The sequence below is a fragment of the Coregonus clupeaformis genome, chromosome 19 (genome assembly GCF_020615455.1).
Source record: "Coregonus clupeaformis isolate EN_2021a chromosome 19, ASM2061545v1, whole genome shotgun sequence".
Classification (NCBI taxonomy): Eukaryota; Metazoa; Chordata; class Actinopteri; order Salmoniformes; family Salmonidae; genus Coregonus; species Coregonus clupeaformis.
In genome coordinates this window covers 34219588-34290855 of record NC_059210.1, presented here as the reverse complement: position 1 = coordinate 34290855, position 71268 = coordinate 34219588, and the positions used below count along the sequence as shown (strand labels likewise).

General features: G+C 43.4%; 4 protein-coding genes and 2 non-coding genes across 6 annotated transcripts; 1 reads left to right on the top strand and 5 right to left on the bottom strand.

Moving 5' to 3' along the window:
* Positions 1–4824: 4824 nt before the first annotated feature.
* On the bottom strand, positions 4825–21789 carry LOC121532066 (wee1-like protein kinase 1-A). Its single transcript, XM_041837735.2, has 9 exons — positions 20571–21789; positions 17879–18090; positions 17216–17282; positions 16833–17005; positions 16366–16634; positions 15142–15329; positions 14859–15029; positions 6079–6224; positions 4825–5283 (listed from the first exon to the last, which is right to left on the bottom strand). The coding sequence occupies exons 1-9, from the start codon at positions 21057–21059 to the stop codon at positions 5127–5129; spliced, it is 1872 nt and encodes a 623-aa protein (XP_041693669.1). The 5' UTR covers positions 21060–21789; the 3' UTR covers positions 4825–5126.
* Positions 21790–30961: 9172 nt separating this feature from the next.
* On the top strand, positions 30962–36775 carry c19h11orf16 (chromosome 19 C11orf16 homolog). The gene is made up of 8 exons (XM_045205155.1): positions 30962–31012; positions 31181–31400; positions 32080–32454; positions 34167–34288; positions 34676–34835; positions 35087–35345; positions 35549–36145; positions 36271–36775. Exons 2-8 carry the CDS (start codon positions 31188–31190, stop codon positions 36546–36548), a joined length of 2004 nt encoding a protein of 667 aa, XP_045061090.1. The 5' UTR covers positions 30962–31012; positions 31181–31187; the 3' UTR covers positions 36549–36775.
* Positions 36776–37570: 795 nt separating this feature from the next.
* akip1 (A kinase (PRKA) interacting protein 1) lies at positions 37571–39123 on the bottom strand. Its single transcript, XM_041836624.2, has 5 exons — positions 39022–39123; positions 38566–38778; positions 38344–38430; positions 38144–38254; positions 37571–38015 (listed from the first exon to the last, which is right to left on the bottom strand). The coding sequence occupies exons 2-5, from the start codon at positions 38722–38724 to the stop codon at positions 37872–37874; spliced, it is 501 nt and encodes a 166-aa protein (XP_041692558.1). The 5' UTR covers positions 38725–38778; positions 39022–39123; the 3' UTR covers positions 37571–37871.
* Positions 39124–43145: 4022 nt separating this feature from the next.
* On the bottom strand, positions 43146–46150 carry LOC121532067 (60S ribosomal protein L27a). Its single transcript, XM_041837736.2, has 5 exons — positions 46038–46150; positions 45370–45433; positions 45207–45282; positions 44378–44553; positions 43146–43318 (listed from the first exon to the last, which is right to left on the bottom strand). The coding sequence occupies exons 1-5, from the start codon at positions 46133–46135 to the stop codon at positions 43190–43192; spliced, it is 543 nt and encodes a 180-aa protein (XP_041693670.2). The 5' UTR covers positions 46136–46150; the 3' UTR covers positions 43146–43189.
* Positions 43938–44068, bottom strand: LOC121532391. Its single transcript, XR_005994295.1, has one exon. It is a non-coding gene; the product is annotated as a small nucleolar RNA SNORA3/SNORA45 family (small nucleolar RNA).
* LOC121532392 lies at positions 44910–45039 on the bottom strand. Its single transcript, XR_005994296.1, has one exon. It is a non-coding gene; the product is annotated as a small nucleolar RNA SNORA3/SNORA45 family (small nucleolar RNA).
* Positions 46151–71268: the final 25118 nt, after the last annotated feature.

Here is a 71268-nt window from a genome sequence, read left to right as displayed (position 1 = left end):
TTGAGAAGGGGTGCAACTCTGGCTCTCTTGAAGACGGAAGGGACATAGCCAGCGGTCAAGGATGAGTTGATCAGCGAGGTGAGGTAGGGGAGAAGGTCACCGGAGATGGTCTGGAGAAGAGAGGAGGGGATGGGGTCAAGCGGGCAGGTTGTTGGGCGGCCTGCAGTCACTAGTCGCAAGATTTTATCTGGAGAGAGAGGGGAGAAATAAGTCAAAGCATAGGGTAGGGCAGTGTGAGCAGGACCAGCAGTGTTATTAGACTTAACAACCGAGGATCGGATGTCGTCAACCTTCTTTTCAAAGTGGTTGACGAAGTCATCCACAGAGAGGGAGGAGGGGGGTGGGGGGAGGATTCAGCAGTGAGGAGAATGTGGCAAAGAGCTTCCCTAGGGTTAGAGGCAGATGCTTGGAATTTAGAGTGGTAGAAAGTGGCCTTAGCAGCAGAAACAGATGAAGAAAATGTAGAGAGGAGGGAGTGAAAAGATGCCAGGTCGGCAGGGAGTTTAGTTTTCTTCCATTTCCGCTCAGCTGCCCGGAGCTCTGTTCTGTGAGCTCGCAATGAGTCATCAAGCCACGGAGCTGAAGGGGAGGACCGAGCCGGCCGGGAGGATAGGGGACACAGGGAGTCAAAGGATGCAGAAAGGGAGGAGAGGAGGCAGAATCAGGAGATTGGAGGGAGAAGGATTGAGCAGAGGGAAGAGATGATAGGATGGAAGAGGAGAGAGTAGTGGGAGAGAGAGAGCGAAGGTTGCGGCGGCGCGTTACCATCTGTGTAGGGGCAGAGTGAGTAGTGTTGGAGGAGAGCGAGAGAGAAAAGGATACAAAGTAGTGGTCGGAGACATGGAGGGAGTTGCAGTGAGATTAGTAGAAGAGCAACATCTAGTAAAGATGAAGTCAAGCGTATTGCCTGCCTTGTGAGTAGGGGGGACGGTGAGAGGGTGAGGTCAAAAGAGGAGAGGAGTGGAAAGAAGGAGGCAGAGAGAAATGAGTCAAATGTAGACGTAGGGAGGTTGAAATCCCCCAAAACTGTGAAGGGTGAGCCATCCTCAGGAAAGGAACTTATCAAGGCGTCAAGCTCATTGATGAACTCTCCAAGGGAACCTGGAGGGCGATAGATGACAAGGATATTAAGCTTAAATGGGCTAGTGACTGTGACAGCGTGGAATTCAAATGAGGAGATAGACAGATGGGTTAGGGGAAAAATTGAGAATGACCACTTGGGAGAGATGAGGATTCCTGTGCCACCACCCCTCTGACCAGATGCTCTCGGGGTATGCGAGAACACATGGTCAGACGAGGAGAGAGCAGTAGGAGTAGTAGTGTTTTCAGTGGTAATCCATGTTTCCGTCAGCGCCAGGAAGTCGAGGGACTGGAGGGTAGCATAGGCTGGGATGAAGTCAGCCTTGTTGGCAGCAGAACGGCAGTTCCAGAGGCTGCCTGAGACCTGGAACTCCAGGTGTGTGGTGTGTGCAGGGACCACCAGGTTAGAGAGGCAGCAGCCACGCGGTGTGAGGCGTTTGTGTAGCCTGTGCGGAGAGGAGAGAACAGGGATAGGCAGAGGCATAGTTGACAGGCTGTAGCAGATGGCTACAATAATGCAGAGGAGATCGGAATGAAATGAACTAAACATCTGGGAAAGGAGAGAGCAAGGCCTCCCTCACCAAAAAAATATAACTCTCCCAACTTCCACCTCAGAAACTATAATTGTTTCACTGAACCACCTGAATAAAACTCTCCCAACTTCCACTTTAGAAATTAGAATTGTTGTAAACTACAGCGGTACAATGTTTCAAGGACTAGACTCAACTTACTTTATTCAGCTAGCTAACTATGACGCCATAGCTAACTAGCATGCTAGCATCCAATAACACACAGTTTAGCACCAATACTTGGTTACAACAAACTACCAATAGTGTGTTAACACACTAAACAGATAATTCATGTCCGTGTCTAGTTCTTTCATAACGCAGCAATGATTAAACGTTGGCTAGCTAGCACAAAGATATTGTATTTAGCTACCACAGTACAGCTAGCTGGTAGTGTTGGCTAGCTAGCAATGGCTGCTGTGTTGACTTTGTTTGAAAAACGGCGTCGCTGCGAACGAATGTAGCTGGCTAAAAGGATATTGTATTTAGTTGCTACCGTTGCTAATAGCTACTAGCCAGCTAGTCCAGGAGGTGAGTTAGCTAGCTAGCTTCGTGCTACACCCGGCACCGCCGAATACAAAAGTAACCTACAATAACTACATACAACAACAGCCCACGATGCCTACCTATAATACCTAATAATATACAGCCCACGATGCCTACCTATAATACCTAACTACAATCTAAATACATAGTTTAAGCCTTACTCGACAAAGCCCAAGCTATGTATAAAGCCAAACTTACCCAACGCCAGCTATCTGGGTGGCAGACTGCAATCAGTAGCTGTAATTAAGGACAGCAGCTACCAACCACCTAACGTTAATGCCTCGGACAATATACCACACCCCCTCGGGCCTTATTGCTTAATTATAAACCAGGTGGTTCAAGCCCTGAATGCTGATTGGCTAAAAGCCCTTATGGACAAGGGACTGAATATTTTGTATTTTCTATCTATCTTTCTTTTTTTTGAAGTGAATGTATTTGGTTTCAATTGGGGTAGAACCAGGAAATGGAAATGGTTGGAAGTCGAGAATTCAGCATCTACACCAAACGCCCATCTAGAGTGGTTTCTTTTTTTTTATGCAGCTAGCTTGTCCGTTTGTCCCTCTTAATGACAAAGCATTTATTTTTACTGTTCTAATTAAATTGGCCATTATACAAGGGGTGGGTCTAATCCTGGATGCCGATTGGTTAAAACCGCATTCCAGCCGGTGTCTTTTCCCACTGGCTAAATCTATGACTGGACACAGCTAATGGCTGCATCCAGGCAGTCCGCGTTGCGTCGTGCATAAGAACAGCCCTTAGCCGTGGTATATTGGCCATATACCACACCCCCTCTGACCTTATTGCTTAAATATACAATAGGCAAGAACATAGCTTACTATTTTCATGTCTATGGTTGTATAGTACTTAAGGGGCATAAGCAGTTTTATATAATATAAAGTGAGATGAATGAAGACAAGAATGCATTTGATAAGAATTTATTAAAAATAACATACAGGGTATAAGTTAGAAAAGAGAATACCCTGTAGCAATGTTTAACAAGCCCCTTGCAGTGACAGTAAAATAAAAGGCGATTCATCATCACAAAACAGGTGAACCTACTCAACAGAACAATGATTGTTTTAATGCAACACAGGCAGGGTTGGCAGCTGTAAATGAAGCAGTTGTAATATTGTCAATGAAAGTACTTTTTTTTTTAAAAAACAGGTTTGATACACACAATTTTCTTACATGTATTGCATGATCCATTTTGACTCAGAAGAAGAAAAGAAAGGTGAAAATGTCTTCCCAAAAGTTTATAATTATGGTACACAAAATATGATCATGGGTGACCTTAATAGCAATGATTTAAAACTACCACAATTGGAAAACAAAAATCCATCAACCCCCTTGAACATAGACAAACATGAATAGCAGCAGGTTTTATGTGGCAAGTTCCCCCGTTGCCGCCAAAGTGCTCTTAATTAAAAGCGTTGTCAGATCCAGACCCTCGGATGCCTGACATCAGGCAGTAAGGTGCGCACATCTGTGGTCTGGAACATTCACACACTGAGAAGGGCTTCTCTGTGCCCCTCTCCAACAAAGAGCAAGGCTACGCTTTCAAGGAAGTGCAGGGAGTACAGTGGAGAGCCTCACCAATCTACTTAGACTTGGGGCTGACAAAGAATAGGTAAAGTAAGGAATGAGAAGTCCACCACCAGGATTACTGGTAATTTGATTAAGATAACTGACTGTTTGACAGGTCAGTACTGATTGAGTATGGCAAAGTCTCAGTCTTGACTTGAGTTTGACAAGAAAAGCCCACCCACAGCCCAGTGACCAGTGGAAATGGGGCCCAGTTGTCTGTACCCTTAGTACAGTGGTCACCAACCGGGAGATCACGATCTCCAAGGCATTCTTGTCGAGCGCCAAACATTTCTGTAAAAAACAACAACGATAAAGCCTATTTGTCTTTATTAGTTTCGCGCTGTTGGCAGTAGGTGCACCCGATTCAGCAGCCAGAGCCGGGAAGGCGAAGTGTTCCCATTTTGAACCATTTCATGTCTGAAGGTAGCACTCCGCCTACCCGGCAGGCCCAGAGAGCAAATCAACAGCACCTATAGGCCTAAACCATGACTAGAGAAAGTCAACGAATACAGGAAAGAGCTGCTAAGTTATTCAGCACTGTCAACACTTCGTGCATTTTATGGCTTAAACATTTTGAACATTCTCCCTACTTCCATTTATGCTGCAACGAATGAATGAGTATTGCAAATTGTTCAGATAAGCTTGCGTTATTATTAGCGGCTTGTGTCTTTTTTAATAGAGCAATATTTCACTTTCTCTGGTCATAGGAGTAACAACGTGAATTGGTGCATGAGGCAGAAATAATGCAGTGCAACTTGTCGCCATCAGCTGGAAGACTGTGTCCCCTTTTCAGAGGGAGGGAGAGCAGCGGGACGGTGAGTCAGGTTAAGTGCTCCCTCCCCTCAGACTGACCATCAGATGCAGGCCATCAGTCCATAAAAAATAAAAAGCAAATCATTATGCTCACTCAGCTGTGCCTCAAGTAATACAACAAATAGTCTATTACCAGTGTGATCATATATCACATTTTTAAAAAATATAATTTTAAAATGGTCTGAGAACAACATTGGCAGGGTAATTCAAGCATAGCCAATATGCAGTGATAATGTATTGGGCCTATAGCCTACTGCACAAACCTCATTGCTACAGAACTGTTTTCAATTGGTTAATGTTGCATAGGCTTAATACGTTTTTTAAAGTCATGTTAATAAAAAAAAAAATGATATCTGTGCGGTAGATCACAGCTTGCATTTTGACTCAGAAAAGGTTGGTGACCACTGTCTTAAGTAGAATCCACGCCACTTGTATCGCACAGAATATGTAGTTGGATACTCAAGATATTTGTTTTTCAGTCCATGATCCAGCACCATTATTGCTACCCACTCAGGGGGATCTGTGTTTGAGTCAGTCTCAGTAAATGGTCAGGCTCATTGAGCGGTTCATCTTCTTGCCGACGAGTCTGGAGGTTTGGGGGTTGGACTGGACAGTGGAGCGGGTCAGGACTCTGTCCGTGGATAGAACCTTCTCATCAGCTGCAGTTTTGGCAATCTGGGCCTTCTTCAGCTCCCTGGGGAAAGCAATGTAGAACAGTTAGACAAACCCTGAATTAGAGATGCACATTTTTGTAAATTTTGCTGCAGACTAACCGACCCTCATTAACCGGTAAAAACATTTTCCAAACAGTAAAATGACGTGACAAACAGAAAATACTATACATGCATTCAAGGAACTGACATGTTTCATTAAGAATTTAATGGAAACATGAAACAATAGCAAGCCTGGTTAATGGCCCAAGGAAGTCTTCATAAAATAATTGTCTCCACGTTTCTATGGTTGGATTTTGGCTAGCCTACTTTGAAGCAAGGTAAGACATGCCTCATTATTGGAAGTAAAGTAAAACATTCAGGTTTAAACAATTATACTGCCTCAAGCTCATACTGCAGTGGTGGGTGACGCGCTGATAGCCTGCCTACCATTGACTATAGTCTATGCACTTGAATGGAAAGCGCACTTTAATTACGAGTCGTGATTAAGAAATAAAAATAGTAGCTGTTTTTAATATCGTGGCCATCAAAACTGTTTAACACGCCATTGCATTTATAATTGTTGTGCACGGACTGGGCTTACAAAAGCACGTTTCACTCCTGTACCAGCTTTTAGAGGAGCTGTTCTCAAGCCGTCTGACAGGTTATAGGCTATTCCGCTCCTCAAACTAGGTTCTGTATGCCGATGTAAAAGCAAGAGCAAGAACTAGCTAACCACTGCCTTTAGTAGTGTTGACAAAAGCAACAACCTTCCAGGAAAAACATTGTGTTATATCCAATCGTTGTTTCACTTGGTTTCAGTGCCATTCTGTACTTACTTCTGAAGCAGGGCGTTCTTGAACTTCTCTGCATCGAGTTCCACACGGAGCAGGTCAGCACTCATTCTAGCTGCCGTCAACAGCACCGGGTGCTTGATGAGGTCAAAGGTGGACGGCCGCCTGGCGGGGTCAGGGTGGATCATCAGCTGCAGGGGGAGGGAGAAAAAAGGTTAGCACTAGCTAGCAATAATGAATAGCCTAACACAATCCAATGGATGTTTGAGAGCACAGTTCAAATAAAATTGTATTTATCACATGCACTGAATACAAACAGGTGAAGACTTGACCGTGAAATGCTTACTTCAAATAAATTGTATCCCTTTCAATATCACACAGCTTTATCAGTTTGTCCTATACAAGGACAGTGAGCACCACTGAACGGCAGTGGTACAGGAAAGTATAAGCAAAGGTATTAGGTAGAGAACGACCAATTTTGATTTTTTTGGGCTGATGCCAATACAGATTTTCAGGGGTCAAGGAGGCCGATATTTTATGCCGATATTCAATATCATTACATTTGAAGATTTTTATGACAACATTTCCCAGAGACATCCATGTATACAAGAAACGTGGCTTTTCTCTGCGACTTCACTATTACACTTAGTTATCATCAGAAGCATTTCATTATTATTTATTACCTCTAAATATTAGTCTAATATACAAATTAAGAAATGTCAGATTGGAGGGGGAATTTAAAAAAAATCAGATTTTGACGCACTAAACCATTAAAGTCCGATGCTTTTTTCCCTCCACTTCTCCGAACAATTCGCATAACGTCACCAACACTGCTGCGGTCATTCTCTGTGGCAATATGTTGTTCAAAGTGGCTAGAGAGGATGCAGTAATGAGAGAAATCATATATTACTGGAAATATAATATGCTACTGAAAATATTAGGATATAGGCTTTGCATCCTATAGGATGAATCATGAAAGGAGCTTGGCTACGTTTCATTCAGTTGCACCCAAGAGAGGAAACGCAAAACTGACAACTGTCGTCATTTCTCGCACATATGCTGAGCCTGTAACGAGACATATTTTTTTCTATCTGATTAAAGAGATGAAGTCCAGACAGGCAAGGCCTATTTTAGGAAACTTTCTGAATGGACATAGAGAATATGAACCCATACACGCACACCCACCCACCGGAAAGGACCCATCAATCAAAGCTGCTTGCAGCAAATCTCACTCAGACACATAAGCAACTCACATATGTCCTTTCCCAAAAATGCATTAAAAACCTTGCTTTAGCTCCAAATAGGGCTGGGCGGTATACTGTACAGTATTTTACTATATACCAGTATTGATGCATGGACCGGTTTGAGATTTTACTTTACCTTCTATGACAGTATTTCATTAAAAAAAATTATGTGATACGCAACTCTGTATGTATGCATGCATGTATGTATGTACACACACACACACACAACCGGTCAAAAGTTTTAGAACACATTTACATTTTAGTCATTTAGCAGACACTCGACTTACAGTTAGTGAGTGCATACATTTTCATACTGGCCCCCCATGGGAATCGAACCCACAAACCTGGCGTTGCAAACGCCATGCTCTACCAACTGAGCTACACGGGGCCACCTACTCATTCAAGGGTTTTTCTTTATTTTCACTATTTTCTATATTGTAGAATAATAGTGAAGACATCAAAACTATGAAATAACACATATGGAATCATGTAGTGACCAAAAAAGTGTTAAACGAATCAAAATATATTTTATATTTGAGATTCTTCAAATAGCCACCCTTTGCCTTGACAGCTTTGCACACTCTTGTCATTCTCTCAACCAGCTTCATGAGGTAGTCACCTGGAATGCATTTCAATTAACAGGTGTGTCTTAAAAAAAAAAAGTTAATTTGTGGAATTTCTTACCTTCTTAATGCGTTTGAACCAATCAGCTGTGTTGTGACAAGGTAGGGGGGGAGGGGGGTATACAGAAGATAGCCCTATTTGGTAAAAGACCAAGTCCATATTATGGCAAGAACAGCTCAAATAAGCAAAGAGAAATGACAGTCCATCATTGCTTTACGACATGAAGGTCAGTCAATACGGAACATGTGCAGTCACAAAGACCATCAAGCGATATGAAACTGGCTCTCATGAGGACCGCCACAGGAATGGAAGACCCAGAGTTACCTCTGCAGCAGAGGATAAGTTCATTAGAGTTACCAGCCTCAGAAATTGCAGCCCAAATAAAGGCTTCACAGAGTTCAAGTAACAAACACATCTCAACATCAACTGTTCAGAGGGGACTGTGTGAATCAGGCCTTCATGGTTGAATTGCTGCAAAGAAACCACTACTAAAAAGGACACCAATAAGAAGAAGAGACCTGCTTGGGCCAAGAAACACGAGCAATGGACATTAGACCGATGGAAATGTGTCCTTTGGTTTTGGAGTCCAAATTGGAGATGTTTGGTTCCAACCGCCGTCTCTATGTAAGACTCAGTGTGGGTGAACGGGTGATCTCGGCATGTGCTTTGCTGTTGCACTGTCTGTGATTTTATTTAGAATTCAAGGCACATTTAACCAGCATGGTTACCACAGAATTCTGCAGTGTTACGCCATCCCATATATTTTGATTTGTTTAACACTTTTTTGGTTACTACATGAGTCCATGTGTTATTTCATAGTTTTGATGTATTTGGTGGTGGTGTGTGTGTATGTATGTATGTATATACATACAGTTGAAGTCCAAAGTTGACATACACTTTAGCCAAATACATTTAAACTCAGTTTTTCACAAGTCATGACATTTAATCCTAGTAAAAATTCCCTGTTTTAGGTCAGTTAGGATCACCACTTTATTTTAAGAATGTGAAATGTCAGAATAATAGTAGAGAGAATGATTTACTTCAGCTTTTATTTCTTTCATCACATTTCCAGTGGGTCAGAAGTTTACATACACTCAATTAGTATTTGGTAACGTTTCAGGTAGCCTTCCACAAGCTTCCCACAATAAGTTGGGTGAATTTTGGCCCATTCCTCCTGACAGAGCTGGTGTAACTGAGTAAGGTTTGTAGGCCTCCTTGCTCGCACACACTTTTTCAGTTCTGCCCACACATTCTCTATAGGATTGAGGTCAGGGCTTTGTGATGGCCACTCCAATACCTTGACTTTGTTGTCCTTAAGCCATTTTGCCACAACTTTGGAAGTATGCTTGGGGTCATTGTCCATTTGGAAGACCCATTTGTGACCAAGCTTTAACCTCCTGAATGATGTCTTGAGATGTTGCTTCAATATATCCACATAATTTTCCTTCCTCATGATGCCATCTATTTTGTGAAGTGCACCAGTCCCTCCTGCAGCAAAGCACCCCCACAGCATGATGCTGCAACCCTCGTGCTTAACGGTTGGGATGGTGTTCTTCAGCTTGCAAGCCTCCTTTTTCCTCCAAACATAACGATGGTCATTATGGCCAAACAGTTCTATTTTTGTTTCATCAGACCAGAGGACATTTCTCCAAAAAGCATACTGCTAAAGCAACACTCGAGTGGTTTAAGGGGAAACATTTAAATGTCTTGGAATGGCCTAGTCAAAGCCCAGACCTCAATCCAATTGAGAATCTGTGGTATGACTTAAAGATTGCTGTACACCAGCGGAACACATCCAGCTTGAAGGAGCTGGAGCAGTTTTGCCTTGAAGAATGGGCAAAAATCCCAGTGGCTAGATGTGCCAAACTTATAGAGACATACTCCAAGAGACTTGCAGCTGTAATTGCTGCAAAAGGTGGCTCTACAAAGTATTGAGGGGGGGTGGTGAATAGTTATGCGTGCTCAAGTTCTGTTTTATCGTCTTATTTCTTTTTTGTTTCACAAGAAAAAATATTTTGCATCTTTAAAAGTGGTAGGCATGTTGTGTAAATCAAAATGATACAAACCCCCCAAAAATCAATTTTAATTCCAGGTTGTAAGGCAACAAAATAGGAAAAATGCCAAGGGGGTTGAATACTTTTGCAAGGCACTGTATATATATTTTAAAATTTCAACCAATCGATTGAACAGACGACTCTTGGTCGACCAACATTTCTTTTTTTGGTCGGGGACATCGCTAGTGGAAATTATCATAAAAAGTGCAGGAAATGTAGAAATTGATGTAAATGCTGAACATGATTTTTGTTTGGAAATGGATTGAACAGTACAAATCAGGGGTGTCAAACTCATTCCTTGGAGGGCCTAGTGTTTGTGGGTTTTTGTTTTTTCCTTTCAATTAAGACCTAGACAACCAGGTGAGGTGAGTTCTTTACTAATTAGTGACCTTAATTAATCAATCAAGTACAAGTGAGGAGCGAAAACCCTCAGACACTTGGCCCTCCATGGAATGAGTTTGACACGTAGTATAAATGGAGAAAGACCCATTGAAATCACCTATAATTTGACCTCCCGAGTAGCGTTTCAATGTAAGGCACTGCATCGCAGTGTTGCGGCGTCACTACAGCCTGGGGCTGTGTCACAACAAGGAATTCCATAGGGCGGCGCACAATTGGACCAGCGTCGTCCAGGTTAGGGGAGGGTTTGGCCGGGGGGGCTTTACTTGGCTCATCGCGCTTTAGCGGCGGCTCCTTGTGGCGGGCCGGGCGCCTGCAGGCTGAATTTGGTCGTCAGTTGAATAATTTTCTCTGACACATTGTAGTGACACATTCTCTGACACATTAAGCGAACAGGTGTTAAGAAGCGTGGCTTGGCGGGTCATGTTTCAGAGGATGCATGGCTCGACCTTCACCTCTCCCGAGCCCGTTGGGGAGTGATGAGACAAGATCATAAATCACGAAATCGCACTCCACACTGCCCTTTCCAACCTGGACAAAAGGAACACCTATGTGAGAAATCTGTTCATTTAATACAGCTCAGCGTTCAACACCATAGTGCCCACAAAGCTCATCACTAAGCTAAGGACCCTGGGAATTAACACCTCCCTCTGCAACTGGATCCTGGACTTCCTGATGGGCCGCCCCCATGTGGTAAGGGTAGGGAACAACACATCTGCCATGCTGATCCTCAACACTGGGGCCCCTCAGGGGTGCGTGCGTGCTTAGTCCTGTACTCCCTGTTCACCTATGACTGTGTGGCCAAACACAACTCCAACACCATCATTAGTTTGCTGACGACACAACAGTGGTAGGCCTGATCAACGACAAGACAGCCTATAGGGAGGAGGTCAGAGTCCTGGCAATGTGGCAAAGGAGTGGATTGTGGACTACAGGAAAAGGTGGGCCGAACAGGTCCCCATTAACATCGACGGGGTTTTAGTGGAGCGGGTTGAGAATTTCAAGTTCCTTGGTGTCCACATTACCAACAAACTATCATGGTCCAAACACACCAAGACAGTCATGAAGAGGGCACGACAACACCTTTTCCCCCTCAGGAGACTGAAAAGATTTGGCATGGGTCCCCAGATCCTCAAAAAGTTATACAGCTGCACCATCGAGAGTATCCTGACCGGTTGCATCACCACCTGGTATGGCAGCTGCTCGGCATCCGACCGTAAGGTTCTACAGAGGGTAGTGTGCGTACGGCCCAGTACATCACTAGGGCTAAGCTTCCTGCCATCCAGGACCTCTATACCAGGCGGTGTCAGAGGAAAGCCCTAAAAATTGTCTAAGACTCCAGCCACCCATAGACTGTTCGCTCTGCTACCGCACGGCAACTGGTTCTGGAGAGCCAAGTCTAGGTCCAAAAGGCTTCTTAACAGCTTCTACCCTCAAGCCATAAGACTCCTGAACAGCTAATCATGGCTACTACTGTTGTGTCATCTGCAAACTTGATAATTGAGTTGGAGGCGTGCTTGGCCACGCAGTCATGGGTGAACAGGGAGTACAGGAGGGGGCTAGGCACGCACCCTTGTGGGGCCCTAGTGTTGAGGATCAGCGAAGTGAAGGTGTTGTTTCCTACCTTCACCACCTGGTGGCAGCCCATCAGGAAGTCCCAGGATCCAGTTGCACATGGCGGGGTTCAGACCCAGGGCCTCGAGCATAATGATGAGCTTGGAGGGTACTATGGTGTTGAATGCTGAGCTATAGTCAATGAACATCATTCTTACATAGTTATTCCTCTTGTCCAGATGGGATAGGGCAGTGTGCAGTGTGATGGCGATTGCATCGTCTGTGGATCTATTTGGGCGGTAAGCCCAATTGAAGTGGGTCTAGGGTGATAGGTAAGGTAGAGGTGATATGATCCTTGACTAGGCTCTCAAAGCACTTCATGATGACAGAGGTCAGTGTTACGGGGCGATAGTCATTTAGTTCAGATACCTTTGCTTTCTTGGGTACAGGAACAATGCTGGCCATCTTGAAGCATGAGGGGACAGCAGACTGGGATAGGGAGAGATCTAATATGTCCGTAAACACACCAGCCAGCTGGTCTGCGAATGCTTTGAGGACGCGGCTAGGGATGCCGTCCGGGCCGGCAGCCTTGCGGGGGTTAACATGCTTAAATGTCGAACTCACGTCGGCCACAGAGAAGGAGAGCCCACAGTTCTTGGTAGTGGGCCGTGTAGGTGGCACTGTGTTATCCTCAAAGCGGGTAAAGGTGTTTAGCTTGTCCGGAAGGAAGACGGTGACGTGGCTGGTTTTCCTTTTGTAGTCCGTGATTGTCTGTGGACCCTGCCACATACGTCTCGTGTCTGAGCCGTTGAATTCCGACTCCACTTTGTACTTCTATACTGATGTTTTGCCTGTTTAATTGCCTTGCGGCGTGAATAGCTACACTGTATTCTGCCATATTCCCAGTCACCTTGCCATGGTTAAAAGTGGTGGTTCGCACTTTAAGTTTTGCGCGAATGCTGCCATCTATCCACGGTTCCTGGTTAGGGTACATTTTAATAGTCACAGTGGGCACAACATCTCCTATACACTTCCTGATAAACTCAGTCATCGTTTCAGTGTATTCATCAAAATTATTTTTGTGAGCTACTTGGAACATCTCAGTCCACGTGATCAAAACACAATCTTGAAGCGTGGATTCCGATTGGTCAGACCAGCATTGAATAGTCCTTAGCACGGGTACTTCCTGTTTGAGTTTCTGCCCATAGGAAGGGAGGAGCAAATTGGAGTCGTGGTCAGATTTGCCGAAAGGAGGGCGGGGGAGGGCCTTATAACCATCCTGGAAGTTCAAATAGCAATGGTCGAGAATTTTAGCAGCCCGAGTACAACAGTCGATATGTTGATAGAACTTCGGCAGCCTAGACCTCAAATTTGCTTTGTTAAAATCCCCAGCTACAATAAATGCAGCCTCAGGATATGTGGTTTTCAGTTTGCATAAAGTCCAGTGAAGTTCTTTGAGGGCCGTCGTGGTATCGGCGAGAGGGGGGGGGATATACACGGTCGTGACTATAACCGAAGAAAATTATCTTGGGAGATAATACGGTCGGCATTTGATTGTGAGGTATTCTAGGTCGGGTGAACAAAAGGACTTGAGTTCCTGTATGTTACTACAATTACACCATGAGTCATTAATCATGAAACACACACTTCCGCCCTTCTGCTTCCCGGAGAGATATACATTTCTGTCTGCGCGATGAACTGAGGACCCATCTGGCTCAATCCGATTTCGACAGAATATCCAGAGAGAGTCATGTTTCCGTGAAACAAAGTATGTTACAGGCCCTGATGCCTCTCTGGAAATAAATTTTTGCCCTGAGCTCATCGACTTTGTTATCCAAAGACTGAACATTAGCGAGTAATATACTTGGAAGCAGTGGGTGGTGTGCGCGCCTCCTAAGTTGAACCAGCAGGCCACTCCGAGTGCCTCTCCTCTGCCGGCGATATTTTGGGTCAGCCGCTGGAATCAGTTAAATTGCCCTGGGGAGAGCAAACAAAGGATCTGCTTCGGGAAAGTGGTATTCCTGGTCGTAATGCTGGTAGTTCTGGTGAGTTACAGTCGCTCTGATATCCAATAGTTTTCAATTTAGCACTATCCATATAGGCCAATTCCCACAAGTGTAAAGGGTTAATTAATACATTTTAAATTCAAACAATACATTTCACTTTGTATATACCAATCTAACTACATAACATAATGGTAATAATTTGTTTTGAATGGTAAAGCTCTTGATAAACTGGGTAAATCAAGATGGCATAGGCCTACTCACAATACAGGTGAATGCATATTCAATAGGCGTGTGAGCATGCATTGAGTTATTAAGCTTGTTTTGGCTTATTTCAGTGGAGTCTATTGTGCTACAGATGACACGCAATCTGTTGCCCTTCCATTTTGGGACTTGCATTAGCCTACCGATAAACAACATTTGCATAGAAGCAGCCTAATCTTTTCTTTCATAAAAAAAGGTGCACTGTCTCTAAGACTGGAGCAGACCAGTCACTCAAGACACTCCTCTCTTACATGCAACAGTTCCTCAATAAAGAGAAAGTCATTTAACCCAGTGAACAGTTTGAAACAATCAGCTTGCTTTGCATATTAAAACAAAATAAAGTTTTAGGATAGTGAACTGACGTTAGCTTCAGCTGTAAGCTAGCTAGCAAAGTTATGCTAGCTAGCAAGACGTTAAAGTGCTGTAGCCTGTATATGGACATTGTTTTGCCGAACAGTAAATTAATGAACACCTTCAATAGGTCTACATAACATGTGTCATTATTCAAGTGGCTTAAGCCAGGAGTTCGCAAACGTAAGCCAAACTATATGCAGCATGAGTGGGTAGCTAACAAGATGCAGTCCAGCCAGAGGTTCATCGCCGGCTTGCAACAGCGCACTCGCGCTAAATGGACATCGGCTGCGCAGGGCCAATAGACTAGGAAAGGCTAATATCGTTCTTACCTTGAGTAGACTCAGGAATTGCTGAGAGAGAACTTGTGGGATGAGTGGAAGTTTTCCCTGACGAATCTGGTGCCACTTGTCCCCATTGGTGGGCATAGGCTCTGCCCCAGAGGCACTGATCACAGTCAGGGCCAGGGCAAAGATGTCTGCCTTCGTCAAGTTACTGTAGTCCTGGGAGAAAAGATTGACGTGATTAGGAAAGCTGTAGAGAACCATTTAAATTATCAAATACTACACTTTAGCCAGGGAGGATCTGTTAAGTTTCTCCTGGAGAGAACATCACCTCTTGAAGGACTTCATTTGCCAGGAACCTGCTGTCACCTTCCTCAACTTGAGGATTGTTCAACCTCGTCACGTGGCCAAGGTCCCCTATTTTGTACACCACACTGGTGGCCAGTCCATCCTTTTCGTCCTCCTCTTCGTCACACGCGTCTACACTGCCAATCATCTTGCGTGAGATAAAAATATTGCCTGAAAGAGACAATACACAAATTAGTTTTCTAACCAGGTGTCCATCCAACCTTTTTATGCGGGTAAAGTACAAAAAACGTAATGACAGGCCTGATGAAAACAGAACATTTTTCGGTAAACTTCTAAATGTCGACAAAACAAAATACGCTAGACAAGGTGGGATCTTGTCGGTAAAATGAATTAGGCGAAGTAAACTTGGAGTCACACAATGACATGTGTGGTCCTCCTACTACGACTGCAGTTTATTAGGCTACAGATTAAATAAAGGATGATGACCTTCACAGGGTGGTGAAAGTGCACGGTGATGAGCTTGATGCTCCTTTCCAATAAATATCAAGGGTCTTATTCTGGTGACATAATCATCGATGCTTGGCTGCTGTTTGACAAATAATCTCGCTCTTTTGTCCTAATAATAATAATAATATAATGTAATATAATAATCTCATGTAGTAGGCTATACGTGCACTCTAGCCAACAGCACGCAGCTAGCGCTGTTGGCTGGAGCGCACGTGCCAATACCAGAGTGGGCTCACTCGCTATATAACACAAAAAAATGTTGTGACAAAACCATCAGTAGAGTTGAAAATGCCATGAAAACCCATTTAACTTGTCTTTTTTTGTCGGTAAATGGGAATTTAACCCCAAAAGGTATTTTTATGTGCACTACGTCATCATGTATAGCCTTTTATCTGCAACAAGTCAATTTGATGGAAACATCTCTGGTGGGAAAATGCGCATATTGTTTTTATGCAGATTTTTGAATATTTGCATGAAAATCTGTAGCCAATTGGATGGAAACTAGCTAATGACTAAGTAAAGACAAAAACACGTCAAACAAATTGCATTGAAATAGGGATGTTTTTCACAAGAGTTCCTGCTGTAAACATTTTTACTATAAAAATATTTGATATGAGCAAGAGCAAGAGCAGTGTGCTGGTTTCTCTTATTTGCTGTTAAAAAGCTAAACATAATTTGTTTTTAATTCCAAATTATCTCCTGATATAAAGGTTTATGCTTTCCCCTTAGAGGTACTTACTAGGCTTGATGTCCATGTGGACCAGTGAGGACAAGTGGATGTACTTGAGGCCGCGCGTCACCTGCAGCAGAAGGGCCTTCAGCTCCAGCTCTGACAGGAAGCCGAGCCGCCGGTAGTTCTCGGCCGTGACGTCCGAGAGGGTGCCGCCGTTACAGTACTCATTCTGGATGAGCATGTGGTCATCCTCAGCCCAGGCCGAGTAGTAGCGCACCACGTGGGGGTGCTGGCCCAGCACGGCGTGGGCGTACACCTCCCGGAGGGCGTTCTGCCTGTGGGGGGAGGAGGGAAGTACAGATGTGGTAAGATTAGGCATTTCTTCAAGTTTGATGTTCACTGTCTGTTAGAGACTGTGGATATGACAGCTCACTATTCCCAGCATTAAGTCTAGAGACTGGCTTCAGCAAGAGTGTCCATATGCAATAAATGTATAGGGTGCTCCTGCTTCACAGACAGAAACTCCAACTTACTCATCCACAGAGCCTGCCAGGGGCTTCTTCGAGCACTTGATAGCGTAGATGCAGCCATCCAGTCTTTTCACACACTTGAAGACGGCACCATACTCCCCACAGCCAATCTTCTCCAGCTCGTGGAACTCTGAGGCGTATCTGGACTTCATGTTGCTCTCCATCATGGTGATTCTCTGAGTATAGAGATTTAATAGAAAATCATATTAATCCAAATAATATATAGTTACACTATGTTATCATTGCTTCACATTACACTCCATTTAACTGGATACGCACAAATGAACATCAGGTTGAGAGCTTTGCTGATGGGCAAAATAACATGCCCGCAAGTGAACCAAGCCGATCACAATGCTATAAAGAAATCAGGACAAGAAAATAACTACCTTTGGTGGAGGAATGACTTCTTCCTCTGTTTCAGCATCACTCGCCTCCATGTCCTCACCACAGGAGCTGAATAAGATGAGACAGAGTTTGTTAGCATACATTCTACACACCAGAGGGCAGCACGGAGGCCTTCACACACACGGCAGAGTTCATTAGTGACCATGATGGGGTCCTGGTTTCCTGCCAGACTTTTGCCGTACTCATTACATTTACATTTTAGTCATTTAGCAGACGCTCTTATCCAGAGCGACTTACAGGAGCAATTAGGGTTAAGTGCCTTGCTTATGTTTGTCAACGGATTTTATGACCAGGCTAGAAATAACAATGGGCTACAACCTGTGTGTACTGACATATGGACACATTCAGGTATCAAGCGATAAGTCCCCCTGTAGCTCAGCTGGTAGAGCATGGCGCTTGCAACGCCAGGGTTGTGGGTTCGTTTCCCACGGTGGACCAGTATGAAAATGTATGCACTCACTAACTGTAAGTCGCTCTGGATAAGAGCGTCTGCTAAATGACTAAAATGTAATAAGATTAAAACATAAGTGTTCAATTATCCTCTGTTGAAAATTGGACTAAGTTCCATTGTTAGATAGTCCAATACTTGGTTGGCAAAAATAAAGTTAGTCCTATATTTTAACAATGCTTAATGAGTGACAGACTCGTTACAGTGTGCCCTCTTTCTGTTGTTCCTCTGTTGAGTGGCAGACTGGATGAGGAGGGATTCAGGGGTGAAGGGGTTGATGTTGACCAAAGGGGTCTGGCTTCTCCTGCTGTCCGGATCAGATTTTCCTGTGGATTCCACAATCCCGAAGAGGGCCACTCTTCTACTTGAGGACACTGAGATGGCAGTTCTAGCTTTGTTCAGCAAACTCTGTGAATGACATAATTAACATATTCAAGACATGTTGTTATATTATACAACAAACCTTTTGATAAAGCTAAAATACCCTTAATTAATTGGAATAACATTATCACATATATAAATAACTAATTGAGTAAAGTTGAAGTGAAATTGAAGTGAAAATATGCCTTTCAATTATGTCTGATTTGGAATCAATGAGTCATTTGGCCAGCTGACAGACTGTGCGTTATATAACTGTACAGTACAAATAAATATAAATAAATAGGTCACTGGGCCTTTACTATTATTCCACCAACAACTACCTTTACATTTTTGAAAATGTTTAAAGTTTCAATGAGTCATTAGGTCCTGCTGCCAACCTGTTGTGTTATGTAATTGTACAGTATTACAAAAGTGGGACAATGGGTGTGACTATTATTGGGCGTTACTAATGTAAAATGTAACGTTTCAAATAAGTCAAAAGCCATGCTGCTGTCAAAAGTACTGAGGCCTCCAAGATGGCCGACCTTTGTTTTCAAAGTAATCTACTGACATTCGTGTTTCGTGGTTGCTGCCATCTTTCTCGGATTACTCCGCTTTCGCACTAGCACTCAGTGCGCACTGGACAGACAGCGAACAAGCGCCAAGAACTCTGTCAGAGCACCTGGACAGCTTAACCACAGATAGAACAATGAGACATATTTCACTGGATGTATAAATGTGAAGCATCCGCTTGGCGTTTCCACTCACTACCAAATATGGTAGTGAGAGGAAGCCCACTGGAGGGCCATGGGAGAAGATGGAACAAGATGGATTTTGGCAGACGTTCTGCAAATTTTCTCATCTATGAAACTTTTGATCTCAATACAGTTCTGTACCCAAAACTAGAATCTGTTATCAACAGAGTGGACTATGGGTTGTAGACTTTACCCTTGGCAAAAGTGTTTTTATTTTTTTATTAAATCGGGTTGTTTATAAGGAGTGCAAAGGCTAATTAAATTTTTGCACACGCGACTTCAATGAGTAGGCGTTCCCTAACAGAAATATGCAGATGATGCTACAACGCGCCAATAGGATCTCGCTAGCTCGTGCTTGGCTCTGCCCCCCTCCTTGCATGTTCTGCCCACTATGGCTCATTTGTTTCCATTGATGACGACAGGCTGTGGTCTATCTTGGTATAGTTATAAAAATCTTTGGCTTAACTACCCAACCGGGGCCTCCCGAGTGGCGTAGCGGTCTAAGACTGTAACTACCAATTGGGGAGACAAAGGGGTAAAAGTACAACAACAAAAAATCCTAGCTAACCGGCACTTCCCCTGGCTAGCTGGGGTCATGACCTCAGAGCATTAATATAAAATGTTAATATCTTCGGCTGTGAGTAATGGAAAATAAATTAAAATATCGTCCCCGGTGACAATAATTCTTATTAGGAATTTTCAAATTTGACTTCTCTACGGGGCAGTCAAAAACGTGCTTCCAGACTGGAACCCTCTTCCCTTGGTCAAAAGCCATGCTGCTGTTTCAATGACCAAGTTTACATGTGCACAGTATTGCAGATAGTAGCGCATATCGCTCTTAAAAATTCTCTAAGTACCACCACCACATTTCGCACAGGACCAATCTTTCCACTGTTATGGAGTTATTGTGATTTCTCTACAGTCACTAAACAAAACAGACAACTTTACCGGTGTTAACTATATTAGCCTACTAATGCATTCTATCGATGTAAGACATTCTGGTGAGCACTACTTTATTTAGTCTTCTAGGGCAACAAGTTATGACAGAAGAGAAGCTGGATGTATCTAACTATAGTTGACATACAAATGGCCTACCAAATGTCGTAAATTATAAGAAGAAACATGTCTAAATTAGGGGGTGAAAGAAGCCTGCGCACACAGCGAAAAACACCAGTAAATGGGATAAGATGTTTACATGCCACAGTATCCCATTTAAGATCAGCATATCTGAGGCATCTTATTCGGTTCTCATAACCGGGATACAAGCCTTTTCGGGTTATTGTAAACGGGATGACGTTTATTTGCGTAAACTCAAAAACAGAATACTTGAGTATACCGAATAATAACGGGATATTGGTGTGCATGTAAACGTGGTCAATGAGGCCGACTGACTGCTGTGTATGTAATTGTACACCACTACAAAAGTGGGTCCTTTCGACAGCTAGTTTTGTTTTGTTTTCCTTACTTTCTACAAGAGTGGCATTAATATCAGAAAATGCATAAACTGGCAAACATAGCTACTCCATCAATGTTAATGCAATATAAATAGTTAACGTTACATTCTTCCTTACTTTCTACAAGGGTGGCACATGGTGCACAAATCATATCATGAAAAAAATATCTTGATTCTTGAAAATATCAGAAAATGCATAAAATGGCTACTACTCCATAAATGTTAGCTAGCATTAGCTACATTGCACTAAGTTGTCAAAATGATATTGGCGGGTATGTTTAATAAAAATTGCAGGTTTTCTGCATCAAACGTTCTCAAACCTTTGGTGTGTGTGGAGTATCAAAAAGGCGTAGTTTTTTAACGGTTTTATGTGGAGGTGTGTCGGGGCAGTCTGTAATAGGTGAGGTCGAGCAGTCCTCGTCGTCCTGAATGTATGTCCGCTCCGGTGAACTCCCGTACGCCTGAGAGCTTTTCCGTGGAGACGCTGGGGAGCCCTTCGTGAAAATAACGCTACTGAGGGACTGAAGGTGAACCGGATAACTGAATCCTTCGCTCCACCGGCACCGTTCCACATCATCCTCAATCCGATTCAGAGGGCTGTTGTCCTCGAGTCGTTTATCGACACTGTCCCGTCGCTGATGCACTGCAGAGTCCATTTCTGCAAAAGCCGATTCGGCTCCTGTGCTGTTGTTGCCGTCCTCAATCGGTTCGTCTCCTTCATCGCTCGGTGCAAACTGTAACTTTTGACGTATTGGTCGGGCGTTGGGAGATAAACTTCCATGTCGACGACTGCAACTGTAACTCTGCATTTTTCATTTAAACCCTGGCTATCACTTTCTTCTTAAAATGTGGTTGTTTATAGTTAGCCAACTAAAATTGAAACCAACTCAACTGTTAGCTAATCCACGTAAATTACTATACAACTAACGTTAGCTAGCTAAATTAGCTATCCAGCAGTATTTATCACCATACGATAATTAGCTACTAGCTTGTAATATCAAGAGTCACTGTACACCAGAAAAGTCAAGAACGACGTCGGCTAGCAACACAGCAAAGTTGACGTTAGCTAGCAAGCTACTGTAGCAAACGAGAAGTACGGCAAAAAGTAAACCAACTTGCTCAGAGATCTCCTAAACCCTACATTCCGCGAACACGTTAACGTTCTCTTGAGTTGACGGGTGGCAAAATTTAACATAATAAATAGCAAGAGGGCTCAGAAGACGTGTAGCTAGCTACGTTCGTTAATATACGTCTAGCTTGACGCCGTTACCACTCCTAATAGCTAACGTTACAAGTTAACCGGAAAATGGCTGCGCCGCACAGCAACTCCTCGTCCAGAAACCAGTAACCACAAAAAATAACCCCGTAAACTCGCAATAAAATGAATCAGCTATTTTAAAACATTACAAACTATAAAAGTGTATTTTCACTAGCTATGTTTACAAAAATTGTTTTAATGAAGCTCCTGTCACGCGCGTGGTGCAGGGCTTCCCGCGACCTTTGATCAGATTACCTACTCCTCAGCCAATGGGAACGAACCATGAGCTTTTAAAAGATGGGTGTACCCAAAGATTATGTATTATATTGACAAGATGGTAGCGTGACCGCTTTAACAATGGAAATACATGTCCTCAAACATGGAAGGTAGGTGGGAGGATCAGGTAGGACAATCGCAAACCGATGTGGAACCTGGTCTCAGAGCATGTCGTATTATTCTGTACGTAAATTCCAAATCTCCATTTAGTATGATCAAATCAAGTTACATACACATATTTAGCAGATGTTATTGCGGGTGTAGTGAAATGCTTGTGTTCCTAGCTCCAACAGTGCAGTAGTATCTAACAAATTCACAACAATACACACACAAAAAAGTAAAATAATGAAATTAAGAAATATATAAATATTAGGACGAGCAATGTCGGAGTGACAGGTGCATCAAAGCTGGGACCGAGAGAATGAAAAACAGCTTCTATCTCAAGGCCATCAGACTGTTAAATAGCCATCACTAGCACATTAGAGACTGCTGCTGCCTATTGAAATCACTGGCCACTTTAAGAAATGGAACACTAGTCACTTTAATAATGTTTACATATCTTGCACTACTCATCTCATATGTATATACTGTATTCTATTCTATAATATTCTACTGTATTTTAGTCCATGCCGCTCTGTCATTGCCTGTCCATATATGTATATATTCTTAAATTCCATTCCTTAGTAGTTTTGTGTATATTGGGTATATGTTGTGAAATTGTTAGATATTACTTGTTAGATATTACTGCACTGTCGGAGCTAAAAGCACAAGCATTTCACTACACCTGCTATAACATCTGATAAACACGTGTATGTGACAAATACAATTTGATTTGATTTGATTTGGCATTGACTAAAATACAGTAGAATAGAATACAGTATATACATATGAAATGAGTAAAGCAGTATGTAAACATTATTAAAGTGACTAGTGATTCCATGTCTATGTACACTACCAGTCAAAAGTTAGGACACACCTACTCATTCAAGTTTTAGTTTTATTTTTTTTAACTATTTTTTACATTGTAGAATAATAGTGAAGACATCAAAACTATGAAATAACACATGGAATCATGTAGTAACCAAAAAAGTGTTAAACAAATCAAAATATATTTTCTATTTGAGATTCTTCAAATAGCCACCCTTTGCCTTGATGACAGCTTTGCACACTCTTGGCATTTTCTATTGTGTTATTGACTGTATGTTTAGTTTTATCCCATGTGTAACTCTGTGTTGTTGTTGTTTTTATCGCACTGCTTTGCTTTATCTTGGCCAGGTCGCAGTTGTAAATGAGAACTTGTTCTCAACTGGCTTACCTGGTTAAATAAAGGTTAAATAAAAAAATGGTTCAACAACAGTATGTATAACATATTGTTTAAATTGACCATATTAAATTATCATTGTAATTGCGCACACATTGATGTTAGACATGCACCTACCCCAATGCTCTATTTCTGATGACTGGGATAAAAGCAGGAGCAGATTTTAGGAGCAGGACAAGACACCCTCTTTTTGACTGATGACTGATATAAGGGCATGTACGTAATAGGCCTATCTGGCTGATATGATTATGATGGTCATAATGCTTCTTGACAGTGTCATAAAGTGTATTTTCCTAGTCCAAGTAAAGTGACACAGGCTGGCCAGAATACTTCATGACAGTTATTTAAAATATGATGAAAAAAACATGACGGTAAATAATTCATTACAACAAACTAACGAAAGGAAACTTCTTAGCAAGGAAAAAACTAATTTGAATAAATGTGGGTTTTGACACTTATTTAGGTGTCATAACCAGCCATAAAATAATGCAATTTATGTCACAACAGGTGTAAATATATGGGTCATGTTATGACCATATTATGACCATATTATGACAAGTTATGTCTGCTGTTATGACATATGACATGGTTATAACTGTGTCATAACGTGTTACGACACTGGGTGTCAAGTAAAGTGATATCGATCTTTCTTAACAGCAAAAATACTTATTTAGCCCATAAAATACAAATATTCTGCACATCCAATTGGCAAAGAATAATATAACACATCCATATGCAAGGGGGTGGAGATTAAGCTATAGTATAAAAAACACTGAATGTGTGAAATGGATTCTTGTTTTGTGTGTGATGTTTCTTTACCTGCTGCGTTGTTCCGTCCTGTGTGACCAGGGACACTTGGTGCTGTTGCCCTAGAACCTCTGGGGTACCCACAGACACCTGTTCGAACCCGGATGCCTCCCCTTCCACTACAGATGTGTAGGTGACCCCAGGATCATCAATGGCATTTGAATCCAACAGGGAAAACGGGGTCAAGCTTAGAAAAATAACAGAGTAAATAAAACACTTATTGTATTTCAACAGGTAAAATAAGTTTAGGATGTTGATGATCAGTCTTGGATTGAATAAGGGCCAATGACAGTCATCTCCATAACCAAGCTTACAGTGAATCTGCATCATTCCAATTTTTGTCAGTATTCAACATCATCTAAAAATGCTTAATGACTTCCTCATCATTACCTCTATTTCTAAGAAAATGTAGTGGCATTTCTCTTCATAAATCACAGTTGAGCAGAGTGCAGTATTTGTTCTCTCTCATTCATATACAAATGCACCCACAAGTTCATGCACACACACACACACATACTGACCTGTGGGTTGTGCAAAGTAGGCCTCCGGCTCCTCTTCGATGGGCTCTGTGTCGTTGTACTCTGTGCGCTTGTGCATGGCCAGGGTGGAGATCTGCTTGTAAGTCTTCCTACAGTGTTTGCAGTTATAGTGCTTGCAGGGCATGTGGACCACATGGCGCTTGTACAGACTGGAGTACTCCGTGAAGCGCTTATCACACCCAGGCACGGTGCACACATACGGTTTCTCTCCTGTACACAAAGACGTGTACAACACATTGGTATCATTGAGCAAAATAACTCAATCAAGCTATTTTGTGATTGCATCAAGAAATATAGGACAACTCTAAAGAATATGACATTTAGGTGCAAAAAGCCTTCATTAGATTGTTCCTTGCTAAATGGCGATGTAAACAACATGTAAAGAAGAAGCCTCGTTTTTTGGTACATGCCTGTGTGAATCCTCATGTGGTTCTTGTAGTTTGTGGCACTGGAGAAGGATCGCCCGCAGCTAGGCTCGGCGCAGTAGTACGGCCGCTCTCCTGTGTGTGTACGGATGTGAACCTTGCGGATGTTGGAGGTGGTGAACAACCGTCCGCAGCCCTCGACAGGACATAGGAATGGCTTCTCTCCTGAAAACAAGACAACGCATGATAAATAAGAGTGAGACTACTTCTCAGAACGTATACTGAACAAAAATATAAACAAAACATGCAACAATTTCAAAGATTTTACTGAGTTACAGCTCATATAAGGAAATCAGTCATTTGAAATAAATAAATTAGGCCCTAATCTATGGATCTCACGACTAGCAATACATATATGCATCTATTGGTCACAGATACCTTAAAAAAAAAAAAAGTAGCATCCCAAACATGGGAGACATGTCTGGTAAATATGCTGGCCATGGAAGAACTGGGACATTTTCAGCTTCCAGGAATTGTGTTATCATGCTGAAACATGAGGTGATGGCGGCGGATGAATGGCATGACAAATTGCCATCGATAAAATGCAATCGTTTTCGTTGTCCATAGCTTATGCCTGCCCATACCATAACCCCACCACCACGGGGCACTCTTTTCACAACGTTGACATCATCAAAACGTTCGCCCATACGATGCCATACCCATACATGGTCTGCGGTTTTGCGGCCGGTTGCACGTACTGCTAAATTCTATAAAACAACGTTGGAGGTGGCTTATGGTAGAGAAATGAACATTCAATTCTCTGGCAGCAGCTCTGGTGGACATTCCTGCAGTCAGCATGCCAATTGCACACTCCCTCAAAACTTGAGACATCTGTGGCATTGTGTTGTGTGACAAAACCGCATATTTTAGAGTGGCGTTTTATTGTTCCCAGCAGAAGGTGCACCTGTGTAATGATCATGCTGTTTAATCAGCTTCTTGATATGCCACACCTATCAGGTGGATGAATTGTACTGGCAAAGGATAAATGCTCACTAACAGGGATGTAAACAAATTTGTGCACAACATTTGAGAGAAATACGTTTTTAGTGCGTATGGAACATTTCTGGGATATTTTATTTCAGCTCATGAAACATGGGACCAACACTTTACATGTTGCGTTTATATTTTTGTTCAGTGTAAATTATATCTAATGGGGTTTTTAAATCATCCTTACCATTAGTCCACCGGCATGTTCTGATACTTAAATTAGCTGCATCACAAGCAAAATTGTGTCTGGACAAAAAGCTCACAGTGATAAGATGCCTAGTTCCTGAAGCTTTTCCCACTTGCGACATAAGTTTGAATCCCCCGTGGGGGTATTAATTTTTACTTTGACATGTGGATTTGCATTCATTTGTAAGGGATCGGGGGTTGGCAGGGTCTAGACAGAGTCTGACACTTCCCCGATCTACAGAGAGGGGGAGTCATCAGACTCGATCTGGTTCACCTGAGTTCTGAGCACACCTGTCAGTAATTAGTGTAGGATTTAAGGTGTGCTCAGAAGCTCAGTCGGCGCGAGGTATTGTTCCTTTGTGACTTGCTAAGCGTTTTGTTCCGAGAGAGAGAAAGAGAGAGAGAGAGAGAGAGAGAGAGAGAGAGAGAGAGAGAGAGAGAGAGAGAGAGAGAGAGAGAGAGAGAGAGAGAGAGAGAGAGAGAGAGAGAGAGAGAGAGAGAGAGAGAGAGAGAGAGAGTTTGTTGTTTTGCTTACCCGTGTATCCGACCTGTGCCTTGTTGTTTGACTCCTCGAATTGCTTAATCCTCTGCTTGTCTACCTCAGTGATTACCGTCCTCTGATCCTGTGCCTGTGCCCTCGACTACGACTAAGCCCGCTCCATTGGTACCTCTGCCTGTCTATGCCTGGCCCGGTTTTGACCACAGCCCGCCCGACCACGATTAAGCTATTCCCTTGTCTGTACTCTAATAAAGCATCGCTATTCTGCGATTGGATCTTACCACTCTGTCTGAGTATTCATTACATCATTGTGGTATTCACAAGGCGTTTCACCTCCCAACCCTAAGCACACAGCCAAGACAACGCAGGAATGGCTTCGGGACAAGTCTCTGAATGTCCTTGAGTGGCCCAGCCAGGGATCCCTAATAAATACAACTACAGTACATAGTATGCACCTTTATATCACAATTTTGCACAGTGCGTTATTTATGACAGTTTTATAACCTTAACAGAAAAAATAACTGTCACTGACCTTACCGTGTGCTTCGCGGGGTGAGATTAGGGCTGTGGTGGTCATGAAATCTTGTCCGCCGGTGATTGTCAAGCAAATAACTGCCAGTCTCACGGTAATTGACCATTAATTAACATAAACAATAAATCCATGTAATAGCCTACACCATCACAATAAATCCATTATATATTTTAGACAGGTCTACCGAAACATGACATGAAGAAAATGTAGTCTATTTCAGAAGAACAGAATAGCATACTCTGAGTTGTCCTTATTTTAGGCCCTGATCTGGTTATGCCATATGGCTGTGGGCTACACTAGTTCATTTAGCAGACAGGATTTGCTTATAATTCCGTGCCATTATTTTATAGTATGAAGAATACAATTGAACATACAGTGGGGGAAAAAAAGTATTTAGTCAGCCACCAATTGTGCAAGTTCTCCCACTTAAAAAGATGAGAGAGGCCTGTAATTTTCATCATAGGTACACGTCAACTATGACAGACAAATTGAGAAAAAGAAATCCAGAAAATCACATTGTAGGATTTTTAATGAATTTATTTGCAAATTATGGTGGAAAATAAGTATTTGGTCACCTACAAACAAGCAAGATTTCTGGCTCTCACAGACCTGTAACTTCTTCTTTAAGAGGCTCCTCTGTCCTCCACTCGTTACCTGTATTAATGGCACCTGTTTGAACTTGTTATCAGTATAAAAGACACCTGTCCACAACCTCAAACAGTCACACTCCAAACTCCACTATGGCCAAGACCAAAGAGCTGTCAAAGGACACCAGAAACAAAATTGTAGACCTGCACCAGGCTGGGAAGACTGAATCTGCAATAGGTAAGCAATGATCACAAGAACGGTGAGCAAAAATCCCAGAACCACACAGGGGGACCTAGTGAATGACCTGCAGAGAGCTGGGACCAAAGTAACAAAGCCTACCATCAGTAACACACTACGCCGCCAGGGACTCAAATCCTGCAGTGCCAGACGTGTCCCCCTGCTTAAGCCAGTACATGTCCAGGCCCGTCTGAAGTTTGCTAGAGTGCATTTGGATGATCCAGAAGAGGATTGGGAGAATGTCATATGGTCAGATGAAACCAAAATATAACTTTTTGGTAAAAACTCAACTCGTCGTGTTTGGAGGACAAAGAATGCTGAGTTGCATCCAAAGAACACCATACCTACTGTGAAGCATGGGGGTGGAAACATCATGCTTTGGGGCTGTTTTTCTGCAAAGGGACCAGGACGACTGATCCGTGTAAAGGAAAGAATGAATGGGGCCATGTATCGTGAGATTTTGAGTGAAAACCTCCTTCCATCAGTAAGGGCATTGAAGATGAAACGTGGCTGGGTCTTTCAGCATGACAATGATCCCAAACACACCGCCCGGGCAACGAAGGAGTGGCTTCGTAAGAAGCATTTCAAGGTCCTGGAGTGGCCTAGCCAGTCTCCAGATCTCAACCCCATAGAAAATCTTTGGAGGGAGTTGAAAGTCCGTGTTGCCCAGCGACAGCCCCAAAACATCACTGCTCTAGAGGATATCTGCATGGAGGAATGGGCCAAAATACCAGCAACAGGGTGTGAAAACCTTGTGAAGACTTACAGAAAACGTTTGACCTGTGTCATTGCCAACAAAGGGTATATAACAAAGTATTGAGAAACTTTTGTTATTGACCAAATACTTATTTTCCACCATAATTTGCAAATAAATTCATTAAAAATCCTACAATGTGATTTTCTGGATTTCTTTTTCTCATTTTGTCTGTCATAGTTGATGTATACCTATGATGAAAATTACAGGCCTCTCTCATATTTTTAAGTGGGAGAACTTGCACAATTGGTGGCTGACTAAATATAAAAAAAATTCCCCACTGTATATTGTAATTAGAAAGGTGTACAGGTACTGTAAAAATACAGCAAATTGCTGTTATTTATAAACAGTAAGTTATTGTAGTACATCTACAGCAACATGTTGTAATTCTAATTTACAGTAAAACACTGTTGTTTTACAGAAATTTTACTGGCAACTTTTTAATTTACTGTAATTTCTACAGTAATTTTTTTACAGCGCAGTATCAAAGGCTTGGCTTGACAATCTCCAAATGTCATTAAACTTTTTGGTGTTTTGTAACAGATGTAATCATAAATTGGCACTGCACAGTTTGTATTGATTGATTTATTTTATTTGTCAGTAAAAAAATAAAAAAATACAAAATATATATATAAAAACAGGACCACCGAGTGCTGAAGCCTAAAAAATGGTCTGTCCTCATTTGCAACGCTCACTACCAAGTTTCAAATAGCCTCTGGAAGCAACGTCACACAATAACTGTTTGGGAAATGCCAATAAACTTTAGCCAAATGTGCTGCATCACAAACGCCTCAATTACAAACCTACACCTTTCCCGTAGCACCTATCAAAAAGTGTAAATCTGAACATTATTCATCAGGACAGATTACAATTGTTAATCTTAACAGTATTGGTATGACATAACTTCACAAAATCAAGGGTTTAATGATAATCTAGCTTGTATGTGACATAACAAATAATGATCGTTTGTCACAGGGCTATTTTGCATTCAGATGCAAATACATTTTTTTCAACAAAAAGGTTTCAAAGGTATCAATCTTCAAAATAGATCAACGTCCTGAATAAGGTGCATGTTTATAACTGTTCCAGCATCGAAAGTGACAGAATGACAGATAAGCAAGGCACTGGTATACTGTATGTTTCTTAGCTTTTGAAATAAAAATAACCTTTCAGACACAGGTAACTAAAAAATCGCATTGCCTCGCTTTGAGCTCCAAAAAAAGAAAAAATGTATCTTGTTTCCTACTAAGACGGGGAGTAGGTCTACTCTCAACAGAGTTTTGTGCAACATGTCTGCCTGGCCTTATCTTAGGAGGTTTGTCATTACCTTCACTCCCAGGTTAAACACAGAGTATGTCGTTTTGGGAAGGGTAATTTGACTTTTTAATTGTGAGATTATGGTTAGAAAAGATCTCAATGGATATTTTGTCCTATTCTCAGATTTCTAATGATGCCCTTCCCAAAACGACATACTCAAGCTTTAATAAGGGTTGCCTACTCAAGTTTTGAGTAAATGCCAGACATTTACAAACATCCAAAGTAGCATTACTTCTTCAACAATGTGTCAATTTCAGTGCATACTGGATAATTTTCAAACACTTAAGGTGTAAAACACAAAATAACAGTCAACCCCAGTGACAAACCAAACTTACCTGAGCAGGTCACAATTGACTAAAATAAATTAAATGTATGTCCAAGAGGAACTAGCCTATAGATGTTCAAAGTCCATTATCTTCCTGAGCAGAGTACAGACATGTACATGAAGTGTGTCTCTTCTTCTCCACTACTTTTCTGCTTTTCTTGCTGACGACCTCTGCTGTGGCGGTCTTCCAAATGTAATTAAAGGTCATTTGACATCATTAAAGTGCCCAAGAAGAGTCGGTGGGGGACCAAGAAGTATCCAGGGGCTCCTAACATGAAGCCAATAAAGGCTATCTTTTACTTTGATAGCATAATCCTCAAAGACAAACACAGCCCAGTCAAATCTCTCAGGGCTTCCTTTTTTACAGAGGAGAGATACAACATAATTGCCATATTTAAGACTAAACAACCAGGCTGTAATGGCTGTGTTTTATAACTCATCGCTTTTAGCCTGGTCCTTGATCTGTTTGTGCTGTATAACCAACTCCTATGTTCGTTGGTGTGACAAAGACCATAGGAGTTGGCTATGCAGCACTAGATCTGGGACCAGGCTACTCAGCCTTCACTAGTTGATTGACAGTTATGCAGCCCAAAGAGGCCACGATAACATTCACCCAGACCTCTCCATGGCAACTCAAGTAAACAATGGAGCTTAGTGGCTATCTGCAGACTAGAGACAGACAGGCAGGAACACTCTTGCGAATTCACAGAGGTACAGTAGCCTATCAGTTGATACTATTAAACAGCTAAATGTATAACGATGAAAGTATAGTGAATTTCTGCTTCAATTAAATATAGTTTTTAAAATCATATATGGAAAACATCCCTGTCACTGCAGTATTTTGTTTTTCCTCTACTTCATTAATACTTTGACATCTAGGGCAAGGATGGCGTCTGTCTCCCAGTCACCTGATGAGCCTCACAGCAGGCTCCTTCCATTGTTCATGGGCCTGAGGTACAGGAATGTGTCCTTTGTTTTGGACACCTCAGAGGCCATGAGCACTGCTCTGGGGTCAGTGAAGCGCCTGCTCATCCAGACCCTGCTGAACAAGGCATCCCTCAGAGACTCGCTCTTCAACATCATAGGCTTCTCATACAAGGTACTGTACAACTCACAATGTTAATGCTGTACGCAATATAATCAAATCAAATCTTATTGGTCGCGTACACATATTTTGCAGATGTTATTGCAGGTGCAGGTGCAGCAAAATGCTTATGTTTCTAGCTCCAACAGTGCAATAATACCGAACAATAAACAAAAATATCAAAAAATAAAAAGCAATGTCAGAGTCTGGAATATAAATATATATATGTATGTATATGATGGTGTGTATAGACAGTATGGACTGTATACGAATAGAAAAGGTTTGTACAGCAGTAGTTCTATAGGATGAGCCTTGACTAGAATACAGTATGATACAGTATGTAAACATTATTAACTAAAGTTAGCAGTGTTCAATGACTATATACATAGGGCAGCAGTCTCTAAACTGCAGGGTAGAGTACCGGGTAGTAACCGTGAATAAGTTCAGAGCAGGGTACTGGGTGGAGGCCGGCTAGTGGTGACTAATATGCCTATGTGTGTGTTTTACATGTGAGGAGTGTGTTTAGGGAAGATAATGCAGTGGTTCAGTACCTAGTTGTAGTAAATTACCTTTTGCCCAACCCTGGTGTATGGCTAACTGTATGTCACATTTGGCTGAGCATTTTGATGCATTGTGAACACCTTACATTCCTTACTGTGTTTTACCATTGTTGTCCCATGTTGCCCAACTCTAGGTAACCCGTTGGTCTGAGCACATGGTGCCCTGTGCTCCGGACACTGTCTACGAGGCTCTATCCTGGATCCACTCCCTCAGCTCCAGCCCAGGTAGGGACCTCCTGGCTGCCCTGAGTACAGCCTTCAGCGACCCAGCCTGCCACGCCGTCCACCTGGTCACCACCGATCTCCCTGACCACCCAGAGGAACTCCTTCGGGCCCTGCCAACAATGGCAGGGAAGAGGCCAGTACATGTGTTCCACCTGTCGCTATCTAACCCCAGCAGCAGCAGCTCTCTGGACGGCAGGACTCAGGACTTCATGCAGTGTCTGACTCATGCCACAAGAGGGAGCTGTTATGTTCTCCCAGTCGGGATGGATGGGGCAGTAGAGCAGGTGGGGGGACCATGAGAGTTTGTGATTCATCCAGAGCAGGACTGCCCAACCCTGTTCCTGGAGAGCTACCGTCCTGTAGGTTTTTGCTCCAACTCTAATCTAGCACACCTGATTCTAATAATTAGCAGGTTGATAAGATGAATCTGGTTAGTAACACCTGGGGTTGGAGCGAAAACCTACAGGAGGGTAGCTCTCCAGGAACAGGGTTGGGCAACCCTGATCTAGAGTGATTGAGTCTTAATGAATTTGAGTGCCCACTGCTCATCATTGAGCACCTAATTGATTAATTTGTCATTGTCGGGGTTGGTAGAAGGAAGGTCACCTCCACCAGATTTCATTGTGTCAGTCGGCGTGGCTCGCAGATGGGGTTGAGGACAGGGCTCTGTGCAGGCCAGTCAAGTTCTACCACACGGATCTCGACAAACCATTTCTGTATGGACCTCGTTTTGTGCACAGGGGCATTGTCATGCTGAAACAGGAAAGGGCCTTCCCCAAACTGTTGCCACAAAGTTGGAAGCACAGAATCGTCTAGAATGTCATTGTATGCTGTAGCATGACTATTTCCCTTCACTGGAATTAAGGGGCCTAGCCCGAACAATGAAAAACAGCCCAAAACCATTATTCCTCCTCCACCAAACTTTACAGTTGGCACTATGCATTCGGGCAGGTAGCGTTCTCCTGGCATCCGCCAAACCCAGATTCGTCCATAGGACTGCCAGATAGTGAAGCGTGATTCATCACTCCAGAGAACGTGTTTCCACCGCTCCAGAGTCCAATGGCGGCGAGCTTTACACCACTCCAGCTGACGCTTGTCATTGCACATGGTGATCTTAGGCTTGTGTGCGGCTGCTCGGCCATGGAAACCCATTTCATGAAGCTCCCGACAAACAGTTATTGTGATGACGTTGCTTCCAGAGGCAGTTTGGAACTCTGTAGTGAGTTTTGCAACTGAGGACTGACGATTTTTACGCGCTTCAGCACTTGGCAGTCCCGTTCTGTGAGCTTGTGTGGCCTAACACTTCACGGCTGAGCCGCTGCTGCTCCTAGACGTTTCCACTTCACAATAACAGCACACACAGTTGACCGGGGCAGCTCGAGCAGGGCAGCAATTTGATGAACTGACTTGTTGGAAAGGTGGCATCCTATGACGGTGCCGCCTTGAAAATCTGAGCTCTTCAGTATGGGCCATTCTACTGCCAATGTTTCTCTATGGAGATTGCATGGCTGTGTGCTTGATTTTATACACCTATCAGCAATGGGTGTGGCTGAAATAGCCGAATCCACTTATTTTAAGGGGTGTCCACCTACTGTTGACATCCCGGGCTGTGCTGTCAATGACTGATAGGAAGATGAGAAGGCTCAGAGAGTTCCTTGAGCTACACCTCCCGTCTGCTCCTGCCAGTCTGAGAGGCTGTCTTGGTAGCGTACCTGTTGTTTGTGGCTGGTCACAAATCTGCAGAGCCAGGCTGTGAGGGCAAATCGGACACCCAGTTGGATAAGGCGTTCAATGGCGATGGTGTGGTCGATTCTTTTTTTATTTTTTTTACACATTAGCAACTGTTACATCTATAGTAAACTGGTGAGCTGGCCCAGAAAAAGGCTTGAATTTAACAAGGAATGTGAATTCCCAAATCTATACGTTTCTAAGTCACAAAAAGAAAAAACCTTTAATAGGGAGAGTTATGATTAAAGTCTTGGGTGTGTGCTTCCAGGTGATTCCATTGTACACTGCTGAGAGCCAGCCCTCAGTGCCGACCTGTTCTCCAGTGAAGTCCTGCAGTCAGTCCACCTCTGTTGTTCCACTGCAGCCTTTACTGCCCTTTTCTCCTCTCAGGTTGGTCTCCTGGATTACCAAGTTTCAAACAGCTACACAAAGAATGCAATGTATACACTGGCATTGTAAACCACTAGCCTGGATACCAGTCTGTTTAGCTAACATTCCACTCATCATGCTCAACTCACTTTGGCACATCACAAAGAGTACAAGGAGTGGAATATTAGCTAAACAGACTGGTACCCAGGCTAGTAAACCACTGCTATAACCACAAAATAGTCTCATCCTGCCTATGCATGTACAGTATCTAAGCATTTATGGACAGGACTTATGTACAGTATCTAAGCATTTACGTACAGGATGTGTATAGACATGTTATTAGCTACATCTATGCAGTCCGGTTCCCACTGAGGTAAAAAAAAAAAAAGATTTGTGGTTGTGCTGCAGGTGTATGCTTGGTAATCCCTTCTGTCCAGTCAGTAGCTGTGTGTTGTCAGGGAGGGCCCTGTCCCTGTGCAGCACAGAGTTTCTCCCAGGCTGCCGTGTGTTGGCCAGGAGGGAGCTGGATGGCCTTTACTATCTGGGCACTGTAATGCAGCTAGTCCAGGTAACAAGCAGACATCCCTTCATTCATGTCATCTTTTAAAGTATATTGAATATATTATCAGATCACCTAAGCACAATATCATTCAAAATGAAAGCACCAAACACCATGAGAGGCTTATGTAAGATGTTGGGTTGCTATCTTTAGCCTACCAGTGAATATACTGTAATGATGTGTCACTGCTCCATTGAGCTTGGTTCCTTGCCTCCTGATGCCATGCCGTGAGCAAAAATGTATTTTCTTCTGTCCACCAGGGTCGAAGAGGAGTGTACGTGGTTGAGTTTGACAGGCCGGGGACGAGGAGACCCGAAGCGGGAGACGGTCACGCTATGAGGATGTCCCAGCAACAGCAGCAGCAGCTAGTCTGCTCTCCAGACATGCTGAACCACACTCAGGCCCACACACACTGTCTGGTCTCTGGGGACGCAGTGTTGTCCCCGTGGGAACCTGACCTGAGGAGATACGGTCCGGGGAGAGTGGTCTCCGGAATGGAGATACGAGATTCACTAACAGGTAAGGTGCGGTTTGATCAGAAGGGTTGACTATTACATTGTCTCCCGCTGTGAAAGAGTCATGACTCAGGATCTGAGAACTATGACAGATGTTTCACCCCTTTCATTTCAGTAATGCTCAAAGTAGGAGCTGCATAGAAGACCAGTGTGTGGCACTATATTATACGTTGCACTCTAAGCTGAGGTCTGTCTTTGCCCCTGCAGCAGAGAGTGGGAAGGGGCTCCAGGTGCTATTGTGGAATGGTAGGCTGATGCAGGTGCCTGGGGATCTAGCTGTGTGGATCCCTGCATCTCAGCATGAGCGGATCGTCAGGGAGCTCCAGCGAATTCCTCTGCCGCCATGCTGCAATGACAATTTGCTCCACGTCCACAGCGCCATGTGGGCTCCCTATCTGTACGGCACTGGAACACAGTGCTGTCCATCAGCAGGTGGACCATGCCATTGTCCAATCATGCAGCCATGGTGGCCACTGAGAGTTCCGCCTACTCATGTGCATGGCCTGAAGGAGAGGGAGGGGCTAGAGAGGGAGAAGCGGCAAGAGAGGGCAGAGCTGGAGCAGAAGGTGGACCTCCAGTTGGGAGAGCTCAAGGAAACTAAAGAGGTTGAACCTGAGACATCATCTTCGTCCTCTTCTTCATCCCTGTCGGTGGATGAGGAAGCAGGGGCCATAGGGGAAAAGTCTGTCAGCCCATTGGCCAGCACAGAGCCCTCTCCCCTGGACAAGCTGGGGCCAGAACACAGCCGACCCGCCTGGAGGTACTGGAGAAGAAGCGCTCCTGAGCCACAGCACAGACAGCCAGGTATTGAATACACTCAGCTAAAACTACAGTGATTCTTTATGCACAACCTGCCACTGGGCATGTTGAAAATAGCTGTATATTGAAAAGGCAGAGTAACGTAAAACCAATGTCTGTTGATTTTTCAGAGAAAGCACCAAGGGGAAAATTCCAGTCTACAAAAATCTGCTACCCTGACGTCGAGATCAGTGGCTCACCCAATCACAGCTCCATGTTTCAGCCACTTCCTGGTTGTGAGAGGAGGAGGGTGACCATCAGGGATGCGTTTGGCCTGACAGACTCCAGACCTCGTCCAAAAACGAGACTCCAGTTAACCCCTGGCAACACGGTCACAGGGTGTTTATACATGATGGATTTGTCTATAGAATATGAATCTTCTGGAGTCTTAAAACGCCCACACCAGTAGAAATACATGTTTTTGAGCTGAAAGACGATGGCCAGAGCTTACCCATGATGTTGCACAACAATGTAAGTCAATAAGTCATTGTTTTAGTCAAAGTATGATATATTTGGGCTTGAAGTGCCAAATCCTAATGTGTGACTTCAGATGTTTCCGTGAGTCTAGCTTGTCTTTTCCTATAAGATGATGTGCACATTTTTCAGCCTACGTTTCGTTTCAGGGCTGAGTTTTAATTAAACGTTACCACCCACCAGCATGGCAATGTCTATTAATCAGAAACACCTGCTGCAAAGTTTTTCCTATTCGCGAGTCGTCTGAGAGCCAAACAGCTTTTCGCTGTAGCCTACACTTGGGTTTCCACTACATAAAAAAGTCAAAAAGTCAACATCGTACAAATTCATGAAAACAAAAAATTGCTTTTTATTTACGGTTATAGTTAGGCTAAGGTTAACAGTGTCGTTAAGGTGAGAGTTCAGTTTAAAATCTGATTTAAAAAATATGTAGAAATAGACGGGGATTATGACTTTGTGGCTGTGTTAACTAGTGACGACCCTACACTTGGCCGCCTTGCCATGGAGCAAATTAAAATGAGGTGCAAACTAATGTTTTTGCACCTCCCCTTTTACCGGCAAATTACCATAATCCATACATTTAATTTATTGTGCTAGTCTGCATAAAAATAAATCACCTGACTTACAGTATGCCTGTCTTAACTGAAATGGTGCTCACATAACTTCCATGAGCTGGCTAAGGTTAGCATGCTAGCTAGTTACGCTGACAGCTGTCAGTCAGTGCCCTATTTGTTGTTATTTCTCTGCTACACGTGGAAATCACCACAATCCCATCCCCAATTCCTGAATACGTATTAGCAGCCTGCGTCAGTCTTCTAGGTGGAACCTAAACGAGAATTTACGCTTTAGGACAGGAATTACTCGAAATAGGTGCAACAATTTCCTCTGAGGTGGGCCTTTAAACATTTGTTCAAGTTTTCTTGAGGTGACAAGAAACTGTGCCCAAAACAAAAATTATTATTGATATAAAATATACTTTATTATACTGATATGGTAAAAAATACATAATTAGTGCTTTACGTGATGCGTTTGGGCAGACATATGACAAATAATTGAATATAACAAATTAAATCCTGATCAGATCATCAAAATATGGCTTCTCATTTAGCAGCAAATTAATAACAATGTATCACTGTCGCTCTAAAGCGACAAATTAATCCAGAAGACAAGACTTTCACGTGAAAATTCATATGTAAACATTCTGATTGGACAGTTTTGTTATTGGTAGCAGAACAGTCAAAAGGGGATTGGTCAGGGGTTAGAGGTGAAAGGTGAGGTTCATACTCTCTCCTGCATTAATGCGTACTAGCCGGGTCTGTTGCTGCGAGTCCTGCATTCCCGCGGTAATCGCATAGGTACCTGGTGACACCTCAATGTGGAAATCCTCAGGTGATGACCGTGCCTGGAGAAACACAGGCATACCTTAGTATCTCAAACACATGACTATGACAAGTAAAGCCATTTCAAATTGAATTTCTAAATGTACAATATGTCAGGTTGCTGCACTGAAAGGCTGTAACTTTGCCTTACATGTTTCCTGATCTGCAGTGTGGTCCCTGGGCGTTGGTGAGATTGAGAATGGTATTTGCACACATGGGTTCTCTCATTTTCCATAGGCTCAGTCTCTGGCGTGTAAAAGTTCTGTAATACAAACAAACATATTCACCAGGCATTCACCAATGCATGCAAAAAGTAACAGCAATAGGATTGGGTTGGAGCACATACAGTACCTTGCATTGATTTGTTGTCTGTGCCATGAATTCCGCTATGGTCTCAAAAGCATCATCCAGGCTTGTGTGGGCTGAGTTTCCCAGAACCTAAATATTGACAGTTGGGGATGATATGATAATGACACATAGACGTTTCCAAAACTTCCCATTACTCCATATAGTTAAAAGAAACCAGAGAAAAGACGATAGCGAAGACATAAAAACTATTACACGTAGGCCTACCTCATTCCCGGCGTTGCCATCCGTTGATGTTGTATTGGGAGACGGACTCACACTACTAGACCAGTCTACTCTCCGTCTCGACGCTCTCTCCAGTACTTCCAGGCCGAGTCTGGCGGAGCGGCGCAGGGATGACTCCAGCTGCCAGGCTTGACTTGCCATAACAAAACAAGCCGAGTCAAATCTCTGTTGTACCCGAGCCACCGGCAAAATACCCTTTTATGACAAGGAGTAACATTGTAGCATACTGTTAACGTGACAAAACGTTGACGTCACAATCTTCCTTGGTTTGTAGTGCGCTCTAGTTATGTGGGTGCATATCATACATACTTGACAGAGCAGTCGATCAGATCCCAATGAATTCGAGAATATAATGTTGAACATTAATTCATTCCATCCTATCACATTAATTTGTGTGAACGAGACAAACAAACAATTTATTCACAGAAAGCTACTTACCCAAACACTTGCGCCTATTTTGGTTAATTTTGCGCGCACTAAACTTGCGGTAAAGATTACGTCGTCACATTTCCGGTCTAGGGCACCGCCCTTATCTGTATTGGCTCAAACCAGCTCATTCTCGCAGATACATTTTAGTCATTTAGCCCTGTATTCTGGCAAGTGTGTCACGATATTTCATATAAATGGTCAAAAATAGAACATTATTTAAAAATAGGAATTGTTCATGGCCTGAATCGTAAATTGATGTGCTGTGAAATGGTTAGAATGCTGGATGTAATCATGTCTCGATTCAAAATAGTTTCACGAATGGTCTCCCTTTTAAGTTGTTTTGATGTATACGTATGTAACAGACCACTTTCACGAAGATAGCAAATACCCAAACTACATAAACTCAGCAAAAAAAGAAACTTCCCTTTTTCAGGATCCTGTCTTTCAAAGACAATTCGTAAAAATCCAAATAACTTCACAGATCTTCATTGTAAAGGGTTTAAACACCGTTTCCCTTGCTTGTTCAATTAACCATAAACAATTAATGAACATGCACCTGTGGAACGGTCGTTAAGACACGAAAAGCTTACAGATGGTAGGCAATTAAGGTCACAGTTATGAAAACTTAGGACACTAAAGAGGCCTTTCTACTGACTCTGAAAAACACAAAAAGAAAGATGCCCAGGGTCCCTGCTTATCTGCGTGAACGTGCCTTAGGCATGCTGCAAGGAGGCATGAGGACTGCAGATGTGGCCAGGGCAATAAATTGCAATGTCCATACTGCCAGACGCCTAAGACAGCGCTACAGGGAGACAGGACAGACAGCTGAACTTCCTCGCAGTCGCAGACCACGTGTAACAACACCTGCACAGGATCGTACATCAAATCAAATCAAATGTGTCACATACACGTGTTTAGCAGATGTTATTGCGGGTGTAGCGAAATGCTTGTGCTTCTAGCTCCAACAGTGCAGTAATATCTAACAAGTAATATCTAACAATTTCACAACATATACCCAATACACACAAATCTAGTAAGGAATGGAATTTAAGAATATATAATATATGGACAAGCAATGACAGAGTGGCATGGACTAAGATACAGTAGAATATTATAGAATAGAATACAGTATATACATATGAGATGAGTAGAGCAAGATATGTAAACATTATTAAAGTGACTAGTGTTCCATTTCTTAAAGTGGTCAGTGATTTCAATAGGCAGCAGCCTCTAATGTGCTAGTGATGGCTATTTAACAGTCTGACGGCCTTGAGATAGAAGCTGTTTTTCATTCTCTCAGTACCAGCTTTGATGCACATGTACTGACCTTGCCTTCTGGATGATAGTGGGGTGAACAGGCAGTGGCTCGGGTGATTATCTTTTTGGCCTTCCTGTGACATCGGGTGCTGTACGTGTCTTGGAGGGCGGTAGTTTGCCCCCGGTATTGCGTTCGGCAGACCACACCACCCTCTGGAGAGCCCTGCGGTTGCGGGCGGTGCAGTACCAGGCGGTGATACAGCCCGACAGGACGCTCTCAATTGTGCATCTGTAAAAGTTTGTGAGGGTTTTAGGTTCCAAGCCAAATTTCTTCAGCCTCCTGAGGTTGAAGAGGCTCTGTTGCGCCATCTTCACCACACTGTCTGCGTGGGTGGACCATTTCAGTTTGTCAGTGATGTGTATGCCAAGGAACTTGAAGCTTTCCACCTTCTCCACTGCGGTCCCGTCGATGTGGATAAGGGGGTGCACCCTCATCCGAACATCACACCTGCGGGACAGGTACAGGATGGCAACAACTGCCTGAGTTACACCAGGAATGCACAATTCCTCCATCAGTACTCAGACTGTCCGCAATAGGCTGAGAGAGGCTGGACTGAGGGCTTGTAGGCCTGTTGTAAGGCAGGTCTTCACCAGACTTCACTGGCAACAACGTCGCCTATGGGCACAAACCCACCGTCGCTGGACCAGACAGGACTGGCAAAAAGTGCTCTTCACTGACAGGGGGTGATGGTCGGATTCGCGTTAATTCTTGCTGTCCCCAGTCCGCCTGGCCTTGCTGCTATTCCAGTTTAAACTGTTCTGCCTGCGGTTATGGAACCCCTACCTGTCCCAGACCTGCTGTTTTAAACTCTAATGATCGGCTATGAAAAGCCAACTGAGATTTATTCCTGATTATTATTTGACCATGCTTGTCACTTATGAACATTTTTGAACATCTTGGCACGGTTCTGTTATAACCTCCACCCGGCACAGCCAGAAGAGGACTGGCCACCCCTCATAGCCTGGTTCCTCTCTAGGTTTCTTCCTAGGTTTTGCCTTTCTAGGGAGTTTTTCCTAGCCACCGTGCTTCTACACCTGCATTACTAGCTGTTTGGGGTTTTAGGCTGGGTTTCTGTACAGCACTTCGAGATATTAGCTGATGTAAGAAGGGCTATATAAAATAAAATTGATTGATTGATTGATTGAAGGAATGAGCGTTACACCGAGGCCTGTACTCTGGAATGGGATCGATTTGCAGGTGGAGGGTCCGTCATGGGCTGGGGCGGTGTCACAGCATCATCGGACTGAGCTTGTCATTGCAGGCAATCTCAACGCTGTGCGTTACAGGGAAGACATCCTCCTCCCTCATATGGTATGCAGGCTCATCCTGACATGACCCTCCAGCATGACAATGCCACCAGCCATACTGCTCGTTCTTTGCGTGATTTCCTGCAAGACATTGCCAGCGAAGAGCCCAGATCTCAATCCCATTGAGCACGTCTGGGACCTGTTGGATCAGAGGGTGAGAGCTAGGGCCATTCCCCCCCAGAAATGTCTGGGAACTTGCAGGTGCCTTAGTGGAAGAGTGGGGTAACATCTCACAGCAAGAACTGGCAAATCTGGTGCAGTCCATGAGGAGATGCACTGCAGTACTTAATTAAGCTGGTGGTCACACCAGATACTGTTACTTTTGACCCCCTTTGTTCAGGGACACATTATTCAATTTCTGTTAGTCACGTCTGTGGAACTTGTTCAGTTGATCTCAGTTGTTGAATCTTGTTTATACAAATATATACACGTTAAGTTTGCTGAAAATAAACACAGTTGACAGTGAGGATGTTCTTTTTTTGCTAAGTTTAGGTATGCCAACTTATAGCAGACAATTCTAGCGATCAAAATAACTATTCAGTCAAAGAACATGCCAAATGTATTTGCGCCCCATGGACGGTGCACAATTGGCCCAGCGTCGTGTAGGGGAGGGAATGGCCGGCAGGGATGTAGCTCAGTAGAGCATGGCATTTGCAATGCCAGGGTTGTGGGTTCGATTCCCATGGGGGGCCAGTATAAAAAATGTATGCACTCACCAACTGTAAATCGCTCTGGACAAGAGCGTCTGCTAAATGACTTAAATGTAAATGACTCACCAGTAGTCAAACCCTGGTCCTGCAAAACCATTTGGGTACAGGTTGACCCAGCCAACCACTGACACCTCATTCATCCAATTATCTGGAGTTAAGAGTATTCAAGGCGATTTGTAAATCAGTGAATCTGTCCAGGCAGCAATGTCTTGAACACAGCTATTCTCAACTGGTGGGTCACAGAGTATAAATGTAATGAAAAATTACATCTGAACTTAAAACCAAGACCAGGTAGAAAGTAATTTAACTCAATCTGAACAATTTCACCACATTTTCAATAGAGCTATTAGCAGAAATATTTAGCAGATTTGGTTGATTCTAGTCCCAAACCAGTGAGCTTAACATTAATCAAGATGGGCAAAATTAAATTGTATATAATTGCTACAGTTACTATCAATACAGCATTAAATGTTTTCAGATTGCATTTAGGCACAAACATTTTGCACTGCAATTATTGGGTGACAGACAACCTGGTGTAACTTGGGTCCCAAGGCAAAACCAATTGAGAACAACTGCTCTAACACACCTTGATTAGCCTAGTCAGATGTGTACATGTTGAGTTGGAACACAAGTCTGCACACCCTGTAGCAACCAGGAACAGGGTTGGTGACCAATGGCAAAGGCATTCTATGCAGCAAATCAATGCATTCTCAGTTCTTGGGCGACAACTTTTACAAAACAAGGTGTGAGCTAAGCTTTAGGCAACATTTACATCTTCAGACCACAAGACAAAGCCAATCCAATTTATACAGTTTATTCTTGCAAAAAACATTGACAGGAGCTTATGCCATTAGCACGCAGGCTCCTCCCACTGCCTTGATCTTCTCCTCTGCCCGTCGGCTGAAGAACTTTGCCTTGACGATCACGGGCTGCTTGGGCAGCTTCCCTTTGCCCAGCACTTTGAAGTAGCCCTGTGGAGACAGAACCAACATTTGTTAACACACCTACACAAAAAGGACATCTCATCAAGTTGCCCACCTTCCCACAAAGTCAGTCCTATTAACTACACGGCCCTACATGCCATGTATTTCACTCACGGAAGTTGCATCTGCAAAATGAATAATTCCAAAACGATAGGCAGCAGATCCAGTTACACAAGTATACAGACCTCAGACCTTGAATACATGCATGGCCATCTCAAACTACTAGCTACCATCTATATCCACGTGATAAACCATCACAGCACAACAGCTACTGCAGTAACATCTCATTTCACAACTATGCCATTCTAAGATTCAGCGCCATAGAGGCCAGCATGGCTACAACAAACTTGATTTTTAAAAGTCAAAACCATTGACACCCTGGAGCTAGTGGTCAAGAAGCCAATATTATGCAACAATCGCAGCAGGCTGTCATTTGCGCAAGCCTCTTATTAGGGACTTTACATCAGTTTAGTTTGAACAGCCAGCTAGTACACAAGGAAGTTCGACATGCATAATTATTTCTCTAACTTTGGGCATGACAGAGAGTAAAGGCCAAGAGCTCCTGCTCAAACATGGCTCTAGAACAGTGCTGGCAACAATGTTTAACACGTGTAACTGCCCATGTGGCCGATTGACCTATGACAGGGTCAGCCGGTGAATAGGACCAGTCTTCACTCTTAGAGAACTCTAGCACACCAAGACAACGGTGTTTGTCAAGATGAGACTCTGAGTCTCTGACAGCATCACTCAGCGTGGCCTCCTGAACACAAAGTTATTGACAAGCCACTAACCAGGGGAATGATTACCTGAATCAGATGTGTTAGAACTGGGCTAAAGAAAAGGCCTGTAGAGTAGGCTGGTCATAATCTAAAACGTTTTTTTTCTTTTCTTTTCTCCATTGCCATACCTGGAAGCAAGTTAAACTGTTCCTCAAATGAAACAGAATCTACCTTCAAAAACCATTACAGTTAAAGGGAGAATAGTTGATGTATGAACCAGCACCTTTATCTGGGACCAGACATATGGTGCTCTGGGGAAGATACTTACAGCACGCACGGCATCAATGATGGGTGCAGGGCCTTCGGGCTTCTTGGCGTAGTTCAGTCTGGTCTGCTCGCTCACCAGCGTCCACAGTTTGTCCAGGTTGACAGTGGGGCAGTGCACTGTGTTCCTCTTGAGATGGTAGTGTCGCATGCCCACCTTACCAAAGTACCCAGGGGTGGCTGTGGAAGCACAGAGGACACCAGACAGGACACATCAAGCACATTGTTACACCAACTGTTACTGGTGATAAAGTTGAAGCGCAGTCTTAAACACCGTCATGACAAAGTAATCAATAGATGACATGAAGTGGTGGGAAAGCAAATCCACCAGAAAGCAAAACCAATCAGCAAAAAAAAAATCCATTGCTGCACTACAAGTACAGGACTTTGTATGTCCTCAGATAGTTGTCATGCTGTGAAGTTGCTAAATACAAGACAACCTGTTGCACAAAATGAATGTGATGAGTAATGATTTCATCCCACAGCCTTCAGTTTTGTAGCAAAAAACATTGAATAGGACTAACAAATGTGTCAATACTTGTAACTGCCCATGTGGGTGACTGGCCTAAGAGGGGCCAGTCGGTGAATAGGACCAGTCTTCACTTTTAGAGAACTCTAGCACACCAAGACAACAGTGTTTGTCAAGATGAGACTCTGAGTCTCTGTGACAGCATCACTCACTATGCAGAGGATCACTTCCTCTTAAAAACACAACATTGATAATGTGTTCTTACTACTCAAGCCACCAAACAGTGCACGCCTACACTAAGGTTCACAATGAATATGCTAAATAGTGTTGCACTAAAACAGACATGGTAAAGTACTCTACTCACTATTTGTCGAAGTTAATTCTGTGGTGATGCATGCCACCAGCATTACCACGACCTCCAGGATGCTTCCTGTGCTTGCCTAGGAAGAGAAACAGTTTTCACACGTTTTGCAATAGCCACCATTACTACCCACAAGTATCCTCAATGTTGACCATGTTCAACTCACCGATACGACCATGTCCGTGGCTGACGTGCCCTCGGAGCTTCCTGGTCTTGGTCTTCTTGGTAGGCTGCAAGACATAATTTAATTTAGGTTAACAAGCTAACATGATTGGACAACAAGTAGGAGACCTATTTAACCATGTCAACAACCAAACAGAATACTTCATAACCGGGGCAAGAACGAGACAAATATAATGTTCATTTGTACCTGGCCAACACATGCGCTCGAGATTCAACTTCGCTTTCACGCTACCCTACTTATGGCAGGTAACGTTAGCGACTAATGGATTAGCTAGTAAACTAAACTACCACAACATATCTGCGGCCATAATGGCTAACTAAGGTTGTAAGTATTACGATGTATATAAAATATTTTACAAGGTCGGTTCCTTGACATAATTAAGATAATTTACGACATTGTCAAAGGAAAACGTGGGTAGCTAGTTAGTTAGCTTTCGCTACCTAGCAAAGGCCTATATCCAACATTCGGGAGTTGTCGCCGATTTACAACGTTTTTCTACCGCATTCTCCGTAATAGTGACAATGGAGAGGAACAATGTCTATAACATATAAGACAACTTCACAAATTTGTGATTGTTATACTCGTACAATACAGGATGGACATAGATTTAAACCATATTTTACAGCAGAAGTATACACGACAGTACTTACCATCTTGGAGGAGAGTTGAAAGAGGAACGGGAATATGAAATCTCACGGTTTTGTACGAGATTTGCGGCCCGACAACTTTGAGAAACGAACAGCGACATCAGACGGACACCAAGAGCAATACAGAATAAAAATAGATAATTTGACCTCGTTTATGAAACAGTGATATTCATTCCTGAATTAGACTGAATGAGAATGCTGTTTTTCCCCCAACCAAAACCAAATTATTAACCCCAACCAAAACCAAATTATTAACCTTTGTAGGCCTGCATCAAACTGCAGTGAAAGCAAAAGTCAACAGGCAGTTTGTAATTTCTAATTAGCCTGAAATATTAATTTTGTTATCTCTTTATGCCACAAATTTAGCAGAGAGAGAGAGCCAGCGAGAGAGAGAGAGAGAGACTGTAGCAAAGATCTCAATTGGAATAATTGGCGTTAGGGCGGCAGGTAGCTTAGTGGTTAAGAGCGTTGTGACAGTAACCGAAAGGTCACTAGTTCTAATCCCCGAGCTGACTAAGTGAAAAATCTGTCGATGTGTCCTTGAGCAAGGCACTTAACCATAATTGCTCTGGATAAGAGCGTCTGCTAAATTAATAAAAAAAGAGTAACACCAGGTTCATTTATTTTCATGGTAGTACAGAATTGGGCAGCTCATGATTGATCGTACATTCCAGCACAGTAGGTGGCGGCATGCACTTAAATGATTGTTTGCGGACCGCCATTATATCATAGAAGAAGAACACAAAGTTCAACCCAACTTCTTTTTGCATTGAAGAAGAACCCACTCAGTTGTGCTGTGGAGGGTATTGGCAGGTATACCCACTTTCTTTTCCGTAGCCTAGGCATTGTGTATACTCACTTCTGAATCCCCGCTGATGTATCAAAGTAGTGTAGTGGAGGTATATGTTGTATCAATTAATAAGGGTGATGGAACAGATCAGAATGTTTAGCTTTAAATGTTGATAAAATATTATTTCTTCACAATTTAAGCGCAGCAATGTGCACATGGCGGTAGGCATACGTGCAAATGTAAAACAAATATATTTTCGGGAAAACAACATTTTAAAATGCGCAACTTTCGTGAGCTGTTTCATGGACAGAGATGGACATATCCATTAGACATTTAGAGAGGGGAGATGCAATCTAAAGAAACAACTATCATGGGTTGCTAATATGACTAGGATAATGCGTTTGGATGCTAGACAATGAAATAAAGTTTAGTTGAAAACCAATTAAACAGGAGAGCGCATAAGAGGAAGTGTTTATAAAATATTTCCCTCAACATTTTTATGGTAGGACTTTGAAGCAAGGTAAACACGTTTTACCTGTTGCATCACAATATGAAGTAAAACGTCAAGGTTTCAAACAATTAAGGAACAGGAAAAATATAGTGATGCTAATGATAGACCTAAACTTCTGGTACATGGAAAGGCTTTCCCAAAAACCTTCAATTAAATGTTAACTAGCTTCAAAGTAGCCTATGCCTGCCTGGCAGAATTATATCAGGATTATTTGCATCAATCCAGTGGCCATTTGTTTTGCAAACACCATCTCATGTGCACTACAGAAAGACAGCTAACCAAACAACAGTGTTGGTGCCTGCAGACTTGATTTAAAGGGTAACTACACTCAAATCAAAATTTCTTAGATTTTTCCCAGACCTCAAAAGTGGTCACTTGATGTGGTTTAAGAATTGTTGTGGACTTATAATAAAGTGTGACTTTGACAGCGAAAACCTGAAGAAAAATGAAAAAATCTGAAACCTGTGAATTTCTGACTCAGTTGACAGCCTCATTTATCTATTTAAATAGTAGGCCTACTATTAGCCTACTTGCACAGTACATCTTGGGTTGGCCTGACTGTGAAAGACCATTTATCATTTTAGGTCCTTCAGAGTATATCAGTGTTTCTTATAGAATTTTTCACACAGGGGGCCTGCCTTTGCCGGGCGGTCTGTTTAGGATTTTTTTGTGCAAAATTAGAGTATGCCTACTTCTCCAGGCACCACTACACCACTGAACCCACTGGCTCTATTTATCTTTGACGGAACACGTGAGTGATTTTCTCAGTAATACATTTTAAAGAGGTTGCTTTTTGGACATGTTACTAATATGTTTTTATGAGGGGACTATAGGAGTAGTAGCCCATCTCAAATGATGGCTTCATATTAAGGCTCTGTTGTGTGATACTGTAGCCTTTATCCTTGTATTGTGTTTGAGATTAACATACAGTATAGCATATTTATCTTATTGTGATGTTGTTCTCAGTCATATTACATCACAAGCAGTTCAACAGTGTAACCCACACAGATCCTGTTAAATTTACGTTCTAATATGTAATTCTATGGTAAGCCACCTGTAGCCTACTACTTTTTCATCTACAGGAGGTGCCTGTGAGTTATGGATTTCATTGAATCTATTTTACACAGTGAATTTACTATTACTTTTGCAGTGCTGTGCAGACTGTCATGCCCCATGGCAAGTCCCATGGCAAGCCCAGAGTGTGTGTGCCCTCTGCAAGAAGAGGACACCATTCCCATCATACAACTAACAATCCTACCTGCAGGTTTGTGGCCCCCGTGAAAATGCACCAGCATTATCACCAACCCCACCAAAGAGTAGTGCCATCACTAACATAGACCAATCCCACTTAAATAGTCACATGATGGCTGGGACCATTGTAGGCATACAGCAGGCACATCTCATAGACAATGCACAAATTAACACGTATCAGCCTTACCAAATGGCCGGGGTCCCAAACAACGTACAGCTGCAGCCATACCACGACAGTGCCACTGCCAACATACACATGAGCGACGCCCCTCGGGAGCAGCGAAGGCTTCTGGAGAACCTAAGAACCCAGGTGGAAGAGAAAAGGTCTGCTGTGGAGAACTCTGTCAATCAGACACAGCTGAAGTGAGTGTAGGGAAGAGAGGCCAGCAGAGGTCAAGTGGGTAGCTGAAGCTTAGCTGCCTCATATGGAAATGCTACGTTGTTTTGTTTTTTGTCGCCTATACATGAAACTGTCTTGATTTATATACTTTACCTGTCTGATTCTTTCTTTTCACCTTCATTTTATATTTTTGTTTGGTCAGCAGTGTTTAATTCCCTTATGAATAAACAAACCTTTAGTAAATCTGAGGGCCTTAGCGTGTAATACAGTGATTTATGTAGGTTAGAAAGCATCAAGAAGAGGAAGGCATAGGACCAGATCAAAATGGCAAAGATACTTATATCATAGGAGCTGGATAAACGCATCAACCACTTAAACAAGGTATTTGAGGTACAGTATCCCATTCATGTGAAATAGTCCCCCCTCCCCATCTGTTTCACAGATAAATAAAAAGGTCAGTGGGGTCCAAGTTGCTGTGTCTCTTGTACTGTTGTTTGGGTTATTTATGTTATGTCTAAAATTAAGGGAGATACCTAGTCAGTTGTACAACTGAATGCATTCAACTGAAATGTGTCTTCCGCATTTAACCCAACCCCTCTGAATAAGAGAGCTGCCTTAATCAACATCGACGGCGCCGGGGAACAGTGGGTTAACTGCCTTGCTCAGGGGCAGAACAACATATTTTTTACCTTGTCAGTTCGGGGATTCGATCGGTTACTGGCCCAACACTCCTACCCGCCAGGCTACCTGCCGCCCCAAGTGATTTGTGGCTTGTTTTTATTGTTATTGTTTTTGTGTCTGAAAAACAAGACCTGTTTGGGTTTTTGCTCTGTCCATGACAGAAGCTTTTACAGCAATTACAGGCAACACCTGGATATGTAACTGCAACAGGAGATAGCCCTTTGCCACCAATTGCACCATGTACAGAACCTCATCACCTGGGCAACTGTTCATCACAGCCAGAGCCCACCACCGTTCAGCAGTTAGCTGGTGAGCACGTCACCATTTACTTGTTCACTTGAACAATGTTCTTTAGCCAGTTTCTTGTTTGACTTTATCGGCAGATGTTCTTAGAGTGTGTTCGAAATGACACCTATAGCCATTAGTCGTAAAAACAGAATGCCATGACACGTGGTTCCTTTGGTGTAGTATGAACATTGTTTGTCGAAACTGCACAAATGCGAGACCATCACTGCTGTTCAGTAGGCCTGTGTGTAATCGGAATACAGTTCTCCCAGATAACAACAAACGTTCCCACAACTTTAGAGAACGTTCCCTTAAGAGTCTCATTAGGTCATTAACTAATGTTTTCGTAGAATGTTCCCATGATGTGCAAGGAATGTTTCCAAGAGACCATTCCCTTAATGTCAAATAGAACTTACTCAGAACGTGGTTACCATGTTTTCAGAATTCAAGATATTAATGTTCTAGACAAGTTTCATTGGAATGTTGCAAGAACATTAATGTGTCCAGTTTTCGGAGGGTTAGGAGAACATTTCTGTGTATCAGTTGTCAGGACGTTACCTGATGTTCCCATATAAACATTCTCCACTGTTGCCAAGCCAATAAAGGCCCTAATTGGTGAACCACTGATCCATTAGATTTTTGTCTGTTGGGAAGTTTAGGGATACTCTCACACACAGTGCTTTTAACATAGTGTTTTCAATATACAGTGCCTTGCAAAAGTATTCATCCCCCTTGGCGTTTTTCCTATTTTGTTGCATTACAACCTGTAATTTAAATTGATTTTTATTTGGATTTCATGTAATGGACATACACAAAATAGTCCAAATTGGTGAAGTGAAATAAAAAAATCTAAAACATAAATAACGGAAAAGTGGTGCGTGCATATGTATTCACCCCTTTTGCTATGAAGCCCCTAAATAAGATCTGGTGCAACCAATTACCTTCAGAAGTCACATAATTAGTTAAATAAATCCACCTGTGTGCAATCTAAGCGTCACATGATCTCAGTACATATTCACACCTGTGAACCTCCGTCCCAGTCTCAAATCTCACACCTGTTCTGAAAGGCCCCAGATTCTGCAACACCACTAAGCAAGGGGCACCACCAAGCAAGCGGCACCATGAAGACCAAGGAGCTCTCCAAACAGGTCAGGGACAAAGTTGTGGAGAAGTACAGATCAGGGTTGGGTTATAAAAAAATATCTGAAACTTTGAACATCCCACAGAGCACCATTAAATCCATTATTAAAAAATGGAAAGAATATGGCACCACAACAAACCTGCCAAGAGAGGGCCGCCCACCAAAACTCACAGACCTGGCAAGGAGGGCATTAATCAGAGAGGCAACAAAGATAACCCTGAAGAAGCTGCAAAGCTCCACAGCGGAGATTGTTGTATCTGTTCATAGGACCACTTTAAGCCGTACACTCCACAGAGCTGGGCTTTACGGAAGAGTGGCCAGAAAAAAAGCCATTGCTTAAAGAAAAAAATAAGCAAACATGTTTGGTGTTCGCCAAAAGCCATGTGGGAGACTCCCCAAACATATGGAAGAAGGTACTCTGGTCAGATGAGACTAAAATTGAGCTTTTTGGCCATCAAGGAAAACGCTATGTCTGGCACAAAATCAACACCTCTCATCACCCCGAGAACACCATCCCCACAGTGAAGCATGGTGGTGGCAGCATCATGCTGTGGGGATGTTTTTCATCGGCAGGGACTGGGAAACTGGTCAGAATTTAAGGAATGATGGATGGCGCTAAATACAGGGAAATTCTTGAGGGAAACCTGTTTCAGTGTTCCAGAGATTTGAGACTGGGACGGACGTTCACCTTCCAGCAGGACAATGACCCTAAGCATACTGCTAAAGCAACACTCGAGTGGTTTAAGGGGAAACATTTAAATGTCTTGGAATGGCCTAGTTATAGCCCAGACCTCAATCCGAATGTACTTTTAACAGAGCTGTGATTTACTTCAAAGTGCATTCACCCTATTGCTTACATCGATCAAGTTGTTTCAGCTACATAGGTGCATAGGGAGGAGGGGGTAGGGTTTTTTCTGGACAGGTCATAACTATACTGGCCCAATAAGCACATGTCCTAGAGATATTTCTTATTGGGACAGTGTTTAGGGTGTTTGTCATTGGTGCTGGTGGCCTGGGATCAAGACCCACTAGGGGAGTCACCCTACTCTCACATTCTTAGAAATATACACTACCGTTCAAAAGTTTGGGGTCACTTAGACATTTCCTTGTTTTCAATGAAAACATACATGAAATGAGTTTGAATAGGAAATATAGCAAAATGCGTAGGAAATGTAGTCACTGACAAGGTTAGAAATAATGATTTTTAATATAAATAATAATTGTGTCCTTCAAACTTTGCTTTCGTCAAAGAATCCTCCATTTGCATCAATTACAGCCTTGCAGACCTTTGGCATTCTAGTTGTCAATTTGTTGAGGTACATTTACATTTAAGTCATTTTTCTTTCTTCATTTTTTTTTAAATGGGGGGGTGGGGGAGGGGGTAGAAGGATTACCGTTATACTATTCCAGGTAATCTGAAGAGATTTCATCCCATGCTTCCTGAAGCACCTCCCACATTGGATTGGCTTGATGGGCACTTCTTACGTACCATACGGTCAAGCCGCTCCCACAACAGCTCAATTGGGTTGAGATCCGGTGACTGTGCTGGCCACTCCATTATAGACAGAATACCAGCTGACTGCTTCTTCCCTAAATAGTTATTGCATAGTTTGGAGCTGTGCTTTGGGACATTGTCCTGTTGTAGGAGGAAATTGGCTCCAATCAAGTGCCGTCCACAGGGTATGGCATGGCGTTGCAAAATGGAGTGATAGCCTTCCTTCTTCAAGATCCCTTTTACCCTGTAGAAAGCTCCCACTTTACCACCACCAAGGCACCCCCAGACCATCACATTGCCTCCACCATGCTTGACAGATGGCATCAAGCACTCCTCCAGCATCTTTTCATTTGGTCTGCGTCTCACAAATGTTCTTCTTTGTGATCCGAACACCTCAAACTTCGATTTGTCTGTCCATAACACTTTTTTCCAATCTTCCTCTGTCAAGTGTCTGTGTTCTTTTGCCCATCTTAATCTTTTATTTTGATTGGCCAGTCTGAGATATGGCTTTTTCTTTGCAACTCTGCCTAGAAGGTCAGCATCCCAGAGTCGCCTCTTCACTGTTGACGTTGAGACTGGTGTTTTGTGGGTACTATTTAATGAAGCTGCCAGTTGACCTGTGAGATGTCTGTTTCTCAAACTAGACACTCTAATGTATTTGTCCTCTTGCTCAGTTGTGCACCGGGGCCTCCCACTCCTCTTTCTATTCTGGTTAGAGCCAGTTTGCGCTGTTCTGTGAAGGGAGTAGTACACAGCGTTGTACGAGATCTTCAGTTTCTTGGCAATTTCTCGCATGGAATAGCCTTCATTTCTCAGAACAAGAATAGACTGACGAGTTTCAGAAGAAAGCTATTTGTTTCTGGCCATTTTGGTTCTGTAATCGAACCCACAATTGCTGATGCTCCAGATACTCAACTAGTCTCAAGAAGGCCAGTTTTATTGCTTCTTTAATCAGCACAACAGTTTTCAGCTGTGCTAACATAATTGCAAAAGGGTTTTCTAATGATCAATTAGCCTTTTAAAATGATAAACTTGGATTAGCAAACACAACGTGCCATTGGAACACAGGACTGATGGTTGCTGATAATGGGCCTCTGTACGCCTATGTAGATATTCCATAAAAAATCAGCCGTTTCCAGCTACAATAGCCATTTACAACATTAACACTGTCTACACTGTATTTCTGATGAATTTTATGTTATTTTAATGGACAAAAAAAATTGTTTTTCTTTTGAAAACAAGGACATTTCTAAGTGACCCCAAACTTTTGAACGGTAGTGTATGTTAATGTCATTATGTGGCAACAGTTACAACACACCTATCTGATCTAATTAAAATGAGTTTCTCAATGACACATTGGTTCTACGTGGTATTTTTGTGTAGATTTCAAAAAGACGATAGAGTTCTCTTTAGCCTTGTTCACACTGGCAGTTGGAAGCAGGGGTTGGAACCAGTTCAGGGAACAGAACAGAAAACCGGAAAATAACAACATTTTTCAAGGAACAGAATCAGAACCGGGAACGAAAGTGGTCTATATTGTTCCAGAACAGAACCGTTATTTTGAAAGCATGGGATCTGGTTAATAACGTTCTGTTATATTCCGGTAATTATACCTACGGAGTTAGGCCAAAGACAGTACAGTATGAAGGTATATTTGGTCTGTTTCGCAAGTGTTCCCAGAAGTCTCACGATGTTGTGCCTCTAAGTTTAGAAACTCTGTGGTTAGGCACTGTCCTGTTCAGAAGAAACCCTACCCCCTCCTCCCTAGGCACTTGTGTAGATCTGAAACAACTTGATAGGTGTAAGGCATTCACCAATAGGGTGAATGCATTTTCAACTAAATCTCAGCTCTGTTAAAAGTACACTCAAGAAAAACTTGTATTGATCATAGTGATTCACAAGTATCATTAAAACAGGTTAACATATGCTATACTGAAACTATACTGTAAGCCGTTAAATTGCTGAAATAAGTAGGCCTAAATCAAATCAATGAAGAGAATAGTCAGATTAACCAATACATGACATGGTGGTGTAGCAGGAAGATCATAGAACCATGAACCAAGAAGTTGTGAGTTCAAATCCCAGGTGAGGCCATGTTGAATAATAATTGCTGTATAAATGAACACACACAATGTAATCATTTGTGCCAAATATGTAAGTTGAAAACACTATGTTAAAAGCACAGTGTGTATGTGTGACACTCTGGCTCCATGGACTTTGATATTTGAGCCAGGGTGTATTTTGTTTTGTTGGGTATTTGGGTGTATTTCGATGTTGGTAGTTCTGTTGTGTGTATTTCTAGGTTTGCCTTTCTGTTGGGTTCATTTCTAGGTTTGGTCTAAGACTCCCAATCGGAGGTAACGAGTGTCAGCTGTCGGCTCGTTATCTCTGATTGGGAGCCATATTTAATCTGTATGTTTTTTTGTTGGGTTTGTGGGTTTTTGTTCCTGTACAGTCATTGCCACTGTGGACTTCACTTTCGTCTTGTAGTTACGTGCTGTCTTTATTAAAGTCATCATGTTCACTCAACGCGCTGCGTATTGGTCTGCTCCTTTTATAGACGATCGTGACAGAAAAACCCACCATCAAAGGACCAAGCAGCGTGTCAAGCGGCAACAGGACCCAGCTCCAAAGGCTTCCTGGACATGGGAGGAGATTTTGGACGGAAAGGGGTCCTGGACTTGGGAGGAGATCCTGGATGGGATGGATCGCCGTCCATGGAGCGAAACGGTGGAGAGGCGACGGCGAGAGGAGCAACGGCGTCAGCAGGGCCATCGTCGGAAGGTCGAGAGGCAACCCCAAAAAGTTTTTTGGGGGGCACATGGCTTAGGGCGGCTGGGCAGCAGGAGGCTACCACAGGGCTGACGGAGGCAGAGAAGGGGCGTATTCAAGAGGCAACCAGGTTACGGGGTCACTGGGCAAAGTAGGGAAAGGAGATGTAGAGGCACGGCGAGTGGTACTGGGGTGTATTACCAGTCGGGTCCGGCCCGTTCCAGTTCCCGGGGTAGAGCCAGTGGTGTGTGCCTCCAGTAGGGTCCGGCCTGTTACGACCCCTCGCACCAAGTGTACGGTGCGCGTCTCCAGCCCGGCTCGGCCTGTTCCGGCCACTCGCACCAGGGATACGGTGCGCGCCGCCAGCCCGGCCCGGCCTGTTCCGGCCACTCGCACCAGGGATACGGTGCGCATCGCCAGCCCGGCCCGGCCTGTTCGGCCACTCGCACCAGGAGACGGTGCGCGTCGCCAGCCCTTTCCCACCAGTGCCTACACCACGCACCAAGCCTCCTGTGTGGCCCCAGAGTCCTGTGCGTCCTGTTGTTGCTCTCTGCACTAGCCCTGAGATCGTGTCCTCAGCCCGGTACCTCCAGTTCCGGCACCACGCATCAGGCCTACGGTGCGTCCCCAGGGTCCAGCATGCCCTGTTGCTTCTCTCCGCACTAGCCCTGAGATGCGTGTCCTCAGCCCGGTACCTCCAGTTCCGGCACCACGCATCAGGCCTACGGTGCGTCCCCAGGGTCCAGCATGCCCTGTTGCTTCTCTCCGCACTAGCCCTGAGATGCGTGTCCTCAGCCCGGTACCTCCAGTTCCGGCACCACGCATCAGGCCTACGGTGCGTCCCCAGGGTCCAGCATGCCCTGTTGCTTCTCCCCGCACTAGCCCTGAGATGCGTGTCCTCAGCCCGGTACCTCCTGTTCGGCACCACGCACCAGGCCTACGATGCGCCTCAGACGGCCAGAGTCTGCCGTCTGCCCAACGGGGCCTGAACTGTCCGTCTGCCCAACGCCCGTCTGAACTGCCCGTCTGCCCAACGCCGTCTGAACTGTCCGTCTGCCAAGCGCCGCGAGGAACTGCCCGTCTGTACTGAGCCTGCAAAGCCGCCCGTCTGCCATGAGCCTTCAGAGCCGTCCGCCAGACCGGGAGCCGCTAGAGCTCTCCGGCCAGACAGGAGCAGCCAGAGCCTTCCGCCAGACAGGATCAGCCAGAGCCTTCCGCCAGACAGGATCAGCCAGAGCCGTCCGCCAGACAGGATCAGCCAGAGCCTTCCGCCAGACAGGATCAGCCAGAGCCTTCCGCCAGACAGGATCAGCCAGAGCCTTCCGCCAGACAGGATCAGCCAGAGCCTTCCGCCAGACAGGATCAGCCAGAGCCTTCCGCCAGCCAGGATCAGCCAGAGCCTTCCGCCAGCCAGGATCAGCCAGAGCCTTCCGCCAGCCAGGATCCGCCAGAGCCGTCCAGCCAGGATCCGCCAGAGCCGTCCAGCCAGGATCCGCCAGAGCCGTCCAGCCAGGATCCGCCAGAGCCCCTTAGTCAGGTACTGTCCCTTAGTCCGGTGCTGCCCCTTAGTCCGGTGCCGCCCCTTAATCCAGTGGGGGTTAGTTGGGGGTGGTCATGTGGAGGGGGCTACGGAAGCGGATAGTGACTAAGGTGGGGTGGGGACCACGACCTGGGCCAGAGCCGCCACCATGGACAGACGCCCACCCAGACCCTCCCCTAGACTGTATGCTGGTGCGCCCGGAGTGCGCACCTTTAGGGGGGGGTACTGTGACACTCTGGCTCCATGGACTTTGATATTTGAGCCAGGGTGTATTTTGTTTTGTTGGGTATTTGGGTGTATTTCGATGTTGGTAGTTCTGTTGTGTGTATTTCTAGGTTTGCCTTTCTGTTGGGTTCATTTCTAGGTTTGGTCTAAGACTCCCAATCGGAGGTAACGAGTGTCAGCTGTCGGCTCGTTATCTCTGATTGGGAGCCATATTTAATCTGTATGTTTTCTTGTTGGGTTTGTGGGTTTTTGTTCCTGTACAGTCATTGCCACTGTGGACTTCACTTTCGTCTTGTAGTTACGTGCTGTCTTTATTAAAGTCATCATGTTCACTCAACGCGCTGCGTATTGGTCTGCTCCTTTTATAGACGATCGTGACAGTATGTGTGAATATCCCTAACCATGCCAACAGACAAAGAGCTATGAATGGATCAATGGGTCACCAATTAGGGCCTTGATTGGCTTGGTTTCTTTTGGACCATCAGGCAAGGTCCTGACAACTGATACACAGAAATGTTCTTGCAACGTTCCAATGAAATGTGTCTAGAACATTAATTCAATACATGGCGTATGTGGACACCTTCTCATTGAACATCTCATTCCAAAATAATGTGCATTAATATGGAGTCGGTCCCCCCTTTGCTGCTATAACAGCCTCCACTCTTCTGGGAAGGCTTTCCACTAGATGATGGAACATTGCTGCATGGACTTGCTTAGTGAGGTCGGGCACTGATGTTAGGCGATTAGGCCTGGTTCGCAGTCGGCGTACCAATTCATCCCAAAGGTGTTCGATGGGGTTGAGGTCAGGGGTCTGTGTAGGCCAGTCAAGTTCTTCCACACTGATCTTTACAAACCATTTCTGTTTGGACATGAAACGTGCATCGGGGCATTGTCATGGTGAAAAAGGAAAGGGCCTTCCCCAAACTGTTGCCACAAAGTTGGAAGCACAGAATGGTCCAGAATGTCATTGTATGCTGTAGCGTTAAGATTTCCCTTCACTGGAACTAAGGGGCCTAGCCCGAACCATGAAAAACAGCCCCAGACCATTATTCCTCCTCCACCAAACTTTACAGTTTGCACTACGCATTGGGGCAGGTAGCATTCTCCTGGCATCCGCCCAACCCAGATTTGTCCGTCGGACTGCCAGATGGTGAAACGTGATTCATCACCCCAGAGAACGCGTTTCCACTGCTCCAGAGTCCAATGGCGGCGAGCTTTACACCACTCCAGCCGACGCTTGGCATTGCGTATGGTAATCTTAGGCTTGTGTGAGGCTGCTCGGCCATGGAAACCCATTTCATTCTGTGAGCTTGTGTGGCCTACCACTTCGCGGCTGAGCCGTTGTTGCTCCTAGACATTTTCACTTCACAATAACAGCACTTACAGTTGACCGGGGCAGCTCTAGCAGGACAGAAATATGACAAACTGACTTATTGGAAAGGTGGCATCCTATGACGGTGCCACGTTGAAAGTCACTGAGCTCTTCAGTACGGGCCATTCTACTGCCAATGTTTTTTTAATAGAGATTGCATGGCTGTGTGCTCGATTTTATACACCTGTCAGTAATTGGTGTGGCTGAAATAGCCGAATCCACTAATTTGAAGGGGTGTTCACATACTTTTGGCCATCTAGAGTATATTATGTTCTGAGAACATGGTAACCATGTTCTACGTATGTTTGGTGGGACATTGATGGAATACTTTCCTAACCCACAGAAAACTGGACACATGAATGTCCTTGCAATGTTCTCATGAAACGTGTCTAGAACATTAATATTGTATATTCTGAGAACATGGTAACCACATTCTGGGTATGTTCTGTTTGACATTAAGGGAATGTTCTCCTAACATTTTGCTAACATAGATAGAATGTTCCCCTAACTAACAGAAAACTGGACAAACACTAGGGTAACATTACGGGTAACATTACAAAAACGTTCTCTCTCCCTAGAATTGTTAGCTAGGCTAATAGCAGGTTGCCCAACATTAGGGGAAATATTATGAAAGGTATATATGCGTCAGCCTACTAATTATAAAAATGTAAAATAGGCCCTATTAAATTTCAGAATTAAAATCTAATTCGCTAACCTATACAAATGACTTTATAGGCCACATGTCCTGCACCAGCATCACATGTTCTCTCCCAGCTTCATGGTTTAAACAAGGTGCGTAATTCCAGTCCATATAATACACTACCGGTCAAAAGTTTTAGAACACCTACTCATGCAAGGGTTTTTCTTTATTTTTACTATTTTCTACATTGTAGAATAATAGTGAAGACATCAAAATTGTCACGGTTTCGGCCGAGGCTGCTCCTCCTCCTTGTTCGGGCAGGCTTCGGCGGTCGTCGTCCCCGGAGTACTAGCTGCCACCGTTCGATGTTTCATGTTTGTTTGGTTTTGTCTGTTTGTACACCTGTCCCTTGTTAGTGTTTGATTTTGTTTCCTATTTAGTTATCGTGTGTTGGGGCAGGTGTTATGTGTGATTGTTTTGTCAGCTGTTGCTGTTGATGGTTTTCCTCTCTCGTGTTTTTGTGTCGAGAGTCCGCACTGCGTGCGCCTTTTCTTGTTTTACGCACTGTTGTGTGTGTGCGTAATTTGTTCTTGCCTCCCGGTTGGGTTGGCTATTCACCTGTTTGGAGTTACTATTTTGGATTACTAAAGTCTGTTGACGAACACCCTTGTTCCTGCGCTTGATTCCCTGCACCACATCCACACTCAGCGTTCTGACAAAAATTATGAAATAACACATACGGAATCATGTAGTAACCAAAAAAGTGTTAAACAAATCAAAATATATGTTATATTTGAGATTTTTCAAATAGCCTCCCTTTACCTTGATGACAGCTTTGAACACTCTTGGCATTCTCTCAACCAGCTTCACCTGGAATGCTTTTCCAACAGTCTTGAAGGAGTTCCCACATACGCTGAGCACTTGTTGGCTGCTTTTCCTTCACTCTGCGGTCCAACTCATCCCAAACCATCTCAATTGGGTTGAGGTCGGGTGATTGTGGAGTCCAGGTCATCTGATGCAGCACTCCATCACTCTCCTTCTTGGTCAAATAGCCCTTACACAGCCTGGAGGTGTGTTGGGTAATTGTCCTGTTGAAAAACGAATGATAGTCCCACTAAGCCCAAACTAAATGGGATGCCGTATCGCTGCAGAATGCTGTGGTAGCCATGCTGGTTGAGCGTGCCTTGAATTCTAAATAAATCACAGACAGTGTCACCAGCAAAGCATCCCCATACCATAACACCTCCTCCTCCATGCTTTACGGTGGGAAATACACATGCGGAGATCATCCGTTCACCCACACCGCATCTCACAAAGACACGGCGGTTGGAACCTAAAATCTCCAATTTGGACTCCAGACCAAAGGACACATTTCCACCGGTCTAATGTCCATTGCTCGTGTTTCTTGGACCAAGCAAGTCTCTTCTTCTTATTGGTGTCCTTTAGTAGTGGTTTCTTTGCAGCAATTCGACCATGAAGGACTGATTCACACAGTCTTCTCTGAACAGTTGATGTTGAGATGTGTCTGTTACTTGAACTCTATGAAGCATTTATTTGGGCTGCAATTTCTGAGGCTGGTAACTCTAATGAACTTATCCTCTGCAGCAGAGGTAACTCTGGATCTTCCTTTCCTGTGGCGGTCCTCATGAGAGCCAGTTTCATCATAGCTTGATGTTTTTTTGTGACTGCACTTGAAGAAACGTTCAAAGTTCTTGAAAATGTCCATATTGACTGACCTTCATGTGTTAAAGCAATGATGGACTGTCATTTCTCTTTGCTTATTATTGCCATAATATGGACTTCGTCTTTTACCAAATAGGGCTATCTTCTGTATACCCCCCCCTACCTTGTCACAACACAACTGATTGGCACAAACGCATTAAGAAGGAAAGAAATTCCACAAATTAACTTTTAAGAAGGCACACCTGTTAATTGAAATGCATTCCAGGTGACTACCTCATGAAGCTGGTTGAGAGAATGCCAAGAGTGTGCAAAGCTATCATCAAGGCAAAGGGTGGCTCTTTGAAGAATCTCAAATATAACATATATATTTGGTCACTACATGATTCCATATGTGTTATTTCATAGTTTTGATGTCTTCACTATTATTCCACAATGTAGAAAATAGTAAAAATAAAGAAAAACCCTTGAATGAGTAGGTGTTCCAAAACTTTTCGCCGGGAGTGTACAGGACAGTAATACAGTCTCATAAAATGTCTAATGTATGGCTCATCAGGCTCAGGTAGCATCAGACTTCCATTTTCAAGACGATCAAAGCTCTAATCAAATCCAGACATATTTATGTGCTTTATATATGTTAGAACAGTGGTCACCAACCTTTTCTGAGTCAAGATCACTTTCTGAGTCAAAATGCAAGCAGAGATCTACCACTCAGATTTTTTTTTAACATGACTTAAACGTAAGCCTATACAAGAAGACCCTATTAAAAACAGTACTGTAGCAATGAGGTTTGTGCAGTAGGCTATAGAGAGAAATAGTAATAGAGCACATAAAATGCTTCATAGATCATAAAGGTCATGTTAACTGACTGATATTATATCATAGAACAAAACTCATCAATCTCCTAAGCCTGTGCTAACCTCAGACCTTCTTTTTGGCATTTATCACAAAACCTTATTCTTTCCCTATTAATTTATTTTTCAGGGCTGATGGTGCCTGCATCTAATGGTCAGTCTCAGAAGAGGGAGCGAGCAGCAGACTGAGTGTCCGCCTCTCAATGTCCCTCCACCCCTCCTAAGCTTCCCACTATACGTATTGAGATTCCATTTTCTGGTGTTTATGAACGTTTTATAATGATATCTAAAACAACATACAATTAGAGCTTTACATCCTTTCCATTCTAGTGAATCCCGCAAATGTTACATGTGGGGATACAATTGAATTAATGTCTAGAATACTGTAGTGCAAAACAGAAACTGTCTTGGGTTGGCATTGTTGACAATGTTCACAGAGCTACAATATGAAATATGTAACCAATAACCATACCGACAGTTTATGTAATACTGAAAGCCCCTGGATAAGATGAGAAAGTTTGACAAATGTGACTCTGACCCTCTCTCGCTGTCCCACAGGTGTGACTGGGTGTGCATATTGTGCCGGAGTGACCAAGACCCTGGGATGGAGTATGACTGTGAGACCATACACCCCTCTACAGACCACCAGGCGGCAGGCAACACCCTACACGCTGTCCAGCCTGGACCAAAGAGTGGGTTATGTTGATGATGATGATGATGACTTGATTGTATTCATTAGGAAATTCTTTCCATGTCATACAGCAAGCAAGCATACACGTATAAACACAGACAGATTTACAGCACATCACAATACACATACATTAAAGGAGTCCACATAAGAGCTAGCTAGCTGCTTAGGGTTGGGGACTATCGGGGTATATAGAGGGGAATAGTGGGGTTCAGTCAGGGGTGAAATTATAATTAATTTCTTCCTGAGACCGGACCTCCTATATGTGCACATGCTTGCACCAAAACATTTTATGGGCCTAATCATAGAATTACATATAGAATCCATATTAATTCAATAGGATCTCTGTGGGCCTAGTCGTAAAGATTTGTCATTTAACTTTTTAAATGTATTACCTTTTATTGTGGCATAAACACAACCAGTCATGATGTTTTCATCTGATTGTCAAAAAATCACTTCAAAGTGCTCCTTTACTAGGCTAACATATTCATCAACGCTGCATATTCATCCACTTGCAACATATTTCCAGCCTCCAAACAGTGGTGAATGGAAAGAGACATCTGTTACACAAAACACCAAAAAGTGCAATAACATTTGGCGATTGTCATTTGGCCAGAATTTATGCGTCCACTGCTGTCTGCACGCGTCTCGGCGTCGGCCACTCATCTCTGCCTTGGCAACATGTCAGTGTTCTTGTCGAAACACAATGCATTTAGAAGAGTAGGCTATACCAGTGGCTCCCAAACTATATACAGTGGGGAGAACAAGTATTTGATACACTGCCGATTTTGCAGGTTTTCCTACTTACAAAGCATGTAGAGGTCTGTCATTTTTATCATAGGTACACTTCAACTGTGAGAGACGGAAAATCACATTGTATGATTTTAAAGTAATTAATTTGCATTTTATTGCATGACAAAAGTATTTGATACATCAGAAAAGCAGAACTTAATATTTGGTACAGAAACCTTTGTTTGCAATTACAGAGATCATACGTTTCCTGTAGGTCTTGACCAGGTTTGCACACACTGCAGCAGGGATTTTGGCCCACTCCTCCATACAGACCTTCTCCAGATCCTTCAGGTTTCGGGGCTGTTGCTGGGCAATACGGACTTTCAGCTCCCTCCAAAGATTTTCTATTGGGTTCAGGTCTGGAGACTGGCTAGGCCACTCCAGGACCTTGAGATACTTCTTACGGAGCCACTCCTTAGTTGCCCTGGCTGTGTGTTTCGGGTCGTTGTCATGCTGGAAGACCCAGCCACGACCCATCTTCAATGCTCTTACTGAGGGAAGGAGGTTGTTGGCCAAGATCTCGCGATACATGTCCCCATCCATCCTCCCCTCAATATGGTGCAGTCGTCCTGTCCCCTTTGCAGAAAAGCATCCCCAAAGAATGATGTTTCCACCTCCATGCTTCACGGTTGGGATGGTGTTCTTGGGGTTGTACTCATCCTTCTTCTTCCTCCAAACACGGCGAGTGGAGTTTAGACCAAAAAGCTATATTTTTGTCTCATCAGACCACATGACCTTCTCCCATTCCTCCTCTGGATCATCCAGATGGTCATTGGCAAACTTCAGACGGGCCTGGACATGCGCTGGCTTGAGCAGGGGGACCTTGCGTGCACTGCAGGATTTTAATCCATGACGGCGTAGTGTGTTACTAATGGTTTTCTTTGAGACTGTGGTCCCAGCTCTCTTCAGGTCACTGACCAGGTCCTGCCGTGTAGTTCTGGGCTGATCCCTCACCTTCCTCATGATCATTGATGCCACACGAGGTGAGATCTTGCATGGAGCCCCAGACCGAGTGTGATTGACCGTCATCTTGAACTTCTTCCATTTTCTAATAATTGCGCCAACAGTTGTTGCCTATTGTCCTGTAGCCCATCCCAGCCTTGTGCAGGTCTACAATTTTATCCCTGATGAACTTACAAAGCTCTCTGGTCTTGACCATTGTGGAGAGGTTGGAGTCTGTTTGATTGAGTGTGTGGACAGGTGTCTTTTATACAGGTAACGAGTTCAAACAGGTGCAGTTAATACAGGTAATGAGTAGAGAACAGGAGGGCTTCTTAAAGAAAAACTAACAGGTCTGTGAGAGCCGGAATTCTTACTGGTTGGTAGGTGATCAAATACTTATGTCATGCAATAAAATGCAAATTAATTACTTAAAAATCATACAATGTGATTTTCTGGATTTTTGTTTTAGATTCCGTCTCTCACAGTTGAAGTGTACCTATGATAAAAATTACAGACCTCTACATGCTTTGTAAGTAGGAAAACCTGCAAGATCGGCAGTGTATCAAATACTTGTTCTCCCCACTGTATACATATTTTTTAAGGTACTTGTCATGGGGTGCTGAAGGTGGGTGTGGTGTATGAATCAGGCGCAGGACGCAGAGGCTCAGTCCAAAGGCTTTAGTGCAATATTCACAAAAGACAAAAGCACAATAAGCCCGAAGGCGAATACACGGCGCACACAGGCGACAAAACAAACGGCGCACAAACATGTGCAAAGTAACCACTCCAAAACACTGGAGGGAAATAGTAGCTCCAACACGAAACAGAAGCGCAATCACACACAACGACAAGCACACACAACGAGAACTAAATAGGACACTAACGAGGACTAACAAGACACAGGTGTACAACATCCAGACAAAACCAAACGAACATGAAACATAGATCGGTGGCAGCTAGTACTCCGGGGACGACGACTGCCGAAGCCTGCCCGAACCAGGAGGAGGAGCAGCCTCGGCCGAAACCGTGACAGTACTCAGTCCAGCTTTCAACTTACTCTTGAAAGTTGTAATAGTAGAATGCAAAAGGTGCAATTTCGAAATTGGGTAGTGCATGATCAGTTTTCCTCTTGTCATGTCAGTCATTGCATACCTTCGAGAGCTATTTATAACTTGTTAGAAATGTCCAGATCAACTAGCCCATGTCAGCTAACGTTTTGTAGCTAGGTTTTTTGTTGTAATATTTGAGTCACTCAAATATCACATGAATACACATTAGACATGGCAAAATCTATAGAATTGCAAGAAAATTTGCTTTAAACTGCAAAATGTTCTCTGCACCCCATGACAAAATGTGTAGAATTGCAGGAAATAAGCTTTAAATTGTATCTCTGCCAACAAGATGGGTGTGAACATTTTGTGTCATGAACGGTGCTTGTGCCCATAGAAATAGACGTGGCACGTGGGCGCGTGCAGGGGGGAACGGGATGTTCCCCAATGCTGGAAGGGGGGCCTGAGTTTGGGAACCACTGGGCTATACCATACATTTTGAAGTCCATTCTCTCATTTTTCATGTCTCTGACATGCGGTAATGATACAAAGTAGTGTAATAGCCTACAGTTTTGTGTTTGTGAGAGTCTCGTCTTTCAATAGAGTGGTCATAATAGTTTGTAGGCCAAACCGTTCGGACGCTACATACTATTTTGTGAGAAGACCGATTTTCGGGTTGCTTGACATTCGCATTATACACCCACCCATCCACCCTCCTTAAGTAACCATCTGTCATATGTAACCATACCAAACGTAGCATATCATACTAAATGGAGAGTCTCTGATTTACGTACAGAATAATATGAAATGCTCTGTGACCAGGTTGTCCACACAGCCAGAGTAGCCGCAGGATGCACTTGCCAAAAAACGTGCAACAGATTGGCTTGTGAAACATGCACTCGGCCCTCTGATTGGACCAGCAAACTGTCAATCAACACAGGTTGGGTGAGCTAGCGCATTGGTTCTCAAAGTGGGGGTCGCAAGAATGTTTTGGGGGGGTAATTTATGGGGAAAATAAAACAATGTCATACATATTTTAATAGGCTACATACTGTATAGCCTACAATTTGTATTTTATATCTTTGTATATTCGATCTAGTCGACTAATATAGGCCTATAGCACCGCACCAAATATGGGTTTCAAAAACATCTAATCTTTGCCTCAGGACCAAAAAATTGCACGGTCTTGACTTTTGACCAATGACCAGTCATGAGCATTGGCAGGCAAAGGCATGCAGTGAGGGAAAGAAGTATTTGATCCCCTGCTGATTTTGTACGTTTGCCCGCTGACAAAGAAATTATCAGTCTATAATTTTAATGGAAGGTTTATTTGAACAGTGAGAGACAGAATAACAACAACAAAATCCAGAAAAACGCATGTCAAATTTTTTTTAAAAATTGATTTGCATTGTAATAAGGGAAATAAGTATTTGATCCCCTCTCAATCAGAAAGATTTCTGGCTCCCAGGTGTCTTTTATACAGGTAATGAGCTGAGATTAGGAGCACACTCTTAAAGGGAGTGCTCCTAATCTCAGCTTGTTACCTGTATAAAAGACACCTGTCCACAGAAGCAATCAATCAATCAGATTCCAAACTCTCCACCATGGCCAAGACCAAACAGCTCTCCAAGGATGTCAGGGACAAGATTGTAGACCTACATAAGGCTGGAATGGGCTACAAGACCATCGCCAAGCAGCTTGGTGAGAAGGTGACAACTGTTGGTGCGATTATTCGCAAATGGAAGAAACACAAAATAACTGTCAATCTCCCTCGGCCTGGGACTCCATGCAAGATCTCACCAAGTGGAGTTGAAATGATCATGAGAACGGTGAGGAATCAGCACAGAACTACACAGGAGGATCTTGTCAATGATCTCAAGGCAGCTGGGACCATAGTCACCAAGAAAACAATTGGTAACACACTACACCGTGAAGGACTGAAATCCTGCAGCTCCCGCAAGGTTCCCCTGCTCAAGAAAGCACATATACATGCCCGTCTGAAGTTTGCCAATGAACATCTGAATGATTCAGAGGAGAACTGGGTGAAAGTCTTGTGGTCAGATGAGACCAAAATGGAGCTCTTTGGCATCAACTCAACTCACCGTGTTTGGAGGAGGAGGAATGCTGCCTATGACCCCAAGAACACCATCCCCACCTTCAAACATGGAGGTGGAAACATTATGCTTTGGGGGTGTTTTTCTGCTAAGGGGACAGGACAACTTCACCGCATCAAAGGGACGATGGACGGGGCCATGTACTGTCAAATCTTGGGTGAGAACCTCTTCCCTCAGCCAGGGCATTGAAAATGGGTCGTGGATGGGTATTCCAGCATGACAATGACCCAAAACACACGGCCAAGGCAACAAAGGAGTGGCTCAAGAAGAAGCACATTAAGGTCCTGGAGTGGCCTAGCCAGTCTCCAGACCTTAATCCCATAGAAAATCTGTGGAGGGAGCTGAAGGTTTGAGTTGCCAAATGTCAGCCTCGAAACCTTAATGACTTGGAGAAGATCTGCAAAGAGGAGTTGGACAAAATCCCTCCTGAGATGTGTGCAAACCTGGTGGCCAACTACATGAAACGTCTGACCTCTGTGATTGCCAACAAGGGTTTTGCCACCAAGTACTAAGTCATGTTTTGCAGAGGGGTCAAATACTTATTTCCCTCATTAAAATGCAAATCAATTGATAACATTTTTTACATGCGTTTTTCTGGATTTTTTTGTTGTTCTGTCTCTCACTGTTCAAATAAACCTACCATTAAAATGATAGACTGATCATGTCTTTGTCAGTGGGCAAACGTACAAAATCAGCAGGGGATCAAATACTTTTTTCCCTCACTGTATCCAAAGTGCTTGCTTAATTGTCTCAATTTTTGCCTGGCAAAAACAGAGTTTCCTATGTTCATATTATCCAAATAAAATACAGTTTAGCAATCTGCCGAGGACACATATTTCCCAGAACAATAGGCTACCTGGTGATCTCATTGATCATTTTCATAGTTCAGATATGCCTAGTTTGGGTGGGTTAATTATATACCTCAGTGGTGGGTACTGGCTATATGTCTAAAGATAGCTGTAACATCGCACTGCCGTTAATACTTATGGGATGACGATGTAACATATTCTGGCGAAATAATTAAGATATTTGTGAGGAAGAAAAAGGCTACAGACAGACCATGCTTTCCATCTAATCCTGCCTGCTCTGGACTCCAGAGAATCTAGTTGATATTGAATGCTAACCAGTGTTGTAGTATTCGAGAGTCCGGTCTTGAGACCACATATTGAGTGTCTCAGTCTTGTCTCGGTGTCGGATACATTTGTACTCCTCGGACAGTGAGGACTCATAATTTCTTCCCGAGACCAGCAGAGTAAAAAAACTCATAGATATCAGCTTCCATTCAGTCAGCGCATAAAACCGCTTCGCCAGACCAAATATATACACTCCTTTCTTGAAACATGAATATCTTAACAGCCTTATCTATTATAGACATGTTTGCGCAATGGCGAACTTATAGGCCTTCAGTGTGTGACAGGTTCGTGATTCTGAAAGGACAGCAACGATAATACCAGCGCACTCATGTAGGAGAGTGCACTTTTTGTAAAACACAAAGGGCCAGTGGTGTAGTGGAGGCTATACACAAGTTTATAAACTGGGTGGTTCGAGCCCTGAATGCTGATTGGCTGACAGCCATGGTACCACGGGTATGACAACACATTTATTTTTACTGCTCTAATTACATTGGTAACCAGTTTATAATAGCAATAAGGCACCTCGGGGGGTTGTGTTATATGGCCAATATACCACGCCTAAGGGCAGTATCCAGGCACTCTGCGTTGCGTCACGCTTAAGAATGCTGATTGGTTAAAACCGCATTCCAGCCGGTGTCTATTCCACAAGTTACCACCAGCTACATCTATTACTTTAAAATGCCTATTTACTCTGTTCCATCTGACTGCGCAATCTACTGTCTCATCAGCCCAGCCAGGCAATTTATAAACTTGATCTCCACTATAAAAAGCGTGTAGACATTATCTCACATTTCTTTTTGACTAACATTTAGTTTTCAACAGTGGAGATTTGTATAAACCTCGCTGTCTGTCTCTATGACATTTGCAACATTGTTTCAATATTCAAATTCGATCTCCAGCTGTCCCATAGTAATGAGGGTGTCGGAACGAGACAGACATGCAGTGCAGCTAGTTTTCAGTCTTTCCAGCGTCAGTTTCAAGTGATTGTGCTAGCTGTGTTGTTGGCTAGCTCCTCTGAACAATAGTGTCCTGACAAGTGAGCACATTTTCTATGCCAGGTGAAATCGCACCTCATTAGCTCATTGTTATGGATGCATCCAAATAAATGTCACTACAAAACAGCTTAAAATAATGGAAATGCAGCCACTTTTCTGTTATACTTTTTTGATGTGATTGCAAGTTAGCTGCAGTTGGCTAGCTAGCAAGCAATGGATAAGAACGTTGCCAGCCAGTATGGCAATGGAACATTTAGAACAAACGACTGGGTAGGGTCCATAGATACAGAACAAAAAGACTGAACGACTGGGTCGCGTCTCTGGCAACCGAACCGATAGAACGAACGACCAGCCGGCTTGCGTAGCAACCCTAGATTTGTATCAGGACTATATCTTGTGGAAGGATGAGATAGTATGAATAAATTAATAAAAATAATGTTTTTTATGAAAATATGTAAATCATTATTTGAATATGTTGTTAACCTGTTGTATAAAAGTGATAATGCCCTCGAAGCTGGTGTTTGGAGGATATATTGGCACAGTTTGCCGGACCTCGACTTTGTCTCGGGCCTAACAACACCCGTGCCAATATATCCTCCAAACACTGGCTTCTCTGCATTATCACTTAAATAAACCGTATATGCACTTTCTTTTCAGTGGGCATTGCATATACTCACTTCTTAATCCCTATTGATGTGTATCAAAGTAGTGTAGTGGAGGTATACAACTTATCAATTATGTAGTACAATAGAAAAACCATGCACAAAGTAGCCTACACAATCGCAAAACATGTCCCCTGTAGCTCAGTTGGTAGAGCATGGCGCTTGCAACGCCAGGGTTGTGGGTTCGTTTCCCACGGGGGGCCAGTATGAAAACGTATGCACTCACTAACTGTAAGTCGCTCTGGATAAGAGCGTCTGCTAAATGACTAAAATGTGAAATATATTCACATGCGCGCCGCACTCATAGCCTTGTTTCAACACAATATCATCTGCAGGCAGCTCTAAACTGGTTTTGGCATGGAGCAGGTCACAGAAGAATGACATCGGTAGCCGGTAGGGTAGGAAAGACGTTTCAACTTATGATATCTACCAGTAAATGCTAACTAAGGCAACAATGGGTATGCAAACCAGGTATTGAAAAAGTTTAGTCTGAGGTGTTGGTTAGTAGGCTATTTGTGTTGCAATTGTCATCATGTGCCGTTTTCATCAGGGAAGTAGACATGGATGACACAGGCCCACCCACTGGGGAGCCAGGCCCGGCAGGCCCACCCAATCAGATTGATGTGGTTTAAGCATTGTTGTGGACATAGACCATCACATTTTTAATTTATTTTTCTGATTTTAAGAGTGAAAATCTGAAGAATCTATAGGAAAACATAGCATTTTTCACACAGGGTACCTTTCCTTCACTGGGTGGGCTGTTTGGGAACTTTTTGGCAAACTTAGAGTATACCCACTTTAACAAATAACCCTGATTGGATCTTTTTTTCTTTTCAGTTTTAACCCTTTGCTTTCCAACAAAAACTGAAGAGATTAAATCAGAACATCATTGAAAATAATATTATTATAATTATTATTTTATAAATCCTTAGCCCTTCTCTGAAGGCGTATAGGCCCATTGTTCCCCACTGTGTTTGGGTTAGTAATAATTTGTAGGGTGGCTCTATTTTCCCTCAGCATGCATTTTTTCACTATTCTGAATGTCTACAGAATCCTTATGTTGTTCTGAAATATGAACACAGAAATACTGGACATTTTGAACTCTTATTATGGTGGTGATTTGAATTGAAGTCAAATTTTTCTGGTCTCGGTCTTGGACCCCTTGTCCCCCTCCCGGTGTAGGTCTTGACTCGGTCTCGTCCCCCCTCCGATTTGCTCCGGTCTTCGTCTCGAACACTGCTGCTAACATGAATGACTTTCAGCTCAAAATGCAGGTCTAAAA

Excerpts from the sequence above, each read along its gene's own strand:
- LOC121532066 (XM_041837735.2), bottom strand. The coding sequence starts at position 21,059 with ATGCAGAGTTACAGTTGCAGTCGTCGACATGGAAGTTTATCTCCCAAC. Across the intron at positions 18,091-20,570 it reads ATACTCCACACACACCAAAG|AGTTTGCTGAACAAAGCTAG; the intron begins GTTTGAGAACGT and ends TGTCATTCACAG. Across the intron at positions 17,283-17,878 it reads AAGAGGGCACACTGTAACGA|CTCCTGTGGTGAGGACATGG; the intron begins GTCTGTCACTCA and ends CATCTTATTCAG.
- c19h11orf16 (XM_045205155.1), top strand. The coding sequence starts at position 31,188 with ATGGCGTCTGTCTCCCAGTCACCTGATGAGCCTCACAGCAGGCTCCTT. Across the intron at positions 31,401-32,079 it reads TCATAGGCTTCTCATACAAG|GTAACCCGTTGGTCTGAGCA; the intron begins GTACTGTACAAC and ends GCCCAACTCTAG. Across the intron at positions 35,346-35,548 it reads GATACGAGATTCACTAACAG|CAGAGAGTGGGAAGGGGCTC; the intron begins GTAAGGTGCGGT and ends TTGCCCCTGCAG.
- akip1 (XM_041836624.2), bottom strand. The coding sequence starts at position 38,724 with ATGGCAAGTCAAGCCTGGCAGCTGGAGTCATCCCTGCGCCGCTCCGCC. Across the intron at positions 38,431-38,565 it reads ATGGCAACGCCGGGAATGAG|GTTCTGGGAAACTCAGCCCA; the intron begins GTAGGCCTACGT and ends GTCAATATTTAG. Across the intron at positions 38,255-38,343 it reads AGACAACAAATCAATGCAAG|AACTTTTACACGCCAGAGAC; the intron begins GTACTGTATGTG and ends TTTGTATTACAG.
- LOC121532067 (XM_041837736.2), bottom strand. The coding sequence starts at position 46,135 with ATGTCGCTGTTCGTTTCTCAAAGTTGTCGGGCCGCAAATCTCGTACAA. Across the intron at positions 45,283-45,369 it reads CCACGGACATGGTCGTATCG|GCAAGCACAGGAAGCATCCT; the intron begins GTGAGTTGAACA and ends TTCTCTTCCTAG. Across the intron at positions 43,319-44,377 it reads TCATTGATGCCGTGCGTGCT|GGCTACTTCAAAGTGCTGGG; the intron begins GTAAGTATCTTC and ends CTGTCTCCACAG.